Genomic DNA, 72,089 nt, shown 5'->3' with positions numbered 1-72,089 from the left:
ATGTCGGTCACCATTAAACACTTTTGCTTTCAAAGCAATCGTGATAGATGAAACTTATTGAACCAGAAGAGAAAGAAAGAAATGATGAAAAAAGTGTTGCATACTTTTAAAAATAATCCCTACAATATCTTTATTGTTTTTTTAAAGATACAATTTATCCCACGACTTTTTTTCTCAATAAATTGATAGATAACATGTTGATTACGATAACAATTTTGTAATCGTTTTACCTTCATCCTCTAAAAAGTCATGGTTCAAGTCATGAGTAATTTCGTTAAGCGACACGTAAGAAAAAATGTTATTCTTATGGGCTAATCATGTTATCTCAAGTATTTTTAAATTTAATAATAATACAGGGCAATACATAAATGGGTCATTTTTTTTTTGAAACCTTATTATATAGTTTGTTTGAAATAGATTTGTAAACTATCCGTCTATCCACGTATTCTAATAAAGAATTGGAGGAGTATATACTATACTCGAAAGTGCTCGATCATCACAAGAGGATAAACATGGTTCTGTAAATGTAGTTAAAATCACTTGAATCAGTTGTAAAAGCCGTTTTTTTCTGCGTGAAAAGGCTTATACATGTAAAATATGTTTTGTAACTTCCTGTATATTTATATACTAAAAATATTTACATTAAATTTTTAATGAATACATAGGTAGGTACACACGTACTAATTAAAATAAATATTTTTTTACAAAAATAATAAAGTTACCTAATATTAAAAATCCTCAATATTAATTTAATATAAACAAAAATGCAAAGCTGCGTAAATAAAATTCAACAAACCTCTATACTTAAGCAACACTGTAGTTTGTATTCGCTGAATTTGAATGTGATGGCACGAAAACGAAAATCAGTACAACATTGCTTAGAAGCAATAGTTAAAAAAAATATAAATGCCATAAAAAGTTGCCAAATAAAAGGCCGATTAACAACAAACCGGCAATGCAGTTTCTCCCTACTTCTATATGCTAAGTAATGCCAAGCCATCGCATTGCAGGACGGTAAAATTACAAACTATATGATATTTGTATCCTTATCAACATATTTTTCTTTGGGAAATAAAGCCACAGCTGTCATTGGAAACCAAAGCTTAAGAAAATCATAACTCAACCAATAAAGCGGTTCGACTGAAATTCTTTATCAAGTTGTTGTCTAAGTGGTGGTATATTCTGAAGATAAATCTCAAGTACTCGAATTTCTAAAACATTTTTGCAATTATTAACCTTTGGGAAGGGGGTAGCCTAGGAATAAATATTAAAATACATTATTTCTTTCAAATGTCCGAAAAAACATATTAAACAATTGTTTGTGTTTGATAAATGATTCCCTTAAATAATATATTAAGTTAGTAGATCATTTTGTCTCTTGCAGTATCTATGGAAAGTCGCATTTACGATTTACGAAAGGCATATACGATTTATTATTTCCACACAAATTTGCAGCCAGGCGAAATGTGCAGTAGATTAGTATTGGGAATTCTTTTCACTTAAAATCCTATCATTTTAAATGTCTGCTCACTATTAAGAAAGTTTTTAATTTTTTTAAATATACATAATCCTAAAAACTCTGAAATGAACGAGAAAATGGGCCGTCCCTAAAAATGGGCAATTCTTAGAGCTTTGACATTAAATAAGTAGAATGAAATCAATACATTTTCTAAATTAAATGGAGAACTTTTAAATCACACTACCAGCTCTTGTATGATTAGAGCATTTTGAAAATGTTCATTTATCTACTGAATCGGTATAGAAAGTTTTCTATAATAAAATCAGTATATCGGTTGAATGTCAATTTATTTTGAAATTTGTACTTTTTCGCAAATCACCCATTCAATTAGCATCGGAAACTTTTCTGGAATAAATATCAGTTACCTCATTATGAGATAATATCTTTCACAAATATAAGTATTTTAATACACTTTGTCAAGGTTACGTCGGTGTATGGATATTTTATTAATTATTTATTATTTTTGTTCATTTATGATAGAGCAGATAAATATATGGAATAAAAATAACAAGCGTTTGTGACGCAGGCCATGATGATCGAAGGCTTGGAACAAAAATGTGCCAGTCGTAGGGCTCTATTTGACCTTTCAAAAGCTTCTGACTGTAGGTACCGATATAAACTTACTTCAAAAGTATGGGATAAGAAACAAGACATACAATGTTCGATTTACATCTTGACATATAACTATCACGAGCATGACAGAATACATGCGTTAAACATTGCATCTATGTGAGAGGTATTTATTCAAAACATAAATGTATTCGCCTCATTTTTTATTTAAAGAGGTATTGACAAGATATCAATCCAGTTTATGCTTTTGCATTTTATTATCACTAAACCCATTTTGGATTAAAAGATCAGCAAATAAATGGGGCCACTCTAGCACGAAAATAAAAGTAATTAAAAACCTTAAATGCACTAATCAAATATCCTTCAATTCGATAAAATGTGTGTATAACATAGAGGTTGTTTGGCATTCACAACCAGTTTTTTTTATCCTTATTTTATGTAGTGGTAAGTAATATAAATGTAAATAATACATTCGTATAAAATAAAATGTACCGTAAACCAGTGGCGGTATTAGACGCTAACGTGATCATTGATCACGTAAGCGTACCTCGTGATTCGCCTGAAGAACATCTTGAAGCATTCATATTAAATAAAATAGATCTGTTACAATTAGAATAGGCGATAAATCTAAGATATCAACGTATTAAGGATGTGCGAGCGCCAGGGCAATTTTGAATAAAAGGCTTGATTGTTTTTTATATGATGTTGGGATAAGTTTTAATCAATTCTGAAAATTTTAGAGGGGGTTGCCCGATTATTTAAATTAATAAATGACTTCAAAAGTATGATATTTAACATTGGTCTTATAGGAAAACGGTAGATGGATAATCTGTTTTCATAGATTTCTCCAAAATTAGTCGGTAGAAATTAAAAAAAAAACTATTTAATTTAAAACCTTAGTAAATTAATGAAAAAAAAAAGCTGTGTAAACCGACTAATTAAGAATAAATAAGTATGGTAGTGGGGATACAAATAAAAAAAAAAATGTTTTCAATTTTGATGGTGAATTATGTTATACCTAACTTGATAATATAAGACGAACAGTAGGAATAACATTTTTCTATATATGGTAGAATTTTCAAAATATCGAAAATTGCAAATTTTGTTTAATTATTTAGCTTTCGATATTACGAAAACCAAGGCAGATATCGAAAAATTTTACTCACATTTTTCGCCTACATTCATGAAGTTATAACAAAATTCATCATCAAAGTTGAAAATAACATACAAATAATTTCAATCCCAAGGCTAAACTTGCCTTGGTGCTCGTACTACCTTAACAACAAATTTTCAAATACTTTCGCCATTAAAATGTGTGCTAAACTAATAACTATTGACAGTGGAATTAGTTTGTAATTGTAGTGGATTGATATGATTATTATAATTTTTCGCATTTTTGTTGACCTGGTATGCTCTTAGACAAACTAACACCGCCTTTGGAATTGACTTCACAGAATCAGAACACTCTCAGGAGATTTTTTTTCTTTAAAAGTACTTAAATCGAAACACAACTAGCGAAGAAAAATATTGTGCTATGTACAATGTCAGTTGTAAAAGATATTGTGTGCTTCAAAAAACATGTGTCTCATACTTTCATTTGGTAATATACCCACGTAGACGCTATTAATAGGAGATAGGAGAAAATCAAGAAATTTATGAGTTTCCTTTGAGAGAAGGCCTTTTACCTTGTTTTCGATTTTTCTGTAATTGGACCAATGGCAAAACCAATTTTTATGCAGTTACGAACCTGATAAACCTGGATCTAGGAAGTTCCTTGTTGAACACATCGTAAATTGATTTATAAACATATCAAATTTTGGATTCAAAGATAAGGAGATAAATATAACCAATCTAGCACGAAAATATTAGTAATTAAAAGACTTAAATGCAGTTGATTTTAAGTTAGTAAATTTACAAATTATTTTAATTTATGATCTATATAATTGTAAAATTTTATTAAAATCCATTCAGTAGTTTTTGCGTGAAAAAGTAACAAACGTCCAGACATCCATTCTCACAAACTTCCACGATTATAATATATACAGAGATTCATTATCTATTTTCTAAAATCTTTTAAGAGTATTATATTTCGATGTAATGAAATCTTTATTATAAATAACATTATAATGCTTGCGGCTATAAGATTTATATTAGTGTTGGTATGTGCTGAGCAACACTGAATATTTTCAATATGTTATTTCTATGATTCGTTTTAAAATCTCGATTACAAAAGAAATGGGACATTAATATGAAAAATTTCATCATCGTTTGATCGTTGTATCACCTTCGCTGTGCACACTGTTCATTTCTGTTTACAGTTTAAAGTTTAAGGTTTCCAGCAACACCCGGAATATAAATCTATACGCTTTTCTGAACAAAAATAATTGACAAAATGCATTCCTCGATTTTTGCACACTCAAAATTATTTAGGTTCTGCTCTAACGTTCGCAGTTAATTTCCAATTTCATTAAATTTTTTTATTTTAACTAGTTGGTTTTTTAAAATTATTCATTATTTATAAGAGGAGGGGGTCTATAATTTCGACGTAATAATTGCAGGGAGCTGCAGTAAATTTGACACATCGTGACAGGGGAAGGATGGATAAAAAAAAAGAAATTATACGTGACGTAATTTATCAATGAATCCTATTATTTATAGAAAGTTATTTGAAAAGTTAAAAAATACTTGGATAATGAAAAATCGATAACAGTTATACAGAATTTAGGAAAATCTAATTAATAGCTCACAGTACTAAATTCAATTACAAGACTTTGTACAATATTAACTACAGAATCAGATGTATTCATTTCAACACTAATAAATATAAATTTGTATCGACTGTAATTCTACATTATCTATACTTATCGTTTCCGATACATGTAATTAAGTCAATTTAATTAAATTAAAAAAATACTGCAAACGATTCCACATAAACTTCTATTCAGCATTTTGCATGTTCTCCTTCTTAGAAACGAATTATTTGATTTTTGATCAAGAATTGATCTTCGTAAAAGTAATTTAAAACATTTGGCCATTTTTGTCTAAGTAAAATTTTGTGAACAGTAAAAGTCGTATCTGCGACATACATTGATAAAAAGACAGACATATCTCAACTAAGCCCTGGTGCATATATACTATTTAGTTTTATTCATATATACTTTTTTTTCTCCCGAAACTATAAGGGATAGAAGGTTTCCGTATAGAAGAGAAATTCAAATTATTGAACTTCTCTTCAATAATTTGAACCCAAAATGTACCCCAATTTGAAAATTAAGGGCACGAAACATAGGGTTAAACAAACTATGCTTAAACAAACATTATAGTGAAAATCCTTGAACACTTATATTCATATTACAAAAAGAAAATGCATTTTCATCGCTACATATAAATCGCATTAAAACTGCGTATTTTTGTAATATGATATATTTTTTATTCAATTCTAGGTTGAATACATTATGTCACATGATAACATATTTCTCTGGAGAGATGGATATTTGTTGAACCGCTCGCTACGTTTGGGTTTCAAACTTATATTTAAATTAAAAATTATCTATTTCTCATATGACTTGTTGCCTCCATTTAGAAAACACATTATTATTGTAAGAAAATAAAATAATTTTATTCTTAGCCCGTTGACATCTCATCTTACTTCTTTTTCTTTTCCCAGAGTTTCTGCACTTTCTTTTAAGTATAAAGTTATCGTACATTTTTTTTTTTAAATTCTTTTGTTTTAGGCCGTCAGCACTTGCGTCAACCGTTCGGTAATCTTTGGGCGCATGATGAGAGATTTGCTGATGCGTTCTGCACGTGCGTCAAATATTTCGCGCGATAAATGTTCTTTAACTTTGTAAATCATGGGCTCTACATAATATTATAACAATTTATTTTTTAATTAATGCACTTGTTAATTAAAAAATAGTCTTGAGTACGTGATTATTAATGATGTTTGAGAATGAAAATAGTAGAGGAGAAATAATATGATAAAATCTAAATAATTAAATTCATTATAATTTGACCAAATTTTTATCACTTTTTTTTATTTACTGGGTGCGAAAACTAACGAAAACTTATATTACCCGAAATTAATATTTTTTGGCTTACATTTTTACTCTCGTGATGAGAGAAATTCTCACCATTTCTGAAGGACTAGAAAATAAATATATTTGCAAAAAACTGTGGATAGATTGTAAAAAGCTGAAAAATTCATAAGTCAAAAAAAGAGCAGTTAAAAAGAATTTTAGCATTGAAATATGCAGTGCAAATATCTTGGGGTAAATTCATTTAAAATTTACTTAATTAAATAATTAAAATTTATTTTGGAAGATTAAGTAAGTCTTAATTGAGATGACTGCGAAGACAACTGTTTTATTATTCAATAATTGTAATTTTCCAAAACTTCAAAAAATGGTAGGATGTTTCACCATTTGAATATTATTAGTAAGATAGCAACTACGTTATAATACATGTTATGACATGTTTTTTATAAAGATAAATATTTAATGTTTTTAAAGTGGTTTTATCTTAAGAACTATATCTACATTCTAGTAGCACATGATTATGTTGTTTTACGAGATCAACAAGACGTGACTCTACTAATATGATAACATACTAAATAATAGATTATGAAACACCTGTGAAATTAATGAAAATGGTTTTAAACAATGTCACATACATTAATTTAATTAATTAGTTAATTATTAACATGCATAAATCAACATGACTTTAATATGTATACGCAAAATATTAGGTACAGTCAAACCTGGTTGATATTAATATCCTCCCTGCCCAACTAATATCGCTATCAACTAATTTTCATTGCTGCCCAAGATGATATGATAGCCACGCTAACTCACCAAAAGTATATATGTAAGGAAGCAGCCTCTACTACTACGTGCAGAGCGGAAACTTCACAGAGGGAAAAGTGAAGTTGCTTTTTTAAAATCTTAAGAAGTACGCAAAATATAAGATGAAAACTCTTAATTACATAAATAGAAAGATACTTAAAAGTGACGTCATTATTGAGTATCGCCATTGAGATTACATATAAAACTATGTTTTGCAAGAAAAACGAGAACATAATTTTTGAATGCTTGTAATCTCTTCTTCGTTTTTTAATATCTGATAAAAATCTCGCTACAACACTGTGTGCTTGAAGGAATTTTTTTTCTTTAACTCAACAATCAATAGTCACAAATCAATCAGACTCAATACGAACATGTTTATCATTCTATAAATATTTTTGACAAATAAAAATATATGGAATTGTTGAACTTGAACAAAACTTTTTATGAAAACATGTCATAAGTGAAACCACCAATAGCGAAAAAATTCCTTAAGGATATTCAAACAATGCCATATGAAGAAAAAATAGAGTGACAAGAATACATAAACATCTATACGAATGGTATCAACTACGATATAAATATATTATAAGTTCGAATTAGAGAAAAGTATGCCTATGTCGTCAATCTCGATCAAATATAATATGCTGCATTGACCTAAGGAGTAGATAGATATACAAGAGTCTTGCTTCGATACATTGAAGAGCCTGTGGGCCTTAATTTCAAGCTGTTTATTAAAATACGAAATATACTACAAAACTGTGTGTAAGATCATTTTTGGAAAAATTTGATAAAAATTTCAAATACCTTACAAAGTTTATAATAAAATCCACTAATTTTTGTAAAAAAGTTGAAAAGATTTCGTAGAGTTCGAATGAAGAAACTAGTGACGATTGATTTTTGTCTGGATCTCAGCCTGTCTCATTACTCAATTAATGGTCATTGCGTCAAAAACAGTTGTTTATAGGAAAATATTAGGACAATTAAATATATTTATATAATATGACTTAGTGTTTGTATATACAAACAGCAACTGTACATACAGCATTATTGTAAATAAATTGACAAGTTATGGGCAGTTATGATGAATTATATAGCAACCTTTCTGCATTTTTGTGCTGCAAATTCCTTTATTTGCTCATCACACTTTGTTAAATCGCAATTTATGGTAAAAACTGATAAATTATTAAGTCGATAGTTCGACATTGTTGTCCTACATTTGTTTTCTATACACGATATCCTGGAGAAAGAGCGCTCTACTGGTTGGTAACGTTAAAAAAAATCTTTAAGACGGTATATCAATTTAGGAAAACATCTACAAGTTTCTTTCTATAAAATAGCATAAAAATTTCACTGGAAGAGGTGTAGGACTCTGGCTTAGACTGTAGTAAGTAAGATTTGAACTGTCAACTGAATGCATACATTCACTAAATGTTCGTGTACTTCATTTGGATAATAATCAATAATATTACACTGAAAAAAATTATTAATACCAACCGATATGATTTTGTCTCAACATCAGCGCGAGATCAAATATGGCTAATGGTGCCACGAATGTGATACACTGAAAGACATAGTACATATCGGAATATTGCTCTCAAATATGTCTATAGTGATACTAATATATTAGTCTCAAGTGAAACAGTTGAAAATGATGACACAAATATGTAATATATTAGTGTAATTTATTTTTACGATTGAAATGCGGAAAAAAAAGTAGAAACGTATTGTGTACCAAGGGAGCAAAAAAAAAATTACTCACCATAGAATTTGAATAAAGGCGTGTAACGGTTTGTATAACTGAGTTATTATTCCTTCAAACCGATATGCTAAAAATATTTTAATTAAAAAAAAAAGACACTTATATATCTACACTGGTCACGAGCTTTTGTTTTTATTACTACCTCTCTAGAAAAAAAATTGCTTATATAGAAATTATTACTTGCTTATAAAAAAGTTTTAAATTAATAAAAGCATCATTTTTTTTATGTAAAATTTTATTTTTTTAAACTAAAAGGTAGACTACTCTTTTATTCGACTTGAGTATGAATTTCTCTTTAAAAATATATTTATAGCCATGATATGATATGTATTATGTATAGGATAAACTTTTTTTTTGTTCCATTTCCTTCGGAAATTCGTTAAAAATTTTATTTTTAAATTTGGCTAAAATTAAAACCTAGAGTTGGCTTACGTTGCTTGTTTTCACGTGAAGAAAAAAGTCTGTTTCCTTGTTCCCTATACAAATTATTAAGTTGAAAACCCAAAAATAATTTAACATTAAATAAAAATAACAAACTCATAAACCTAAGTAGCGAAAATTCATTATATAGTCCAAGAGCTGATAGACATTCTTGAGTAGTTATATTAGGCACCGTAAAAACTTACTTCTTTCAGCGTGCTTCAAATATATTTTGAAATATTTTTACATTAGGTAAATTTAACAATCACCGCAAATTTTAGATCCGACTAAAAAATCTAAATTCTTTATTTATAATCCCCGAACAAAAAAAAGGGATATTATAAGTTTGACCGCTATGTGTGTGTGTCTGCCTGTCTGTTTGTGGCATCGTAGCGCCTAAACGGAGGAACCAATTTGGATTTTGGTTTTATGTGAAAGGTAATTTAATGAAGAATGTTCTTAGCTATGTTTCAAGTGAGAATTTAGGGTTTCGTATCCGAAAAAACTAAAAATTGCCAATTATCTTCCAAATCAGGCTAGTTGGAAAAAGGCTTTAAGGAAAAAAGCAATTTAATGGAGAGTGTTCTTATATATGTTTCAAATGGGACTTTATCAGGGATTTAAAAATTTTTGTAAATTCCACTTATTTTATCTATTCAAATATTAAATTTAAAGATATAATAATAGAAGTATTCTCTAATTTTTCACGTTGCTTCAAATTACCTACCCTAAAATGTCTAAGCTCTCATACAAATATATCAAAGTTTAAATTACACAGAGGAATATATTAAAATATTATGTAGAATAATTAAGAAACATTACATCCGAAATTCCGTGAATATACAAATTTGAGTGAAACATATGTCCAGTAAATTCCACTGTTATATAATCTCATATTAATTTCAAAGAGTCAAAAAGGGTCTCTTAACAGAGAATACAAATACAATATGTAAGAGAAGTATCTATCTATACAATATAGGAATGGAATCTATTTGCATAATTTAAATATTAACCACATTAATGTATACCTACACAAAGAGAGTATTTGTGTAACTTCCACTTGTATCGTTCAGTTCGCCCCCAAAACCATATTCTACAACAATCGTTCTTTAATTTTCTTAGCTTGTTCATTTTTGAACATTGAAAATAACCTATACTCCAATCCTTTTAGAGTTTCATCTCGAAATCTAACGGAATGAGCTTAATTTTTGTACAAATCTTTATTTTGATAGTACAAATGTGACCATATGAGACATATCACTTTTGTGCGTCCTCAAATGTTGTCTCATATCATCACGTGATATTCAAGATCAAAGGTAGCAAAAATCAGTTTTTTTTATCAAGTCTCGTTTCCTTTTCCTCTAAAAATTTTGTCTGAAACATTTTTTTGTATTTTGAACCGTTTTTGAAATATGGGGTGAAGAAGATGGGCCGCTCAGCTTAACGCACTTTAGTGCTGGGTCAATATTCATAAAAATAAGGTATTAAATAATTATTTAAATAGTATTTAATGAATAATTAAGTATAGAATACCGTATAATAGGCAGGATCAATCGTGAATCCCAGTCGATTATGCAGTTTTTTTACTTAATTATTCATTAAATACTACTAAAATACTTATTTAATATCTTATTTTTATAAATATTGACCTCGGACTATGGTACGTATAGCTAACTAAGCACACATGTTTTGCGCTCTCTATTTCAAAAACAGTCCAATGAATGAAAAAAAGGTTTCATGCAAAGTTTGTAGAGAATTTTATCTTCTACAACTTTTTTAACAAATACAAATGCGATTGAAGGCAAAGGAAACGAGATATTCTCAAAAAAACTGATTTTCGCAGACTTTGACCTGGAATATCTAAGGACGCGCACACGTGACCATATGTGACTTTTGAGACAGCGTTTATACTATCAAAAAAAGGTTTGTACAAAAATTCAACTCATTCTGTTAGATTCCGAGGTAGAACACTTTTTTTGACTAAAATGATCGGGTTACTTGAATTATTGATTAGAACTGTTTTTATTGTCTGAACAAAGTAATTAAAAATATATATTTAAACTTACCTTCTCGGTATTTGATTTCTTCAGTTTTAGGTCTCTTAAAATGGATAGTTTGAGGAACCTCGATTAATAATTAAATATGTCGTTCTTTTGTATTAAATAAGAAGTGCAGTTATTTTCTTTTTGAAATTGCTGTTAAATCGAAATCAAATATCATCAAAATGATTATTGTTTTATTCGAGATAATACCCAAATCGACAATTTATTTATGGAAATCAAATTCTATATCGTTACCAATCACAGCAACAGCAGGGTAGAATAACAATGCCAAAAGCAGACAATTTGATATAAATTTTTGTACACAATTTTAAACTTGCAAATTTTTTTACAGAACAATCGATGTTTATCGATATACATATAAATAAATCCTTCAAAAATCGAACATATGCTGCAATATTAGCAACAAGATGCGCTACTAACAAGCCGGTCGCAAAATAATTTGCTTAATTTTTGTCACAATAAATAATATACATTTGTGTTTCCATGAAATAGAAGTAATAAAAAACTAATTAATGGACCGCAAAATCAGACAAAGTTAAATATAAAAAAAAATAAAATTGCGTCAAACCAATAAAACCATGATTTTTGCCAGAAATAAAAAATCAGAATATTTTGTTTTTTTAAGAGTGCAAGGGGTGCATCTATTTAGACTAAATGCCCGTCTGCAAATAATATCATTGAAAAATACACCTCTACGGAAATTCTTGGAAGTAAAAAGTTCTTTTTCACAGTCTCAATATTCATTTACATTGTTCCAATACAATTTCAGTAAAACCTAATCAAATTTATGTTGTTCAAACGAAGATCATTATATTTTCTAACGATTTCCAAATAAATTTGAATTTATCCAAGATAAATTTAGGCCGTAAGCCCACAATGAACCAAAATTTCTTGTCTTCCTCTTTGAGGATTTATATAAATAAGTTTGATTACATCGAATTCGAATGTTGAATTTATCATCGAATTCGAATGTTGAATTGATACAAATCTAATTTCAAAATTATTACATAACAGGATACGCGGCTGGAAAACGGCAGGAAGTTAGAAAAATGGAATGCAATTATAAAACACAAAACCATTTTTCAACTCGACAGCTGCAAGACGTATGCTGTTGTTAGTAACTTTCCTATTACCGATACGGCAAAAAAGTTTCCAGAAAATACAAAAATAAAAACCGATTAAAAATTCGAATTTCTTTCTTATCAAACTTACCTTTATCAACCTCTCTGAAAGGAAGACAAAAAATAGAAATATCGCTTCATTATGTGTTTTGAATTTGTATTAGAACTATAGCAAGCAGCTTTAAATTTTCATAAAAGAACCAATTACCAAAATTCCATTTTTCCCATAAAAAATTAACGTATTTATTCTTTTTATTTGGAAATAAAAACCATTTATACTGGTCTAATATTTGTTGAATACTGGCTATAAAACATTTTTTTCATTTAATAAAAAAAAAAAACTCTTTTAATCATTAAAGCATATGCCCTAATTTATAACTTTTAAAACAAAATATAAAAAATTTAATGAGAACACTAAAATTACTATCCCCATAAGAGAATTAACTGTAAAGTAAATATGTTACTAGGTACTATACTAAAATTTTCTAGTAGGTATATAATATTTTATTCATCTCTTTTATCATAAAGTACTTAAACCGGTACTATAGTACTATTTTAAAACAAAAATAAATACTAATAAAAAATGTTTAAAATTGCATACGTTTACAGACAAAAATTTAATTTTACCTATTAAGATAACCACACATGCGCACTTAATATATGTGCAACACTTCCTTTGTTGTTTAGTAAAAACACACATACCTTATTCATGCCCTCACACAATACAACAGTTATTTTAAAGATGACAATTTTCCATATATAATAAAATTTTCCAAAACACAAGGCACACAAAACTTATTCAAAAAAAAAATTTCTCACAAAAACTTTTACACTTTTTATTTTTAAATTAAATAAATACAAAAAAATTATGACATTTTAACTAAAAAAAAAAATACTGGAAAATGTTCAAAGAAAAACTGTTATGATTAATATGAAAATTTGTTTTTTATTTCGTTATTTTATGTAAATAATGACTGTGATGGTACGTTGTCGACTGATGGACGTATAATGAATATTATGGAACGAAGTGTAACAGGCGATAGCTTTTTCCAGAGGTTAACGTTACATTGTTTGACGGCTGGCGTCGGCGTCGGCGTACTTGTTACGCTTATACGTACTATATCATTATATTAAACTATCAACGGTTGTCAGTGTGTATATCGTTTGCCCGATATTTATACTCTGATAGTATTTTTTTTACTATCTATATATATACAGATGAGATGCTATCAAATTAATAACATGTACCTTTATATCTAATTATTTATATAATTAAATAAAACTACTTTTTAAACGACTTCAAAAATGATGGAATAATCGTATATATTCGATTCGCTATTGCAAATACCGGTTTTATGATCACGGTAAATTTACTGATATCAAATGTTTAATTACCAAAATGGACACTGGACAAATATGTATATAAAAGTTTCCTATGGCGAAGATGAACGAAATAAGGGTCTGGAGTTATTTTCAAAAATGTATGTTAAATATTATTACCAATACTGGTAAATAACCCTCTCAATGAAAAATGTTTTTTTAACCCCCGAACTAAAAAAGGGGTGTTATAAGTTTGACCGCTATGTGTGTATGTCTGTGTGTTTGTCTGTCTGTGGCATCGTAGCGCCTAAACGGATTAACCGATTTAAATTTTTTGGGTTTCATTTGAAAGTTAATTTAACGGAGAGTGTTCTTAGCTATGTTTCTATGTTTTCTATTTTTTAACATAGGTATAGATTAATGCCATTTAATTCATTCAAGTTATCGAGCTTTATACATTCGATTGTAAAACAGTCTTTATTTTAACACTATGGCTAATCTCAACCCATATGCCTACTGTTACATTCCAGTTTCTATTGTAGAATTCACACTGTAAATATGGCGACAAAATCTTCGCAAAAACCTTTTTCGAAAAACTAATATTTCATATGTTATCCACGCGGTCCTCACGTAAATTCCCTCTTATTTCTCTCATTTAAGTCAATATTGATTTGTTACCCGTGTAAATTACGACAGAATTGTTGTAACATCTAGCTGTGATACCCCTTTTATACTCGGGAACTTGCTTCATGTTCTGTATAAAGAATTTTTGATCTCTCGCATAACGTAAAAACCTTTAGCTTTAGAACGTAGTCTAAACAATTTAGTTGTGGGGCTACTAGAACGTTTAATTGCAAATCTTCACTTAACTTAACTATATGTATTAGTATCGAAAATTTTCTGTTTTCCGATTTCAATAGAATGGTACCAGCTTGAATATTTTTGTTCATGATACGTGCATTACTTTTTAACTCCCGAACCAAAAAAGTTTTTTCACCCCAAAATTTAAAAAGGAGTATTGTAAGTTTGTCGGCTATGTGTGACTGTCTGTGGCATCGTATAGCGCCTAAACGAATACAGCGATTTTGATTTTTTTTTTTCGTTTGAAAGGTAATTTAATGGAGAGTGTATCAAGTTCGAGTTTAGGGTTCCATACTCGAAAAAAAGAAAAAATTGGAGATGATATTCAAATCCGCTCAGTTTGGAAAAGGCTTAATAGTACAAGATCCGAATTAGGGTCGACCTTCACCCATCTGTTTACCGAATGAAAGTTATTTTTTATGAAATGTAAAATATTAACAAATATTCCTGTAACGGGTTGCCTTAAAAAATATGGTCCAGACCATTTTTAATATAAATATCAAAACTTGGAAAGCTTGTAAACATTATTTTTGACCAATATTTTGTGGCCAATCATATGCCACCGTAATTGTAACAAAATTATCTTTATTTAGATATGCGAGTCAATGAATTAACAGATGCACGTAATTACTATTTTCAACTTGTATAAATGCGATAATAGTGAACGAAAAAAGGCAAACAACATAGCTGCTGCATATTCTTTATGGCTTTTACTTTCGAGTAGATCAAAATTCGTAAGATATGCAAGTCAGTGAAAAATTTCTAAAAATTTTACTCTTGATATTTTCACTAAAAGTAGTCTGGACCACATTTTTATAGGCAACCCATTGCAGGGATATTTGTTAACATTTTATATTTCATAAAAAATAACTTTCATCCGGTAAACAGATGGGTGAAGGTCGATCCTAATTGGGATCTTAGACTATAAAGGAAAAAAGTAATTTGATGGAGAATGTTTTTAGATAGGTTTCAATAGAGTTTAGGGTTCCGTACCCGAAAATTTGTCGGGGGTTTTTTTAATTTTGTAAATTTCACTTTTATAAATTTGACCGCTATGTGTATCTGTCTGTGGCATCGTAGGGCCTAAACGGATGAACCGATTTGGATTTTTTTGTTTCGTTTGAAATGTAATTTAATAGGGAGTGTTCTTAGCGTTTCAAGTTCGATTTTAGGGTTCCATACCCGGAACAACTAAAAAATAGGCAATGATCCTCGAAATCGGTTCAGTTTGGAGAAGGCTCTAAGAAAAAGGTAATTTAATGGAGAGTATTCTTAGATACGTTTTAAGTGCGATTTTAGGGTTCCGTAACCGAAAAATTGCGCCGGGGTTTCTTACATTTTATAAATTTCACTTGTTACATTTCCTTTTATAAATCCTACACAGAAAGTTAATAATAATACAAGAAAGTTTATAATACGTTAGAATGAAGTGAAAATTCAATTAACAAAGGTAAAATATAAATAAATGAAAGAATGAGAATAATAGGAATAATAATCATAAAATTAAAATAAACTTCAGTCGTTCGTTCACTTGTTGAATTTTAACTAAAACTATCTATATAAATTTACTTTAAACTACATTTGCTCTGTGTCATCGTATGTCACCATAAAAAATGGTTTCAGTCTATCACACCACTTCCATACAATGGAATATATCTAATTAAATGAACATCGAACCTCTATGTTCATCCTCTGCCCTGGGGTAGGGATCAACTTAAAAATCTTAAATGTATTGCGGATATTATCGGCTAAATTCATTGGAGCTTACTCTAGTCCTATAGCAGACTTAATATATCGCACAAAAAAAAAAAAAAACACCAAATATTAGTACTTGTTAAAAAGTGTATATCCTAACTTGAACAACATTTCAATTTTAGATAAAAGGGATCTTTTTTTGTCAAAACGGTTCATATAAACACGGGATTTTAAAATCACAAGAGGTCTAATCGGGAGAACGAGCCATTCACTACAAATTGATACTTACGGAGATGAGGCGCTCTGGGAAGTGTTCCTCAAAACAATCATCGATACTCTTGAAGTGTGTTCCACCGTCTCATTGTTTCTATGAGGTTTTTTAAAATCCCGTGTTATTTGAACCGTTCAAGGCCCCTGCAAGAATATCCAGGAAGAAATTGCCTACATAAAGCCTGTTATGGTGGCAGGAGCCATGACAAACACCAAAAATCGGTTTATTCAATTTATGAAGAATGGGGAATCGGGAACCTACTTGATTTGATCTTCAAACCTAAGTAAAACATTAAAACAAGCAATTGTCATAGTTAATTGTTGAAATACCCTCTACAGAAAGTGTTCAACTGTCAGTGCTTGCATTATTTTTATTTATAAATTAAAAGAGTTTAAAAACCCGACACAATTATGGCGATAATTTTAACATGCTTACGAATCATTTTTCAAAATTTTAATTTAATGATATTATTTTCTTTAGCGTTATGTTTTTTTTCTGAAGCGCTTCTGTAGTTATAACGCTTTGAATAAAACAGAAAAAAAACTTTTCTTATGTTCATTCTAGAGGTAAGATGTTCTTATTTAAAAAAACACATGCACCATAAGCTAAAAACGGTATTATCAGATTAGGGAGACCACAAAAAAAATTAGAAAAAAAATTATCTAGCAAAAACATTCACCTTTACTCTCCTTATTCTGTAAATGGAGATCCAAATTCCTATATAAAAGTTTATATATACATGGAGGTGAAAGTAACAAGGTTTAATTTTACATTAGTCTTAATACTAAAGTTTATTTCAATTTATTCGACTGAAAGTGTTTAATCGCTTAGCAGATATGTACTAAATAATAAATCAAAGCTTTGAACTTGTATAACTGGTTGGAATGTGTAGCGTAGAAGCCACAAACCATTATTTAAAGTTATTAATAATTTTTACAATATTAGATGTTACTCGCCTCGAAAAATTTAAAGTTTACAGATATAATAAATTGAAAAACGACAGCGAATTTTTTCTTTAAGATATCACAGGTTACAGTATATTAATAATATCAGAGGTCAAAAAATATAGTAAGAATAGATAAGAAAATATCAAAATAAATTTTGTTAATAAAAATTTCGACTGAATTTTTAAAAGCTTTTCTTTCACTTCACTTGCATGTATGTCAATCAACAATTGACAATCAAAATTTGGCCCACTTCCCGATTTATGATTTATGACAGCGAATTTTTTCTTCAAGATATCACAGGTTACAGTATATTAATAATATCAGAGGTCAAGAAATAAAGTAAGAATAGATAAGAAAATATCAAAATAAATTTTGTTATATATATATATTAATTATAAATAAAAAATTAACTTATTAAGGAACAAGCTTTAATTGCCCTGAAAATGTTTGGATTCATGAAAAATGACTTGTGAGCTTCACTTGAAAATAATTTTCAGGTGTTCGTTGTGTGCCTAGTCATGGTAGGGACAATTAAATCGATGCCAACGCTTCCAGTGAAAAGTTTTGGCGATAAAGGAGGCTGTTATGACTTATTTGCAGTTCTTTACATGTTAATTTTATAGAAAATGTCAAATTAAAATTATTGAAAAACACTAATTAATTAAACTTAATGCATTAAAAATGTGAAAATAAGAAATCAAATTGCACAAATATTATTTTTCAAATGTAAACAAACTATCATAATCTTAATATATATATTTCTTGTGTGCGTGTGTATGTAATTGAACTCCTCCTAGACGGCTGGACCGATTTTGATGAAATTTTTTGTGTGTGTTCGTGGAGATTCGAGAATGGTTTAGATTTACAATTTGGTCCAGTACAACTGTTTTTGAAGGCTCCGTACAAAAAAAATTAATTTCATTAAATGGTGGGAGCGCATATAAATCATATCACATTATGTATACTATGTGTACTATGTATTTTTAATAGTATTCAGGTATTGTCAATAGGCATTTATTAGAGCCATATGCGAGCGCAGCGAGCTCTACTATCAAAGGTCAGGCCAAAGGTCGAAGGTCAGGCCACTCCAATAAATAGGAGTTAAATTGGGGTTTAGCGGGATGGGTTTAGCGGACAGGCTAAACGTAGTATAGGTATTCATGAATTGGAGTTACGTTTTTACGGGACAACGTCCGTCGGGGCCGCTAGTTATTTATTTAAATTTGTGAGACAATAATATTAAATTTTCAAAGTAAATCATAAATGCAATCCACACAATTATATTATGCATCAATTCAATTCTATAATTAAAGTAGTGTATCGTTACCATGGAAATGCCTCCAATAAAACTCACACACGGTACTTTTCTTATCTGTAGAGATTTTCTTTAACCTAATCTTTCTCAATTTAAATTGAAAGACGAAAGATTAATTTCCCCAAACACCAAATTGATATTATATTATTGCAAGTGGAAATAAACAATACACGGAGAGACAAGAAATGAACGAGACTTGTTCAGTAGGTAAGTAAACACTGTCGATTGAAATCGATTCTATTTTAGTCTAGGGGCTCGAGAGATATCTGTGGTTGATTGAAATCGTTGGATTCAAGTTTTTTCTTTGTATTTTTAAACTTTATGACTTCATAAAAATCCAAAAAATTGGATTTTTGTCGATAACTTTGTCGATAATAAGTATGGAATTATACTAATTTTGGGCCATACTTTTCAAATTTGTGTTCAAATTTAACCTACCTCTAGAAGCTTTGAAGATAGAAGGACCCTAGTAGGTACCAATATTCCGCACAAAGGTGAATGTTAGCTAAAAGATAACATCAAAAATAAAAAATTAGTGGGTTCCAAAAAAAAATTGCATTCAGATCATATAAAATTTGGGTGTATTGAAAAAATTTATTTTTGAACTTTATTACGTCATCAAAAGTCAAAAAAATGATTTTGCTCTTTCAAATCCAAATTATTTCCATTTTTAATAAACTAAGAATGGAATTATACTAACTTTGGATCATACTTTTCAAATTTCTGATCAAATTTAACCTACCTCTAAAAGTTTTAAAGAAAGTAAGGCCCTGGTATCGATATTTCGCACAAAGGTGAATGTTACCTTAATAATAACATCAAAAATAAATTTAAAAAAAAACCGAAATGAGTGGGTTTCAAAAAAAATTGCATTCCGATCGGATAAAATTTGGGTGTATTATGAAAAAATCCAAAAACTTGAATTTTGCTCTATCAAATCCGAATTTTAACCAATTTTAATAAACCAATTATGGGATTATACTAATTTTGTTTGATATTTTTCAAATTTGTGGTCTAATTTAACCTACTTCTAGAAGATTTGAAGATTTTTAGACGCTTAGTTTTCGAAATAAAAATTTTTGAAAAATTAAAATGCAATGTTCGATTTTAAGAAAAATGTGTTTTTTTTTTATCTTTGATTGGATTCGCTTAGCTAACGTAGCTCCTGCGCTACGCATTTTTTTTTCATATTTAAAATCGAACATTTTCATCAATATTGGTATGTTGGATGGTATATTATAATTGAATTCATTATCAAGTGTGCTGTGTACAAATTTAATAATTTTATGTGATTTAAATTATTATCAATTTAAATATTTATTTATTGAAATTCAATTTTAATTCAATTTGACAGTACACTGTACTTTTGGAAAATATAATTATTATTCTATAAATAGGTATAATAGAATATAATGGTAGTAGGTAATAGTATGAGTTCGCATTCCGTTGTTTTCACAGGCGGGACAAGCCATAATCATACGCTTCAACTCTAAACTATAAATTTGAATTTATGCCAGTGTATTAATTTGAATTTTTATACCATGTATAAAACAACGAACGAAACATACCATAGTATATTAAGTTTAGTCTCAAGTTTGTAACGCTTAAAAAAATTGATGCAATGACAAAATTTTGGTATAAAACCACCTAATTAGTCCATTTCCGGTTGTCTGTCTGTCCGTCTGTGTACACGATAACTCAAAAACGAAAAAAGATATCAAGCAGAAATTTTTATAGCGTAAAAAGTGAGATCGAGTTCGTAAATGAGCAACCTAGGTATTATTGGGCCTTGGATCCGTAGGATCCATCTTGTAAACCGTAAGAGATAAAACAAAAGTTTAAATGTAAAAAATGTTCCTTATAAAAGAATAAACAGCTTTTGTTTGGAACATTTTTTTGTAAACATCACTGTTTACCCACGAGGACGCAAATTAGATGCAAATTTTATAGTATGTATTATATGGGAATATCAGTTATGAATGCGAGTGATAAAAATTAAAATTTTAAGTATGAAACTAAGCCAAAGCTTATATAAAGTACGCAAAATTTGAAATAAATGTAAAAATTTAGTTTCATAACAAAAATATGTATGTATTTGTATGGTTACGTCCTAGACCGAATATATAAAGAACCAGGGTTCGAGTCCCGGCTTCTGTGCAATATTTTCATTTCTTTCTAATTGTTCAAATAAGACTACCAGTACGTTTTCAGCAACTCTGTATTAGTACAAAGTAGGAAATTTGGTAGGTATAATTAAAAAAAAAATTAAAGTAATCAAATCCTCATAAATTGTGATCTAACGTTTATAAAACGGATTTGTAACAGTTCCCTACCCCTCCCATTATCCTTCGATCCAGTGGCTATATTTTCGGATATAAAATGACTAAATATATGGGTACGGAATAGGACCTTTTGGATTTACCAGCGATTTTCAATTTCGTTCATTGAGGTGAAAACAGTAACTATCCTACAGAAATTTTTAAAAAATATATAATAAAATAATGTATGTTTTGTTACATTTTTTTCAATTGGCAATAATCCTAATGATTACTTTAGTACTTACTTTGATAATTATTTCTCTACCTGAAAAAAAGTTGGCAATCAATGTAGGCCAATGATGATAAATTAAGAAAAAAACGACACAATTTAATTTGAAGGACTTTTTTTTGTATGAATTTACCTATAAATAATATTTTTGTTTATTTATTTGTTTATTTACGGTCTCACCAATAAATAAATGTCGAATAAAAAATATACAACATTTTCAAGGGCAAACGACAACGTGTGTAACACGAAAATGATTTTGGCGTGTGTCATGTGTCGATGGGATCAACACCAACAAGATGCGCCATATCATAATTTATATCGATAAAATATTTTTCTTTTATTGGCAGTTTTTTAAGTAGTTCCGTATTTATATTTAAAAGAATTCTATATGACGTTCAACTGTATGATTATTGAATACACGAATGGAAGAAAATGTTACATATGTCGTAGTTCGGGCATGCAAATGGGCACGATTTTTGAAATATTCATTCGACATAGCAAAGATGTCGATATAATTTTTTGTTCGCACGATATTGATCAAGAAAAAAAACTCGCCCGACTCGAAACGACACACACACACTTCTTCTCAAAATTGGTGTTAAAGCCTTGCCCTAACCATGAAACGTAAAGATTTGTTGAAAATTTCGATTTCGAAAATCGGACCTTTACAATAACTTCCTAGCAGTGGCAAATGCCATTGTACTACCCCACACCCCCCACTACCGCGGCAAAGTTGGCTATCCACCATTGGCTACACTTCCATATTCCCGGTATGTTATAGGTACGTATATATGGTAAATCATAAACTAGAATTATCCGAATTCGTCTATTTTAGCTGGTTTGCGTGATTGACGTGTTTTTAAAAAAATGTATAATTGATGTCTCCGAAAATAATTCTGCGGTTTCTGTACATATTTAAAGCAATATTTTATTATTGAGTAAGGTTTTAATAACATAAATATGCAATTTACGTATAACTGTTTAATAATTCATTACTTATCGATTTTATCTAATCTATTATTTATTTGCATGTGAAAATGACGTCATACTTAATACATAATGTATTCAGATTTCTTCATTTTTTACCTCAGTATACAAACCACAATGAAGAGTGGTCGTCGTATGAAATACATGATGGTTTTGTTTGATGTCTGCAATAGATGGTTGGTTATTTGATACCATAAGACTGGCATCACATTATCAGGAATTCATCTAAAAAATCCTACAAGAAAATCTCTGCAACGCTGACCGTATAATTCATATTAGAAACATCAGAATTTCTTATAAGAATATCCGACAATGTTCGGTAGACAACGGTCCTATAATCCAACAGTGTCTGAGGTATAGCCTGTATATATGAAATATGAATATATAAAGGTATACTAATTTTAGTCCCAAGTTTGTAACGCTTAGAAATATTGATGGTACGAACAAAATTTTGGAATAGGTGTTTATAAAATCACCTAATTAGTCAATTTAAGTTCCGCCGTGTGTTGATCTAGATACTAGGCTCATTAATTGAAACAAAAGTAATTTATTTGTCAAAAAACCATTGCTCTTGTACGACACGCCGTTGTAAGTAAAAAATTGTGGAAAAGTTATAATTGGTCCTGATCGAATACCATTAATTTTCGACCCCCGGTTGCTTGGTAAAATGTGTTGCAAATAAACTCTAGTATAACCCCCGTCGATACTTATATTGAACTACTTAACAGACTACATGTGAACGGCATTTTCTAAAATACCCTGTCTTAAGATTTTCTTAGAAGAAGCGTCGTGCGGCTAGCCTATAAATGTGTAAATGTGTTTTTAATTCAAAATCTGAGTATGCGTGCTTTTTCGATGCATGTCTGTCACGTAAAAACATGGAGAAATTTGAGCATTTTTTGCAGGCCCGTTCACAAGAATCATGGAAGTGGGGGAGGGGGTTGATAAGTTTTATTTTTTGGGATGGGTCATAAAGTCAATAAAAACAAGAAGCTCTTTTTTCGAGTAAGACAACATTTTATTAAGTCAAAATGTGATATTCACTTACTATTTTTCAATAAGTTAGTTCTGCAAGGTACAGAAAAAACTTTTCCAAAACTCTGTACAAATTGATCTCAACACCGCGATGCATGTTGAGTGATGTTGAGTGAACGGTATTCTCAATTTCGCTTACGGTTTTGAAAATTTTTCCTAACCCTTCTCGAGCTTTTCTTTTTCGTTCAATCTGTTTCGCAGCATCAATCAGTTTAATAGTTTCGCCAAGACCTGATTTTCTGTTTGAAGTACTCGAGTCAAAGACAAAGTCAAAGAGTGCACAGTGAAAGAATACCAACAAATGTTGCAACGACTTAAACAGCTGATTAGTAAGTGGAAATGCGTTTCATAAATGGCTGCATGTAAAGGACTATAATGTTAGTTCCAATTTTTGTGGAAGGGCATTCTCAATCGGAGTTGGACTACCAGCCCTCTCCTCTCCCATGCTCACGGGCTTGACTCATTCAATTCAGTAAAAACATCTCGTATCTCATATATCAAGCATTGACGAATCTTACTTAAAAATGATTTGATTGTCTTTTCATGCAAATTTCCCTGCTAAAAGACAAGGCTGCATAGGATATAAATTTGAAAAAGTCGAAGTAAAATCGAGGAGAACCATATGAATATGATATCAACTAAAAAAATAATGAATACTTACCAAATATTTTGAATGAAATCCTATTATATAATAAGTAGCTATTCTTGAGGATAGCTAAATTCAAAAATTTTTGCCTGTAAATTAAAATGGGTATTCGCAACCAAAGTTAGAACTTTTTGCAATGATTAAATGTACCAGTTGGCTAAAAAGGACACATTTTACCCACTTTTGGAAACTTTCTAGAAAATAATAATGATTTTAAGGGTTTTCCTATTTCACTAATTTTATATGTTTAATGTGGTTCCAAAAGCTCTTCCAAGATATTTTTAATTTTCCAATAGAAAACTGTTTTGAATAAAATTAACACAAAATTTTAATTTTTATAAATATATTACTAATTCTTTTAAGTCTGTAAGCATTATCAGCTAAAACAAATTTTTATGTTGCTCACATTAATTCTAAAAATTATCTATTAATATTGTATTACTTACCCATATTAGAAAGTATATATATTCTCTGTATATAGATAGAGGTCGTATACGGGCAAAATCGAATAAATAGCATAATTTTCATAGCTTTTTTCTTTATTTTCATAAATTATATATCTATATATTTATATACATAAAATTTTTTTTCATAATTTTTCAAAAATAAAAATTTTTCTTATCAAATAAAAACGAACTATTTTATAATCGCAGAAAAAAAGTTGGCATGAAATTACAAATATTTTGTGCTAAATTTAACAAAAAAAAAAAAATGTATCGAAGCTGCCATTAAGTAAAAATAATACAAAAATAAATTTCAACTAACATTTCGACAAGGACTCACACATTAGAAAAATGAAAAAATAAAAATTACTGCAAATGGATTTGGCCACGATTTTTGTACAGTCCATTTCTTGCATAAAATAATGCATTCCAAGTGAAACTGTTTTAAACAAATAAATTTTTAAAAGTGAATAATACAGAGTGGCCCACTAAAATATGAATCTGTCGTTCGTTTTGTATGTGTTTCATCAACGCATAGGTCTTGAACAATTCCATGTAAACAAAGTAATTATTAATTCCCCTGTTAATCTTATTGTGCATTTTTTTGTAGTAGGTTATGGCCGTAATATGATACCACAAAAAATGTTTGTGGTATCATGTTACGGCCATACGCGCATTGCCTTTTTTTCGCTATTTGCTGTACAGTTATGAACGGTACATTAAGTATCCTACTACAATTCATCTTTTGAGACAGTTAAAATATTTTTGGTAATTTCAATAATATATAAAAATTATATTATTGCAAAATGTTTCTCAGATTTCATGCACCAATAAGCCAATGAAAGCACAAGCAATTTAGTTTCATAAATGATTTTGACCGAGTCCATTGCATTTTCATTTTATAAAAAAACAAAGCGTACACAAAAAAAAATTCTGAAGTGCAAGTTTAACTTATCTATCGAAAGTTCTATATTTAAATGATTTAGATACGGAACGCTAAATATTAAAGTGAAAATGGACGTTCTTGTTAATAAATAAAATTCATTTAAATAATTTATGCAAACGTTTGAATGTTTTCACACAACATAACAGGTTCAGGTTCGGTGTACATTTTGGAGAATCATTTTGTTCGCGAAATTTGAAATCAATCGTAATATTTCACATTTGTAAAGATTCACTTTCATCCGAAACACCCTAAAAATTCACCCATAAGTTTTGTATAGAAAAATTTAAGAAAGAGAAATAACCTATGCTTTAAGAACAAAAGTTTCTTAGTAATGTACTAAGATTTAGAAAAAAACCAGTCTATTTAGAAGTAGTGGTGTAGAAAGTCAACCCAAGCGCGAAGTTAGAACAATTTCTGCCTTCAAGATATATTTCTCGCTTTGAAATCTGAAAAAAAAACTTGCAATGAAGTCGCGATCATGGCAACAGCATATTAATTATGCCCTTGAAAGTATGACTATCCAAAATGTGTACTGGCCCTAGACCTACAATAAATATAAAACGTGTAACAAAATGATTTTGTTTGGGTTACTATTTCATATGTAATGTGTAGAAATAATTGATTAATCTGAAATTATTATATCAACCATTTTCTAACAATTCGATCAGCTGCAATATAGCCGTCAGGGTAAAAATGAAAATAATCAGGTCATTTGGACTTGAATTGTGTTATAGAAGTAGTTAATAAATATCTTATTACTTTAATAAATAAATATCTTATTACTTTAAACTGCATTCCAGCAATCTAGTTATTTATAATATTAAGGAGGTATCCAAATAATTATTCCACGCAGAATTTCGGGCTATCATTTTTGTTATATAAAATTCGAATTGATGGAGTTCTTGCAACATCCGGACGTCTTGTAACGAAAGGATAATATATTTGTAAGGCCAATATTTGCTAACCATCAATTAAGAATTGGGTAAGTGCATACCTGCAGTCTTTAATATAATTTTAAGGGTGGGTTGTAGAAGAGAAGGAGTACAAGGTAGTTTTGTTACACGTTGTATATAAAATTTGTAAACCATATCGTTAGCCATTTATATTATATGAAGTAAGATGAGTTTTTACGGACGTTCTTATGTATAAAAGAAAGAGGGATTGTATTATGTGTATACATTAACCCAGCCGATCATATTTATCACTTGAAGCTGTACACATACAATACCAATCACACACAATAACACATAACCATAACACACCACAACACACAGTACACATTCCCTCTTTCTTTAATACATGACACTTTCTTTTATACACAGGAACGTCCATAAAAATTCTTCTTACTTCATATATTTTATACGGCTAAGGAAATAGCTTACAATCGGTATAAAATATCTATTATAATATTATGATAAATAGTAAAAATATATGAACACATGAAAATTACGTACGTGAAATAATTTGTTGTGGACAACAAACAACACTGTTTAATTATTTACATTCAAATCATAATTCTAATCTAGAAAACAAAAATAAGGCTTCGTTCAAACCTCCAACTTTAGGTACAAAATTTGCGCGCTTTCAAATTTGCTACGTTTTACCATCAATTTTCCTTGTTGCTTTCTCATATCGTTTATTTATTTTTAGAATTGTCATGATCAAATAAAAACTTAAAAAAAAAATTAAAAAAAATTAAAGTGCAATAAATAAAAAGGATGTGATCCACAAAAAGCCCTTAGGAGATTAATGGGGTAATCGTAAAAAATAGACCGAAAATTTTAAAGATCTGAAATATTGTTGTAATTACGAATTGATTGGGTCCAGTTTGTCGATTATAGAGAAGTTGGTTGGGTTCTGAAGTTTCAAGCCTTTGCGTTCAAAAATGTGATACTATTACAGAAATTATTTCGGTCTTTTTTTGCCGGGTCTATTTTTTTGGTCTATTTTTTCCTAAATACGATTAAGAATTTTTTGTGAATGAGTCCTTAAAACTCAATATCTATCTATATATAAAACGTGAAATACAAACTATTTATCATAAAATCATTTCGCTTTCGCCAGTTTACTGGATTATGTGTTGCATAATCTGAGACTTACTATTTATTGACTCAATAAAGACTCAATAGCGCAATTAAAGAAACGCGCCAATTTTATCTTCTTTAGTTTAAACCAAGCCTTATTATATAATATAATAAACGACAAAAACATAATATAACTTAATTGAATAAAATAATTTAAATAAATAAATACAATTTTTCTACGGTTTTTTGTTAAAATAAAATTCATGTACATCTTCTATATCTTGTTGCCATTGTAACGCGTACCCTTCCGGATCTTCTAATAAATATGTTCTATTTGGCTGTAATCAGAAAATAAACAGAAATCAGAACAATCATTATTTTATTTTACAAATCTATTTTTCTTTTGAAAAAAATATTTCGATTTGGAAATATTTGAATTGATAATGAATAAAATTTTTATATTTCCAAAAAATTGAGGTGAAAAGAAGGAATATTTTGCTTTCTGGCAACAGAAACGCAGCACAAGTTGTTTAACTGCAGTAGGATAGTTGATACGAATTGAACTTTCGAAATAAGTTGTTATACAATTATTACAAAGTAAAAAATATAAATTATTATAATAAGTTTTAAAAAATAAAAAATAGTACCGTGACGATATCAAATTTTCTAAAATGCTTCACTTCCACTCGTAAATCTTCTGTCCAGGGTATTTGACCTTTTAATACCATTGTTTGTGGATCGACATAGTATATATGAGGCCCTAATGTAAGTAAAAACATTCTCCTTCGCGGTCGTATGCCTTTTTTCTTATCCAATAGTCCTTGTTTTAAAATTAAATTACCTTCAACTAAATCATGATATCTAGCAACAAAAGAAAAAATACAATAAATGTTAATTTTTAGAATATTCAACCTGGGGCCATTCGCATATTATGCTAGTCAAGTATTCGATGCTCGGTAAACCTCGGAAATTTAATTCAAAAACAATCAAAATTTTCAGTAACTCAAACCTACTTTTGACCGGTTAAAACAACGTAATATAACTGACACCTTTTGTAATCAAAATAGGTATTGATCGATTAAGTATTATTACTGTAACAAATATAGGGTGGGTCATTTTAATTTATACACCTAAATATCTCGTTTTGTAGTTAACTAATAAAAAAATAAACAAAAGTTGAAAAAATTGATGAGGGGCATACTGTTCTGATATCAGATTGAACCCAGTTCTACGAGTTTCTTCTATAGCCAATTTAGATCCTAAAAGATAAGAGATAGAATGAATAACACTTCAATTAGAAAGTTGATCCTCATAAAAAAAACTAACAATTTTCACCAAAATTATTTTTTCGAATACGTCAGTTTTGGGAGAAAATACGACTTAAAAATATATCATTATTGCAATTAATCGAAAGAAAACATGCTAACTACGGAAAAATGCTCTAGCCAATTTTTAAGTCGACTTTCCTTCGAAAGCTTATGATTTTCGAAAAAATATTTTAAACAAAAATTGTAATTTTTTTCTGAGGATCAACTTTTTAATTAAAAAAATTATTTTCTCTTTCCGTTTAGGATCTAAATTCACTATTAAAGAAACTCGAAAAACCAGGTCCAATCTGATGTCAGAACATCCCTTTCTAGCTCTGCAATTTTTGTAAGTTATTTTTGGTTGGTTAACTACAAAACGAGATATTTAGGTGTACAGATTAAAATGGCCTACCTTGTATACCTTATTTATACAATTTAACATTTTTCCAAGTCATCTGCATAGCCAATCCGGTATATAATGTTTTATAGGAGAGTATAAGATGCTATATTAATATACCCGAATGTAAACTTTACTCCATTTTACAACGGTAATTAAGGTACATATTACAACGAAATACGAAAAAGAGAGAAAACAATCCACGAGAAAGAATCATTTTCGTGGTCTTAATTTAAAATTAGGGATTGGAAACGAAATCAATTCAAATCACATATTTTTTCCTAACTTCCAACCAAGCTTACTTGATAATGGAATCTTTCCACATCTAACGTCATAGTTCCCATTAAATCACTGAATATCGGACACTCGATAAGCTTTTTCCAAATGACCTTCAGGGATATTTTTTCGAAACCGATTGAAACATGATTAACTTACTTACTACTTCGCCTTTGCATTGATAATCTAGTTTCAATTTGAATAGGTGTTAAATCCGCTATATTTTTACGTTTATCTTCTTTACCATTTTTTGTTTGATTATTATCCAAATTCAATGATTCCACTGAACCATCATAAATTAGAGTACTCTCACTACTATCCATAGATAAACCAACCAGTCTTGCCATTTGCCGATTATTTAAACCAGGTTCAGCCTTTTCAAAACAGTCTTTTTCATCTCCTTCTTCATTTTTATCTAGAATAACCTTTTCTAAACTATCTGATGGTGGCATTCCACCAATGTTATCCCAAATAACATCATCGAAAAATGGATGATTTCGTATACTTGCATATGGTACTGAATCGGATGCACCTAATCGTTGATCCGCTTCAATAACCAATAACTTATCAATTAAATCACTCGCAACATTTGAAAAATTATCCGGATACTCATATTGACGATTTAATATTTTATTGAATATTAAATGATCACTACCCGCCAAAAAGCATAATTTTCCAGTTAACATTTGATATATGACACAGCCTAATGCCCATAAATCACACGCGTGTGTGGTTAACTTGTCTGTTAATAATTCTGGACTAACATAATTTGCAGTTCCCACAAAACTATTTCTACGTCTTGGTACTTGTTCTGATTGACTTTGATCTGTATTATTGATTAATGGTTCTTGTTTCAAAATTTTAGTTGATCCAAAATCCGTTATTAAAATATTAAAATTTTCATCTAATAAAATATTTTCAGGTTTTAGATCCCTATGTATAATTCCTTTTGCTTTTAATGCTTCCAATGCAATTACTAATTCGCATGTGTAATATTGAGTTAATTTCATATCTAATGATCCCAATCGTTTGATTAATTGTAGTAGGTCTCCATTTTTAGCGTAAGTTAATACAAAGTATAATTTTCTATCATCATGAAATGTACAATATAATTTTACAAAATATGGATCATTTACTAGCATATTTAATGCCTCTTTTTCTCGAAGTATATATTGTTGTTTCTTTTCACGAATTATATGACTTTTATCACAAACTTTAACTGTAAGAAAATAAAACAAAATTGGTAAAAAAATAAAAATGGAATAGGGTCGTTACTGACAAAAATTATTAATAAGTTCTAAATTCTATTGCGTTCGGGAATATCATGAAGTAACATACGCAAAATGTATACCACTTTTGAATGAAATAGTACATGTATGTTCATAGAAGTTTGTTAGCACTGAGTACAGGGCGCTCCATGGCTAACTTTGACAATTGTCAACATATTGAGTTGATAAAATATGTTTTTGAAACATCAATTCAGTATTTTACTATGATCACTGATGACGTCGAAAATTTTGTGGTCAACAGGTCTGCAAACACTATTCGTCGTTTGGTGTCAAAATTTGTTGGGCACATCCGAACCAAGGCGACCTAATGAGCTGTTTGAAGCGATCAGAAAGAGTAATGCCCAGAGCTCAAAAGTGTTGTATCGCTAACGCGCTCAGCATTTCGGAGTCAGTGGAACCATTGAGTTAATTTTAAGAAATAAGATATTTTATCAGTTTTTTCAAATATTGTTAAGAGTCCGAAATTTATATTTTTATTCCAATTTCTGAATTAGAGTACCCACAATTTATGAAGTTCAAAAAAAGGTGTTGTTGAAATATAACTGGCAAGCTAAGAAAGTTAAAATATTTTTTTATTCTTCAAGTAAGTTATAATTTATTGCGTGTAAACGGAAAAGCCGGTATAACTTTTTACAATGCTTCAGCTATTAATATTTTTGTAAAAAAAAAAAACTAAATGAAAGTGAATTTAAAAATCCCTAGCAATACTATTGTAAAAAGAAGATCATAAACTACTTACTTGCAAATTCCTTTTTAGTGTGCACTTCTTTAGCGAGATAGACAGTGCTGAAACTGCCATCTCCTAAAGTTTTACCAAATATAAAATCGTTAGCAGTCTTCTTTGCGGATGGTTGTGGTTGTTGAAGTTCAGTTGTTTGTTGTTTAGGTGTACGATTAATATGATTGGTGGGGGTTGGTGTCATATTGTTAATTTTATCAACTGACAACTTTTGTTCTAGAATTTTGTTCGTGTTATTAGTGATCACAATAGGAGCACTATTGATGGTGCTGCTATTCGATTTTGTGTCATTATCTGTTGTCTTTTTTGACGGACTTTGGGAAACACCAACTGCTGCACCAGTCTGTAACAATAATATTATCCAAATTAATAAAAATCTAAATATTGTTATTTTATTCATTCAAAAGATGATTTCAAGTGCGTTTCTTTTTCGATAATTCAAAAAATTACTTTAGTTACGCAATATTTGTTTTTGAGGATATTTTAGGGAAACTAAGCCAATATAATGGTTTAGAGAAAGTGGAAAGACAGATTTGGAATATATCTTTTTTAGAATATTAAAATACTACTGTTCTTAATGACAATAAATACCGATGAACGTTTTTTGAGCTGAAGAAAAAATATACTTTCTGCCACATAGGATTGTCAAGCGAAGCATGTGAGTCACAGCTAGTTGAAAATAGAACTGACTATTGTAACTGTAAAAATGGGTTAATGTGCATTTGATTTCAAATAAAACGAGCGCAATCGAACTGAATGTTTTCGTACCGAGGCGAACAGAAAATGTTCAAGTCAATGGAAACGAAATTCAGTACGAACGGACGTTTTGCGAAAAAAATGGTTTTATTTTGCATAATTGCACCATATTTAGGATAATATTACGAATTTAAACTGAAGTTTTCAAAAATCTGCATTTAGTGAAAATTACGCTCGCTGGTCTCTTTTTATTGATGAGACATTAACAAATAAGATTTAATAATCATTCAACATCCGTGTAGCATACTAATTGATTGCAGCGAAGAAATAGCAAAAAACAGTGCCGATTTATCTAATTCTAATCATTTATAAGCTCCAAATGACCTTTTATTTACCTTTATTTGCAATTTCATACGTGCATAGAGTTTGTAGTTAGGAACATCGCGTTTTTTTGGAATTTATGAACATGTTAAATAGAACATCAGTTGAGGCCATTTTAATGTAACATAGTTTGCCTAACAACAACGGAAAACAAAGTAGGAAATTTTTAGTAGCAAACAAATGCAATTTTTACGCATTTCCATTTATGATAGCCATTTTTTTAAATATAAAATATCGCTAGATATAAATATCGTTTTCTCAAAAATGTTTATTAGGTTCGGAATCAGAAAGTCAAAAAACGCTTGGACGGAAATAGATACCACGAGTATGGAACAAAATGACCTTAGCCACAACAAAAAAATTTAACTGACGTCTACGTGAAGAAATTTAAAACTAATGATTGTGTGTAAAATAACATTTGATATCGATTGCGTTCAGTAATAAAATGTGGTATTATTTTATTGATAAGAAGATGATATTAATTATAATTAATAGGGTGGCACCCAATTTAGCATAGGAAAATAAAAACATAGAAATTGTTCTGTGCAGAATTAATTCAGCACCACGAGGGGGAATATCTATAGGTTCTATATATTTTCATCATATAAAGTTCTCCAATAACAAATTCGAAAATCCATCATTTAATGTCATATACTCTCAAATTAGGCTCTAAATGTTGATTGTATGAATAAATGTTTCATACCAAAGTTGTGTGTCATAAAATAACTATTTTTATACCATGTGTATATGAAATATATAGGTATACTAAGTTTCATCACAAGTTTGTAACGCTTAAAAATATTGATCCTACAAATAAAATTTTGCTATAAGGATTCATAAAATCACTTAATTAGTCCATTTCCGGTTTCCGTCTGTCAGTCAGTCTGTAAACACGATAACTTAAAAAGGAAAAGAGATATCAAGCTGAAATTTCTATAGCTTGTTAAGGACGTAAATTTTGAGGTTGAGTTCGTAAATGAGCAAATAGATCAATCCTTTTAAAAAATGTTTCTTTTAAAAAAATAAACAACTTTCGTTTGAAACATTTTTTCGTAAATAGAACTGTTTACCTGTGATCAGATATATATGAGTGGCTATCTTTGTTTACTTACATGACGTAAAAAAACAAACGATTGCGTAATCGACACTGTCAATACATGGTATTTCAACAATCAACTCAATCATTTGTTTGTTCCTACTTGTTTATATTTAAAATTATCCAAAATTTTAACCATCTAGGTAATTCTAATAAAACTATTTACTAGAAACATCCTATATTTTCAAACCACACGAGAATCAAATTGTTGTGGTATACATGATATACATGTATATAAGTACATTTTTCAATTATTATTATTAATATCAAACATTAGTCATATGATTTTTATTATTGATAATGGAGTCTGTGTGACCAGACAAATAGATAAATAAATTGTTGTTTTTCCATATTTAAATGTTTTGTTTTGTTTTTACGTGATCAAAACAAATGCGGTTTGGAATTTACACAATTTTGGATATTTACAAATTTTTATAATATGGAAAATTATTTAAAACTGGTTTTTTTTCCTTAACGATGCATGAGCATCAAGGCAATTTTAAATAAAAAGCTTGATTTTTTTTATATATTGAAGTTGGGCTTAGTCTTAATCAATTTTGAAAATTTTAGGGGGAGAGGGTGCTTGATTATTTAAAGAAATAAATGACTTCAAAATTAGGCATATTTAACATTGGTTTTATGATAAAACGGTAGATGGATGATATGTTTTCATAGATTTCTCCAAAACTAGGCGGTGTAAATTAGAAAAAAACTAGTTAAATAAAAGTTAAAACTTTAACAGATATCGAAAAATTTGATTCTTATTTTTCGTCTACATTCATGAAGCTATAACAAAATTCATCATCAAAGAAAAATAAGGTACAAATACCACCTAAATTGTTCTTCCTAAATTATGTACTTTTTAGCAATATGTGGTCAAAAGCGAATTCACTTATACAAAGTTCTGTGTACATTATTGCCAAAGTATTCAAATTATTTTAGTTATTCAATTAAGGTTTCAAGACGTCAACCCTAGTAGTTCAGTTGGTTAAAGTGTAACCAATTTCGATTGTAGCGGGTTCAATTTTAGGAAAACTTGGACCATATAAAATTAGCCATACATAATTTATTGATCATAATTAATAATAAATATTATTATGAAATATTGTACATTAATGAACCTTTTGAGTGTAGTATGTTCAACCTTTTGTTTTCATTCTTACAAAGTTATTGTATGGAGTAATTAAATCGAACAAAATTAATTAGTAAAACTTCGATAAATCATATCATACAATAATGAATGCATTTAAATTAAATTCGAAAAAGATTTAACCTTTATGTTGCCAGATAAAACTAGGTTGGTTTGAAATAGATAAGTTAATTTATCATAATGTGTACTTTCTACGCTCAGGAATTTTAGATAAGCAAAAAATTAATTCTATCGAAATTCTCTTTTTGGTCTTTTCTCGTAAATACGAATTTCTTGGGTAAAAAATACTCTTGTGAGTTTTTCAATTAATCCTAATTTTTACAGATAAAAAGAAAAAAAAATGAAAAACTTTAAATTTGACGATTTTTAAGCTTAATTTGCTTTTTGATATTTTCAATTCTGCTGATAATAAGATAAGGTATATTTTTTAAGAAAATTTTCGTTCAATTGATCCCTCAATCTTTTGTATTATGAATGTTGTTGATTTAAAATAATAAACAAAAACAAACTGTCCTTGAGTATTTCGAACAAGGCTCATATTCAATGTTTATTGATTAGAGTAAAAATATAAATGAGTTGATTAAATTACTGAACGGTTAATAAACTTATGAAAGTGTTTAATTAACCGTTACATAAATCATCAATTTATGTAAACATATTTATTTCTATTACAATTACAATATTGTTAATTAAAATACATTTTAACATTCAATCAAATCAAACACACATCAAAGATTTTAAATATTAATTTTAACACACATTTCAAAACTCTATCTCTACGTGAACTTTTAATTAATTCAACCATCAGGTAATTTATGGCATGAAAATATATTGATTGTTGACCCTTATTTGAAAATTTGATAATAGCAAAAATTTTTTAATCCTAACTAACATTATAAATGCGAAAGAAAGTCTGTTTGTTTGTGTTTTACGTTTTCTATCTAGGCACGAATAGTTTTTGTCTTTCCCGAGGTATTCACAGCATAGCACTAGTGCAGCGCAATGGGAAGTTACTTAAAATTGAATGAACGATATGGTATAATCTGTCTGTCGTATTAAATTATAGATGACCACTTAAGATTTATTTATTGATAGTACTCGTAGATAAATAATATTAGATATCAGAACTAGCTTATACATATTTATCTGAATTATGTAGGGTAGGCAGTGTTTTTCTGTCTATATGCAATGCACGCCACTAGTCAATGCTAATGGGTTAACTTGAAGAATCCAGATGAATAGTAAAGCCCATATAATTATAAAAATATTAATAATTGCAATGAAATATAATTTATGATAAAAACAATGATAATTCAACAGTTTAAAATAAATATTTAAACAAGTACCGTACTCCATATCTACAAACTACTGTGAATGATGTGTATATTTATTTACATATGCTTCAAATGCACACATGAATGTGCTAATAATAATTGTAAGTACTACAAACAAGTACAAATAACTGCACACATGTACTATTGGAGTCGCAGAAACGAAACACTAAAAATGTTCAAAGTTCGAAAAATTTGAACAGTAAGTTGCATTTGAATGCGGTTTTCGGCCTTCAATTCTTGCATATTTTTAATTTCTTATAAATCAATTAAGGTCACAAAATTTCCTGAAACTCTAGCGAATCGAATGTCGAAAGAGCATTCAAATTCGACTTACTGATCAAATTTATCGAACTTGTTTGCTTCGTTTCTGCGACTATTATATACCTATATAATAATAATACATGATGTTCATGGCATATTATTTTGTAATAGCGATAACAAAAGTCCGCGCGTGGCACCATGGCATTCATAAATAAATGTTATTCTATCGTTTATTATGTAAAAATAACACAATAGTACATATTGCATAATAATAATCACAAGTATTATGTCACAAACTGCATATCAACTTTATTTATATGCAGTGAGTTTTTATACCATGTATATATGAAATATACATAGTACATTAAGTTTAGTCCCAAGTTTGTAACGCTTAAAAATATTGAAGCAACGAAAAAAATTTAGGTGTTAGGTGTTCATAGCATCACCTAATTAGTCCATTTCCGGTTGTCTGTCCGCCTGTCTGTCAACAAGATAACTCAAAAACGCAAAAAGATATCAAGCTGAAATTTTTATAGCGTACTCAGGACGTAAAAAGTGAGGTCGAGATCGTAAATGAGCAATATAGGACCCATCTTGTATACCGTTAGAGATAGAAAAAAAGTTTAAATGTAAAAAATGTTCCTTAAAAAAAAAAATAAACAACTTTTGTTTGAATCATTTTATTTAAACATCACTGTTTGCCCACGAGGGCGCTAATTAGGTGCAAATATTATAGTATGTATTAATATGGGAATATCAGTTATGGCTATTTAAAAGTGGATATCTTTTTTTATTTACGTGACGTCAAAAAACAAATGATTGCTTCATCAACACTGTATATACATGGTATTTCAACAATTAACTCAGTCAATTGTTTGTTTTCACTTGTTTTATTTTAAATTTTTATTTTCATGTCGTTTGTAATTCAAATTTTATTCTAGGTATATTACTACTACTATTAGTAACAAAACTGTGTACTTTAATCTTGTTTTCTCGCTATGGGCATATCGACAAAAAAATTTAATTAAGTATATACATATTAAGAATACTAGATTGATATTCACCCGTTTCACTGGGCTTAAAAGTTAAAAACACCGCTTTATAGCCTCCACCTCCCTTGATGTGGACAGTTTTACATTTTGTTAAATGTAAAATAGTCATATTTCATATAGTATATCAGAAAAGTTGGCCATGAATGGTTTGTCATTTACTATTTTAAATTTTTACAGAATACTTTAATTTATGGTTCAAAATGATGATTATAAATCTGTTTTGTGATGATTTGAAGATGATTATAAATTTGTTTAAAGATTTTTATAAAAATTTAAAATAGTATATGTCACATTAAATTTTATTTTTTTATTATTTTTATTTTGATAAATTCTTATATTTCATATTGAAAATATTTTAACTACCTAGTGATTTTAAAATAAAATTTTAAGGTGCAAAATTTTAGGAAGAATCGTTTTAGACTACTAATATTCAATGGATTTTAGCAAATAAATTTCGGTATATGAATATTTTATAACACTTGTAATTATAAACCTTTGTGGTTATGCCAATTGTCGGTACTAGTAATTTAACACTATCTTGTACACTATCTAATACCTTCATTTTACTCCTTGATTATCCTGTATTTCCTAATGATATTCATTCATATCTCTGTGTCAAAATAAAAAAAAACACCGATTAACATAGAATACATATACTATAATTTGCAAGTTTTGTGACACAGAGTGTACATAATATTACAATAATAATGGGATTTAACCACCTTATTTTTCAGATATCCATCTATAACAGGGGACACCCGCATCATTATTTTTAATCTTTATTTTATTTTAAACTACATTCATACACACAAATAACTTAATGATGTGGGTGGAGTAGGTTAATTCGTTCTTGTCCAAACGACGACAGTGTGGATTCGAACCCGCTGCCTGGATTCGAACCCGCATCCTTCCTGTCAGTAGCCAAACGAGTAGAGTTGGTTGCACTTCAACTCGCACAGCCACTAAGCCGACGTTTACTAGTGAATGTCAACGTTTTATATAGGCATTATTTAGTAAATATTAACATTATTACAATTTGTACACAATAGATAATTTGAATGCAAACAATAATAACCGTTTCGAAGGTTATTTATTACCTAGATACGTTTTATCCCCTAAAATAAATATCAATAAACGATAAAATAGGTATGCTTTATTAGTACTCCATGTCAAATACTAACAAATATGGTAGTTTAGACAGTTTAGACCGTAACATAAGTCTTCTCCACCTTTCTCACCAACAAGCACGGGTAAATGGTAATAGAGTTTATTGTTATCAATCAAAAACGTTCTATAAAAATGTACGTTTTTGGTATTCAATGTCGAAAGAAAATTGCAACTGTTTCTCAACTTTAATTAACATACAAAAATAATCCTCATAATATTCAGCACAACCAATAAGCACAAAAAAAATTTTTTATTCGGCTAAGCTATGAGTTTGATTGACGTTGAAGCAGATGCAAAAGGTGTTGTAGCAAATTTTCTACCAAGTAAATCAAAAGCAACGTATGAAACAGCTTATTCTAACTTCCAAAAATGGTTGTTAATAAAAATGTATATTTAACAAGTGAAATTTACAAAATTTAAAAAACCCCCGAAAAATGCGATTAATTCCTTGTAAACCGATTTTTGGAAACTTAGCTTTAAAATGTTTTCAATCGAGTCGGTTCGACCGTTTAGGGTCTACGATGCCACTGAGAAATACACAAACACACAGATAAACACTTTCAACTTATAGCCCTCCTTCTGAAATCAATATCAAAGTGATGGCATATCAAGGGCATCAGATGAGATGAAAAGGATACTTAGAGAGCTATCATTTTTTGGGACAAATTTTTGGAAATTTTTTAATTGAAATTGAAATATTTCAGTTGTCTTTGTTCTTTTGAATTATTGTTTTGAATTACTTAATTATTTTACCATTTCACTTTTCGAAATGAATGGAGCCAGGTTTGTTGGGCCATTCATTTCCATATTAATAACTTATATGTTAAAATTATATGTCATGCCTTTTCCAAACTGAACCAATTTTGAAGATCATCGCCAATTTCGCCCTTGAACAGGTAATTAAAAGGTAATTTAACGGAGAGAGTTCTTAGCACTTTGAACATATCTCAGAACACTCTCCGTTAAATTACCTTTCAAACGAAACCAAAAAAATTAAAATCGGTTCATCCGTTTAGGCGCTACAATGCCACAGACAGGCAAACACACAGACACACACACATAGCGGTCAAACATATAACACCCCCTTTTTTTTAGTTCGGGGGTTAAAAATGAAAACTAGCGACAAAATGAACAACATTTCATAACCAAAATTGATTTTCAAAATTATAACATTTCGTTACTGAATTACAATTTCATTTCTTACGCTGTATACGAATCTGTTGAAAAATAAGAGCACATGTATTTATTTAACACACTTGACTTGCTTATTTTTATACGTTTTTAATACCGATTGAATAATATTTGATACGATTGTATGAATATATTCAATAATTGTATAATATTCTCAATAAATTATTGATTTCAAATAATCGTGTAGATTTTTATACAGGATGATTTGTAAAAAAAGTTTGTACACTAATATTAGAAGCGAAATAAAAAACCTGAAAACACGTATCAGCTCATTTTGAAGGGGAAATGATAATACTTTAGTTTGAAAATTTTGCGACACCTGATTTTACGGAAAATTGTAAATTATTTATTTTTCGTTAAAAGTAAAAATCTATAACAAAATGATTTTTTCAGTACCTATTTACCGCTAAAAATTTTCTTAGTGGAATCTTTTTAACTTGTAAATACCTCCAAATTTGACCCCGTTTGGACATAAAAAACTAAAAACTTTCTTTTCACTCCCCCTAAAAATGAGTTGACACATGTTTTCACACTTATACACAGGACATATTCGATTTTAACGCTAAAAAATGTAAACCATACTTCATGTATATAACCAACCAATTCGGCTGACTATTTCATTGAGAAAAACCTAAAAGATATCTACTTTATTATACATTTTAATGTGATGTACTCTTATATGTACGCGGTTTACAAGATTGTAAACAAAAATTTCCGTTAAATATTATGCATCTATAGGCGTTGCAAACTATAGTTCTATTTTCTATTGCTAGATAGTATTTTTCTTATAAAAATCTAATATGAAGAAAAAAGTAACCAACCAATTTTACGTCGGTACCAGAGTACAGTTTGGCTGCTCATTTAAATAAGGACGAACATTTGAGAGTTTGTTATCAATATCGTGTTTAAAAGCCTCTTCCTCTACGTAAATTATCACAGACAGAGAATTTTCTTTCAGAAGGTACACAAATTTGTAACTTGTATCACAAGATTAAAACTGATGGATAGCCCCCTCAAAGAGAACAAGATTTTTTCTCAAAATGGGGTGATGACACACTCATATTTCTACTTTTGGTTTTTATAATTTATCACAATAAAATTTAAATCATGAATGGCCCTTATTTATACTATCCAAATTCCAATTTTTATAAGCAGGTGTTTTGGAAATATTAACAAAATATCATTTTTCTTTCAAAATTTCAATCTCTTGACCATAAACGACCATTTCCTGGATGTAAGAGTATTTAGAAATTATCATTATATTAATATTATTTACAATTTTATGGAGTCCATACTCTTATAACTTGAACCACCCTGTACACAGGTCATACGGTTGTGTCCATCAAAACTTTATTTATGGATAAATGTACAAAAACATATAAAAATAATGGTAATAGACGCCTTGCCACGTGTAGTGTATTTTCCTACCATTTCACTTATGTTTCTATAAATTTCACATTTTGCACGAACAAATATAAATATTTAATATTACATTATTAAATAAACTACTAAATTTAGCATTATGGAAAAACAATTGTTTTTTAAACTTTAATATTCAAAATGGAAAATCGAAAAAAGCAAAAAAAACATATCCCCTTATTTTTAGAGAGAACGAAAATCTTATATAATTACTGAAAAATCCAGTAAATAGTTTACGAAGACATCGGTCAAAGGGTAAGTTTAGGGGTCAATTTAGTTTTTTTTAATGAAGCTATATTTTTTTTGTAGCAGATTTTAGTTCTGTGTCGTGGCAAAAGTAACATCTTTTGGAACGTTTTTTTCCTCATTTTTTCCTCCAAATAAACCACAATTTCCGGTACATAATTTTACATATTTTAAGGCTACAAAGGCTACAAATCAGAAAACTTATATTTTATTTCTACAATTTCATTTATTAATTAACTAGCTTGATACCCGCCCACTTAGCTGGGTTTAAAAGTAAACCCACCGCGTTATAGTCTCCACCATCATTGCTCTCACTTATCACCTTTCCATAACACTCGAAATAGGAGTAGGAATTGATTTACACAGGTAAAAAATATGTACAGTTCTCGTTTTTTGTAATGTAAAATAGTTATAGTTCATTGAGTATATAAGAAAAGATGGCCAGGAATTGTATTTCGTATCTATTTTTAAAGAAATCTTTAATTTATGGTTCAAAATCATGCTCATAGATGGCGCAGTAAAATGTCAGATCTTCAGTGAACAATCTTACTTTCACATTTATAATATATAGGGATTTTACATATCAGAAGAGAGAAAATGTATGGTAACAACCTTACCTACAAGTGTAAAACATAAAAAATTCTTAAATGATTTCGATTTTTCTTTGCTTTTCAAAAAACCTTAATGAGCAAGAAGGGCATTTCTCACACAATGACCATAAATCGTGACAATGTGACGTCACTGTAATAGACAATTTCTTTCTCAGTGTATTTTCGAACCACTTTCTCGTAGATGAATGTTTACGAGGTATTAAAATAATAAAACTTTCATTTTGTTTTGAAGTTTGGTATACAAAACTCTTGATCTATCGTATAATGTTGCAACTAACAAAAAGTGTTGTGGGTAAAACACCACGTTTGAAATCGCAACATGTTTCTGTTCACTTCGATAACTTAAAGAGAAATTACTTAAAAATAAATTTTTGACTCCTACTCCAATATGTGTTAGTCTATTGTAACAGTCATAGTGTATCTAATAATTAACTATTCGTTATGGAAATATTTGTTTATACATAAGGAACTTACTTTAGAAAACTTAATTCTGAGTTGAAACTTTTATTTAATTTACATAAAGAAAATGGAATAAAATTTAATTAAGACTTCAACATTGAACTTTTATAAAGTATTGATAAGATCATTAAAATACAACACATTAATCATTTGTATTCATCCAATTATTCGCCATCAATGTTTACGCATTCTTCTAAACTCAATTTTTACTATTTTTAGAATAATAAATCCTTTTCTAAGACCTTCATGGTCACAAAATGATTTTTTTTGAATATTATTTAAAATCAGAAACATTTCAGATGGGGGAAATATTCTGGAGGGGGAATAGGCAATGTCGCGACTGATATATCGACATCCAGCCTGAATCGCTAATGATAGAAGTTTGGAATTTCGCGAAGATATTGATTTTATATTGTAGGTATCACATGTGAAAGGATTTTTCGAAATTCATCTCCTAAAAGGGTGAAATAGGGGGTGAAAGAAGATAGAAGATGATTTTAAAAATGCTTTAACCTATAGAATGCTACATTATCACCAATTAATATGGGTTGAATTTTATTTTCAAAAAAGTTAGGATTCTGCACCAAAAGTTAAAATCAATTTTCATTGCTATTAAGTTAAAATACATTTTTTGTGGAAAAAAATCACACAAGAATGAATTTTTTATACAAGTTGTATAAATATTGTTGAAACAATATAAATAACTAGCTGTTTTCCACGTTATAGCCATCAATTCTCTTAACTTCTCTTTTGTTCACTATTTAATGGATTGTAACTTTTAGTTCGAATCGCTAATAATTTTCAAAAGAAAAGACAGCCATGTCACTTGCTGATAATGTAGCATTCTATAGATGAAAGAATTTTAAAATCGGTTACGTAGTGAACTCAAAAATGTCGGTTTCAATATTTAATGGATTTTTACTTTTGGTGCGGAACCTTAATTTTTTTGAAAATAAAATACAGCTTAATATTTTATTTGCTGATAATGTAGCATTCTATAGTTGAAAGAACTTTTAAAATCGGTGAAGTGGTGAAATAAAAAATGACGGTTTATATATATTTTCATACAAACTTTCATCCCCTATTTCACTCTTTTAGGGGATGAATTTCGGAAAATATTTTCTTATGTAACACCTATTGTATAAAATCCATATCTTCTCGAAATTTCAAACTTCCATCATTAGTGATTTAGGCTGGGCGTTGATATATCAATCGCGACATATTATTTCATCCCTGTGAAATGTTTCTGATTTTAAATAATATAAAAAAAGTATCATTTTGAAAACAAATCATGAAAATCGGAGCTGTTATTGAGGACTCCCGAATAAAAACATTCATTGATGCGACTATAAATACAATCCCATTTTTTTTGAAGCAATATTTCAATATTACTTTTAGAGGCTCCTTATAAAGAAGGACTCAAAACTTTCTTTTAGTTATATGCTATTACAAAAATTCGGTACTGAAGAAAAAAAATTAAAATACAGGTCTTGTATTTTCGTAAATTGCCTAATATTCTAAATTTGTTTTATCAAAACACTTTAAGTAGTCATTTGAAATTTATAAATAAATGTTTATCTCCAAGATCATATCATTTTTTGTCCCACTGCAACTACTTCACGTGTATTGAAATAACGTTGCATACTTTTTGTCCAACACACTAATATCTTCAAAAATGTCTTAGGAAGAAAATTAGTATTATTATAAAGAATAATTGTTAATTTTTAAGAAACCCAGCAGAATAGAGAAAGCCCAAAATATGCTAAAAAATTACCTTGAAGCACACAGTGATGTCAAACAGGGACAGCATAATTCATTTACGATACTTTTGAACGAACTCGTAGCTACAGAAATATTAATTCAAAATCAGTTGAAATCATTACAGGCAAATATAAATTCAGTAAAAAGATGGATAGAAAGAATTGCAGTTTTAAATTAACGGATAGAAACAAGTAGCAGAAACATGATACCATCTTAATGATACCAATCAAAATAAGCTAAAACCTAATTTTATAAATGTCAAATTAGTTATTGATAAAAACCGGTTTTACCTCAAATTGTTGAAAATTTAACCTTCTTTAAAAATAAATACTATAATTTTTAAGGAAAAATCGGCAAAAATATGAAGTAGGTAAGGTCAAAATTTTCGAGGAAATTTTTTATTTGTCGGCATGATCCGGTCGTCTGTCGAGATCGAAATCTTGGATTTAACAATGCCTCTACATTGCAAACAACATACAAAAATACCTGACTTGATGCAACGTTCAATTTTTAATTTGATTGGCCTGGTTTATTAAGCAAAGTACATAAACAACAACAAAAATGAAAAAAAACTACCAACTGTCGCAAAATATATCAGAATTGCAAAAAGTTTGTAAAAAGTTTTGTTTTATTCGACACGAGTTTGTGATTTGTTTTTGTTTGTTCGTTTATTTAAAACCAGCATAATATTCCTAATAAAGTGAAATTTCTATGAATATTTTTGACTCCCTTTTGGAAAATTGATAAAAATAAGTTTGGCAATATAGAAATATTAAGTCTTAATTGTGGCTCGAGTGTAAATAAATGTTTTGTTTCTACGGATTATGTTATGAATGCATTTTTTGAAGTGAAAACTTCTTTATCGACGTTGGGTACTTTTTGGTAGGGAAAAATGTTATGGGTTCGCATCACTGACTTGCGCATGCGCAGCTGCTTATAGCAGTATATCTGCAGTTATACATGGGTTATTTAAATATATTACGGGCTGGGCTGTACAAGATTTTATTATATATATATTAAAATAACCATATTTATTTAAATAACCATACAAACATGCATATAATTGTTGCTCAGAGTGCCAATAGATGTGAAAACCAGATTGATGTTGATAATTTTAATTCATATATTATGAAATTTCAAATGTTTATACTAAAAGTTTTAAGTTTTCACTTCTATCGGCAGTTCCTAGCACTTTATGCTTTGATACCAAACTAATCTTCCTCAATCTTTCAAATGACAGACAAAAAGAATCATAGAAATTTCGCTTCATTTTAGGTTTACGGTGTGAGTATTTCCATATAAACTAAGCCTGAACTGATAACGCAACTGAATGCCATCGTTAAATAGTTTTACTAGCAGAAAACGGTTTTACTAGCGACATAAACTGAACAATAAAAATGCATATAAAGAGGAGATATAATACAAAATTGAAGTGATCAAAACACGGCAATCAAATTCAACATACACTAGACAAAAAAAAATGAACAACTAAAACAATACTTACAAAAAATTAATAACAATGTAAGGCAATTACGTCAGAACAATGAGCACACTACACCGGCCAAAATAATAAAACTGATATGAAAAAAAAAATTTTACATAACAAATACAACAAGCATTTACAAAATTTAAAATAAAAAAAAGTTTGTTAACGTCAATGTTGATTGCTTGTATATATGTGTGCAAAACACCATTTGTTACATTCGTTTCATACATGTAATTTCATCTTATAAAAAAAATGTGACACATATGGAGGAACATTATACAAAAAATCCCATTAAATAGCCAATATAAATGGAATGTAGCGTAAAAACAGTAAACATGGGTATTTTTTTAAACCGCATACATTCACAATCAGTCGCTGATAAGCGCCGGACAACGGACAGTATGTACGTATTATATTAGAACAGGCGCATGATGTGTGTTGAGCAAACTATTTCAGGTAATTCCCCAAAAACTGTATTGGACTAATATAATTTCTTAATTCTCCTAGGATAAGGGATAATTCTGATATCGAATTGGCGATATCCCTATATATTATAAATGTGATATAAGGATGTTTGTTTGTTTGTTACGCTTTCACGCAAAAACTAGCTAATGGTTTTTAATGAAACTGTACAGCAATATAGCTCATACATCAGAATAACACATGAGCTATAATTTATAAAGATATATAAAAAAAGAAAAAAAAATTTAATCTGATATTCACTATTTTAAATTTTTACAAAAATCTTTAATTTATGGTTCAAAAAGATGAATATAGATGGAGCAAATCTGATGATCATTTTGAACCATAAATTAAAGGTTTCTGTAAAAAATATAAAATAGTAAATGTCAAACAAATCAGAGCCACCTCTTCTAATATACTCAATGAATTATGACTATTTAAAAAAAAAAATTGAAAACTATGCATACCTTTTAGCTGCGTAGAACAATCCCTTCAAGTGTTATGGAAGGGGATAAATGAGATCAAGAGATGTGGAGGCTATAAAGCGGTGGTTTCTACTTTTAAGCCCAGTGAAGCGGGCGCGTATCAAGCTAGTTACCTATATAAATATAAAACTAGTCTTGATAAATTTATTACCCATCTCCTTTTAACAAAACAAAGTTTTATATGTAATGTCTATGACGATACTCACTTGTGACGCCATTAGTGCTTACTCTTTCTTTAATTAGAAATTTTAAACGTTCATATCTTGCATACTAGGAAAGATTTTTAAAAACCAACTTCACTTTTCTATTCGTGAAGTGAGAATCCTTCATCTGAAGTGAAAAAAATTTAGTCCCTATTCCCTATTCCCCAAAAAGTGCATCGGAATAGCTGAAATTAGTTTTTAAATTCTGTTTGATTTCTGCAAAATTAGACGAAAATAATAAACAATCCATACTGACAGAGAATTTTTCCTTTATCTACTTTTATCTAATTGATATAATCTTATAATAAAAGTGAAGACTTTTTTTAAGACATATATGTACCCCTTACTGGTGCTTCCATCTAGTTATATAAATTAGTCTTACTTTTTTTTTTAAAGAAAAGTGTCCATTTTATGAATAAATAGTTCCGGAGATGTAAGACAAAAACTGTTTGCATTCTTTTTGGTTGGCTGTCATCTTGTAAATGTCATAGTGTGGTCGGAAAATGAAATTAGAAGGCCAGGGTGCTAAAACTAAATAGAAATTGAAATAAAAGCGACAAATTTTATACAGGGTCGCTAGAATTACTAAATTTTCAATATTTTATGTCCTTAATTATAGGAATATAGTTTTTTTATTAAAAACAAAACGTGGTTGGAGACGATTGGTCAAAGACCTATCCAAAGGAATATTCATGTTACAAGCTACCTTATTATAAAAAAAGAAAAGAAAATAGAAATTATTGATTGCTTCTTGTTATTGTCGTCTGTACAATCGATAGTAAACATAATACTTTTGTAACTCTAATAAATAATAAATAAAATAATAATCGATTTTTAGTAAGCTAGAACAACTACATTAAAATTTTTTAAAGAAATATTTTGATGAATACCTAACTTTAAAAATATGATGTTAATTTTCGCTTTGAAGCTGTTAGACTAATGTGTGTACATAGCGAATTAGTATGCATAATACTGATTACCATTCATAATATTTTAATTGAGTACTAACAGTTACTCGTTGGATTCGCCGGAAAATTTCAACTGTGAAAAAGCAAAACAAACGCATTATAGCCTATATGCATTTCGCCCACACTTATCTCTCTTCCACTCGCAATTTAGACAATGCACATGTGGTAAATTTCTCAAATGCTAACCTTCAATCAATTTGCCACGCAATTACCTTCCCTTGGAAAATTAGGCGCCCACCGGCTTGCTTCCGCTCGAAAATAAATATAGGCGTTATTTTAGAATATATAATTATTCTGGCTTCTACCTATTGTAAGAAATTTTGGTTTTATCGCTATAGTTCCAGTATTTTGTCAAAATATTATTATGCCGAATGAATTGAGCTTTTATCTTCTATCCATTTCAATTCATACGGCACAATAAATTCTGACAAAATACTGAAATTTGATTAACTTATTCGTGGAAATAGAAAAATCTATAATTAATCACCTTTATAGAAGGAATTTATGGAAAAATTCCATAAGGTTATGTGATATTATAGTTTATCATGGTGTGAATCTGGCATAACTTTAAAATTTACCATTTGGAAATTCCAAAAAAAGACATCTAGTAAATATACCTTTCTTTGTGTATACGAAAAAAACCTATCCTGCCTACGTTCATGGAAAATCCAAAATTTATTAATATGGTTTTTATATCGATAAGAACCAAAGTACAACTTTGTTTTTTACCGTCTAGAATAAATGAAAAATTTTTCATATGGAAATCTTTGTGCACATGAAAAAAAACCTATCCTATCCATGTGCATGGAAATTACAAAATTTATTAATGCGGTTTTTAAATCGATAAGAACCAAAGCACAGCTGTGTTTTTTCCCGTCTAGAATAAGTGAAAATATTCATAAGGATATCCCAATTATTTTAATAACGTAAAATACTAATTCTATTAATATCCATAGGGACATTCTAATTTTAATTTTTTTAATAAAAAACCAATGCATTTTGTTGTAAAAGTTTTCGTATCGCTTAAAATAACGAATACAGGGTACACGAAAAAGTGTTTTTCTTTTTATATGGACTCGAAAACGGCCCTCTTCAAAGCTACCGCTATCATAAATTTTACGGTACATTTCAAATTTGGACCGTAAACGACGATCTTTCAAAAAAAAAATATTTGGTTCCTTCTCTAACTCTTCCTTTTCAACCGAAAAGGTAACCAACATAGAAAATGATTATCCAAGTGAATTTGTTTTCGAGTCAAGTAGAAACAGTGTTTCAAAATAGGTACCAAATTTTGATTTTACTTTCATTTATTTATTAATTATTTTATTTTGAGTTCTAAATCCCATGCCAATTAAATCACTACTTATTGGTGATTTTTTATGACATATTTCAGAATCTAACTAACATAACGTAAAATGTTGAAAATGCAAAGTTTGAAATGCCGAATCATCATGTACCTAGGATCAATCAACGCACTGTACCACGCATACATAATAATGAATATGCAGTAAAAGTGGCAAAAAATAAGTCTCATTCACTCCAAATCATTAAAAAAATACTCCTACTAGGCGCTCAGAGAAGAGGATAACTGTAAAAGGAACTTGTAAGGTTTTCAAAGTGTCTAGGACATATATTGTATGATGGTGTTCCTTAGGAACCTTGAAGATAACATGATGAAGAGAGTATCTTCAGTTACAATAAGTGGGGGTGGCACATAGGTACATTAGGGTGTGATTCACAGCATATAACATGTATCACAAATTTTTATCAATAGTTGTCTAATATCACTTTTTGAAAAAAATATGAGTGTTGAGGAATAACAGTGCTATAAACAGAGAAAATTTCCATTGAGAAATTTTTTAAAAAGGCTGTAAAAATAAATAGAAGAAATTTTTATACCTTGCATATATGTAATATGCAAGGTATACTAAGTTTAGTTCCAAGTTTGTAACGCTAAAAAATATTGATGCTACGAACAAAATTTTGGTATACGTGTTCATAAAATCAACTAATTAGTCCATTTCTGGTTGTCCGCCCCTCTGTGGGCACAATAACTCAAAAACGAAAAAAGATTTCAAGCTGAAATTTTTACAGCGTATTCAGTATATAAAAAGTGAGGTCGAGTTCGTAAATGAGCAACATAGGTCAATTGGGTCTTGACCTATGGGTCCGTAGGACCCATCATGTAAACCGTTAGAGATAGAACAAAAAATTTAAAAAATGTTCCTTATCAAAAAATAAACAACTTTTGTTTGAAACATTTTTTCGTAAACATGTTTACCCGTGAGGGCGCAAATAAGGCATAAATTGTATAGTATGTCTTACACAAATTGTATATGTACGTGCAATGTGATACAGTAATCAACACTACTTTTGCATGGTATTTCAACAATTAACTCATTCAATTGTTTATTTTCACTTGTTATTCTAGGTACTTTACCGTACTTTCTCTTCCTAATTAAACTAGCTATACCCGACATGCGTTGTAAAGCCATATTAAGTAACAGAATATTTGGTTGCTTATTCTTTTATTGAAATGCTTTTGATAAAAAATATATTTCTTTCCGTCGGTTGCTTACACAATAAGTCAGAATAAGACTATTTATAAATTTTAATTGTACAGATTTTTTGGGGGGAGAAACATTCCTTAGCGTTCTCAGAAGACCCTGACAAGGTTTCGCACAATCTGATCAATGATTTAGGCGCACATACGACGACGAACATACTAACATTTACTTTTATTAATATAGAAGACTTTATAATTTACTATCGTCAACTAACAATTTTTCTCCATGTAATAAATATAAAACAAATACGATATGAATTGTGTAACTAAAGACATATTTAAATATACGTCAGAACAACTACGGTTAATTGATAATAATACAAACTCCCGCTTTTATGAAAATAATTTAAATAATGTTTTGTCATCATTACCTATATTTAAACTATTATGATTCGGTATACAATAAGCGCACGCGTTCACTTTATTTAGTACATAATATAAGTTGTTGCAGTTGCCTTGACAATGCTTTTATGCAAGGTAATAATAATACAATTCATTACCATCATAACTGATAACAATAAAATTAAAGTAGGCGCTAAGTGGATTTGAGCAGAATTAGCGCCAAGGAGAGTTCATGAATGTAGACGAATAATAAGAATAAAAGTTTTCGATACCTGCTTTGGTTTTCGAAATATCGAAAGCTAAATAAATAAACAAAATTTTCAATTTTCGATATTTTGAAAATTACTCTAGATATCGAAAAATTGTATTCTTACTTTTCGTCTTATATAATTACCATCAAAATTGAAAATATATATTTTTGAAATTTGTGTCCCCACTTACCGTGCTCATACATCCTTAATTAGTCAGACACAACGGATTTTTCTTGTTTTCAATAATTTATTAAGGTTTTAACTTTAAATAGTTTTTTTTTTCTTTTTTTTTTTTTTTAAATTTCCACCGACTAGTTTTGGAGACATCTATGAAAACATATCATCCATCTACATCCATTTTTGAAGTCATTTATTTATTTAAATAATTGGTCAACTACCCCCCCCCCCACCTTAAATATTCAGAATTGATTTGAACTAAATCCAATTTCATTTAAAAAAAATCAAGCTTTTTATTTAAAATTTCCTTGATTAAACATTTCGAAAACGACTAAACTTTGGAAAAAATCTTAATGGTAACTTTTGTTTTTACCAACAAGGATTACGTATACGCAGTTTTAGGTCGATTAGATTTAAGTGCTTAAAATTGATGGGGCGACCATTTTCGACTTCTACAACGTGGGTTCCCTTATACAAAAATTTTGATGCGTTTATTTTGCATACTCAAAGTCACTCAGCTCCTACACTAAACACTATTAAATGTACCCGATTCATGTCTTATTTAATTTAATTTAGCGTTTGATTTCAAATAAAACACAATCTAAAAAAGTTCTTAGATATGTATTAAGTGTGAATTTAGCGTTCCGTATCCGAAAAATTTGTCGGCGGTTTTTTAAATTTTGTAAATTTCTCTTGTAACTTGCTAATTTAAACATATTTCAATGAAAGTATGTTGATAGTATTTTTCAATGCTCTCTCGCTTTAAAATATTTTCCGTGGATTTTGAAGCTTATGTCAGAATTTCATTATGTTACTTAAATGTTTTAGACAACGCAATTTGATGTTTCACTGATTTTTGAGTTCGCGAAATGCAAAAGCTTACTCGGGAGCTTATGATTGATCAAAGCTAAAATTTTAATCATAAAGAATTTTATTTGGCATCTTAAAGTAAACTTTTTTTATTTTTTTGTGGTTTATCTAAAAGTAAGAAATTTTAAGAAAACAACTTTAGCGCAAACTTTACCTAAGGGGAAGAGGTGGTTTAACCAAATTTCAACTAAGTGGGAAGAAGAGTCTAAATTGAATAAAAAAGCTCACGTAATTAATGAATTCCCCCTTAAAGATAATGATTTTTCGAATTCTTTAGATGTTCATGAACTTTAGGAACACTCATATGTTTATTTTGCAAAATAATGATATCTGAAAATACCCAGTATATATCTTTATTTAAAATAAAAAGAATTGTCTATAACAAAGGACTTCATCAGATAATAGTCATAGTCATTATTTTATATAAAAGCTTTATGTTTCTAATACTTAAAGCTTTTGTTGTATTGTACACTATTATAGCCTCCTACACACATCAAACATTAATTAAATCATGTCAGGTAACAAGTAGGTGTATCTATAATATTCTTTATTAGATATTATATCATTTTCATAATAATAATTCTTTTCATTTTCTTAAAGCGTTTGCACTTTTCTCATTTTTCCCTTTTTTTTTTTATAGCATTTTAAAAGGTCAACATTCTTTTAAAGAAATAATATTGTTAACATTTTTTAAATGAAAATAAAGTTATATTTATTTACATTTATATCGAAATTTTCAGACCACTAAATTTACGGCATATATAGTGTGTTCATTTCAAAAGTATCCACTTTTAATAACTCATTATTGAGTGAAAACACATCGATTCCGATATCGAGGGGAAGTTTAAAAATAGTAGTTATCTAGGGAATTTAAGGTTTCAAGCCTTCACCTCTAGGCTAGGATCCCTAGCCATCCCAATTTTAAACTTTCAAATGCCCCCCCCCCCTACCTTGTGATACATCATTTGGAAGGACATAAAAATCTCTATTCAACCATGATAGAAAAAAATAAAATCAATAGATTGGTTGAACTGCGGTGAAATTAATTAAAATGAATTAAATTATTTAGATTATTTCTCTGCTCTAATATTTCCACTCTCAAACATCATTTAATAATCACACAATCAAACTATTTTTTATTAGCTAGTGCTTTAAAAAATAAAATATCAAATTATGTAGAGGTTATGATTTACAAAGTTCAAGGTTATTTAACGCACGAAATATTGCACGCATGTGCAGAACATGTGAGTAAATCTCTCATCATCACATGACTAAAGAGTACCGAACGGTTGACGAGAGTGGCGGTATAATAATGTTTCGCTACAGAACCAAGATAGTTAACCAAGGAACATAAAAGTAAGCTTTTATGAGTATTAAAAAGCAATAACTTGGAAAACAATTATGTTCAAGAGAGAACTCACACCATCTTATAATTTGATTAATATTTCATAATCTTCAGTGGTTGTACAATTTCACAAATGTCAAAATTTTGTTAAATCATTTTGATACCATGCATATATGTAATATGCAAGGTATAATAAGTTTAGTCCCTAGTTTGTAACGCTTAAAAAATTGATATTGCGCACAAAATTTTCGTTATCGCGTCCGTCTGCGAACCCGATAACTCAAAAACGAAAAAAGATATCAAGCTGAAATTTTTACAGCGTAATCAGGACGTAAAAAGTGAGGTCGAGTGCGTAAATAAGCAATATAGGTCAATTGGGTCTTTGGTCCGTAAGACCCATCTTGTAAACCGTTAGAAATATAACAAAAGTAAAAATATAAAAAATGTTCCCTATCAAAAAATAAAGAACTTTTGTTTTAAACATTTTTTTGTAAACATCACTGTTTACCCGTGAGGCCGCAAATTAGGCCTAAATTGTATAGTATGTATTACATGGGAATATCAGTTTCGTATGTGTGACATGTATGTATATGTGTAATGTGATAGAGTAATCAACACTGCATGGTATTTTAACAGTTAACTCAGTCGACTGTTTTCATTTGTTTCAAATAATTTCAGTAAACAGAACCATTCGAAGTGAATTTTATTTGCTGTTTGTTTTTGCACTAATTTTCATTTCGAAAATGAAAGCATTCTGCATATAAATATCCTTAACCACAGAATAATGAACATAGCTCACATAAACAGTTTTATCAATATATCCAATGACTTAAAGCATAACAATAGAAAGGAACTGTCAATTGTTTTAGACAAAGAATGTTTAAGTTATTTTGACTTTATGTAAAACCAACAGTTGATTGAAGTTTTAAAACAGGAGTTTCCTTTGTATAAGATGTGAAATTGTATTGTTTTGCAAGTTAAAAACAGAATAATAATCGAAGAAAACAAATTAAATGCATTTATAGACAATGCTGCTAGGTGGTTCTGTATATGAAATTCGCTTCGTGTTCAAAATTAGATGTTAAACATTCTTTTTCACTGAACTAAATTACTAAACAAGTGAAAACAAACCATTGACTGAGTTGATTGTTGAAATACCATGTATAGACAGTGTTGATTACTCTATTACATTACGCATACATACATGTCACACATATATAACTGATTCTGATATTCCCAAATAATACAAACTAATCGAATGACTTTTCTAATAGAGATTAAGACAAAAATTTTCATTCACAAATTTTTCATTAATTCCGCCTCGTGAATTTTGAATATTAAAATCAATGCATCGCCTTTACTATTATTTTTCTCATATCTTAACATAATAAATATTATTATTTTCTCTTTAAAACATTGCATATTTATTAAAAGTTTCAATTCAACAAAATACATTTCACTTCAGTTTGGTTTCGATAAAAAGTTTTTTGTGTTAGAAACATTGTTTCTAGGCACGTATTTATTTACATTACAAAATATACTTTTACATATACAAGAAGAATACACAACACAGTACAGACTCCGAACTGAGAGCGGAAATTGAATCTTAAAACAATACCAAAACAAAATAATGTATGGTATTTTATATTCAATGTAAGACAATTTCCTTCAATTTATAAAAACATTTTATATTTTAAACGATCAAGTGTCTGTTTTTTAGAAATGGTTCTATACGTCTATTATCACTTTCTTTTTTTTTAAAGCTTAATAATTTATTTATGACTGAATTATTTTGACATCGATGACTGCGACGAAGAGTCTGTAGTAAACTTTAAACCGACATGTCTGGGATTGTCCGATGGGATAGTAGTCAATGCCAATTTTTTGATTTTTCACACCTGGTTCAAAACAGAAGGGATATTTCGGAAATAGTTTAATTCAGGAACAATCCATATGGGGATCTTTTATTTTATTAACAAAGGTGGTGTATAACAAGTGTAAACAAACAACTGACTGATTTAATTGTTGAAATACCATGTACAGTTATTTATTTTTTTTATAAAGAACATTTTTTGCACTTCAACTTTTATTATATCTCTAACGGTTTACAAAATGGGTCCCACGGACCCAATTTCCAATTGGCCTATGTTGCTTATTATCGAACTTTTTACGTCCTAAGCACGCTATAACGCCCTAAGCACGCTATAAATATTTTAGCTTGATATATCATATCGTTTTTGAGTTACCGTTAAATTTTTCTAAATGAGAAGCGTTTTAGGCTCGTCATAATTGTTACTGCCTATTACATGCTAAAGGTTGCATCATTTTATCGAAAAAATTTGTTATTTTGTCGTTTAATTTAATTCCTTTTTACGAAACGGAATGTTCAAAATGTAAATTCGTTTATCTTCGCATACATTTCATACATTTGCAACATATTTTTTCACATTTTCTTTCTTATACCAATTTTATATTTTAAAAGTATTTAACATGAAAATTATTCCTAATTTTCTTTTAGTTTAACAAAGGATAATTTTTTTTTCTGTAATTTATACAATTGGAAACTGCGTTAATGAAAGTTTTTAGGAAGATAAATGTAGTGACGTAGTGAAATATCGTTGACTAAAATTAATTTATTTAATTTTTTGATATATTTTTATAAATTACTAGCTGTGAACTACCCGCTTTGCTGGGCAACATCCCCACTTGCACCCCTCCCTCCACATTTCCTTGCGTCGGATAACAGTTTTGTAATGTACACGTCATGCTCTTTTATTTGATACCCCACTTAGGTATATTTGTAAATATTCGATAATTCCTTCCCTCTTTCTCGCTTCACCTTTCTACCCTCCGAAGGTTAAAAGTAGACAAAAACAATATATCTTTGAAGCTGGTTGTATATCGTGTCAATATTTGAGCTTAATCGATGCACAACTTTCTTAGTTTTTGAAGCATATCCCTTTCAACCCCTATTTCAACCCCTTACTCTACTATAATATGGATGTATTATACATAAAAACCTTCCTCTCTATCTATCACTCTATCTATTAAAAAAAACCGCATCAAAATCCGTTGCGTAGTTTCAAAGATTTAAGCGTACATAGGGACATAGGGACATAGGGACAGAAAAAGCGACTTTGTTTTATAATATGTAGTGATAACTTATTTGTTATTCTGATGCATGACTACATTATTGTCAAGTTTCATTCAAATTCATTCATTAGGTTTTACGTGAAAGCATAACAAACACACAAACAAACAAAAATCCTTACATTCACATTTATAATATGTAGGGGTATACTTAAATCTTCGTGAATTTTGATTTGAAATTTTTAGAGATATCTTATGATATTAACAACCACATTAAGCCAGAAAATAGTTGAATAAAGGTACCTTAAGAACTTTTAAAAGGGCAGACTGTATTCTGCAATATTACATTTTCTGTTAAATACGCCATTAAAACTTTTTATAAGGTAATAGTGTGCGCTGTTTGTTTGACTTTCTCTGACGTTTGTTTGGCGCTTTTTGTTTAAATTCTCGAAATAATTTCGTGTTTCCACCAAAAATCTACCGATCTATAAAACAATCTCAGAATAACAGAAGCATCTTCTTCTTAAATAAACAACTAGAGCATGAGTTTTTACAAATCATTGGATGAATTTTAAACTCGGTTGTAACAGACGTAGACAAGTGAAACTACTACACAAGTACAATTTATTATATGCATATATTTATAGTTTTTGTTTGGACTTAGCCCCCCAGGATAGATACCTACCATCATACTGGTTAAAACATAAAGTAAATTCTCAAACATAAATATGGGAGGAAAATAAGGTGTAATGGTTTATTGCATAAACAACAACTGACAAATGTTTTGTTTTATGCGAATTAGTTGCAATGATTTCGTCTGCTTCACAAACTTTGTTATTTGTATAAATCCTTAGGGTAGAAAACAGTTACTGGTTTAATTAAGTACACATTATGCTAAAAAACTGAACAGATATGAATCAACAAGAAAAAACCTTCGAGTATGGTTATTGGGCTTAAGTACGCTGAATGTTCTTTTTTTTTTGCGGTAAGTTCCTTGATCAAAATAAACACAATTTTTTGGGGCCTCTTGCGAGTCAAATTGTGAATTATTTCATTTTAAAATTGGAAGACCTATAGTGTTAATTATACAAAAAATAATCGGTGATTGAACTTCAAAAATGTTTTCATCATGAAGAAATATATCACAGATTCTGTTTATGAAAAAAAAACATTACCTTACGGCGTTTTCCAAAAAGAAAACATAAAAAAAACTTTCGTTTTTGACATTTAAACGTCAGAAACTAGTCAAATTGACGTATAAATTTGATCTTTTACGATATTTTTAAGTATTAATATTTTTTTTAAACATTTACGTGATACAAATATTATTTTTAATAATAATTTTATTGATAACTTAAATTCAATGAATATAAATTAGTTTCTAAATTGACTAGTCATGTGACGACCGAACTACTTTAAACAGAAATTGTCTTACTAGTTATTGAAAATATAAAATGAAGAAACATAATTTGTACCTTAAAAATATATTCATTTGATTTACATTCTGGGTAGACGGTAAAAATTTTTTTGTGGGTATCACTGTCATGTCAATATCAGTGTGAACGCCAAACTCATTTGAAAATTGTGGGAATAGTAACACTAGCAATAATTATAGCAAACGACTTAATGTAGTATGGGAGTCAGGTCCACATTGGTTGGCGGTATACAAATAATTATGGTGGATAGCCCGATTCAATACTGTTATACTAGTATCTGTCTCTTTACCCTACCAGCAATGTAATAAACCTCATACATTTCTTACCGTGTAAAATTGGACCTCTTAATAAACAAACTGTAGTCTTTCAATAATTTATACAAAATATTAACTCAAATGATCTTTTAATGAGTTAAATGATATCTATATCGAAAAATATGTATTTAAAAATCTTAAATTATTGGATCAAACGTTTTAAAAATGTACCCTCTTCAAATGAATTTGAAGACGATATTTGAGCATGATTTCAACACTTTTTACCCTCACTTACAAATAACTAAAAGAACGCAAGTAAGATTAAAAAATGTCTTATTTCATATTTTATATTTAAACCATCGAACAATACAATAAAATGAATTTTCTTTAGAAATCTATTCAAATCTTGTATTTCCAATTAACAATGTAATTAACTGCTATTGAACAAAGAAGAAGTACCTCACTTTGTTTAAGAACCAATTCAGTGTCTACAGTTAACAAATTTGAATTGTTATCAAATAAATTCTCTTTTGTTATGTTCAACTCAATTTTGCATACAAATTTATTGCTGTTCTACTTCCATAATAATAAACAAGTGAAAAAAAAAATTGAATGAGTTAATTGTTGAAATACCATATATAGACAATGTTGATTACTCTATCACATTACACATATACCTATACATGTCACATATACATAACTGACAATCCCATATTAATACATACTATAAAATTTGTATGTAATGTGTGCCTCGTGAGGAAACAGTGATGTTTACAAAAAAACGTAAAAACTCAATTTTCTGTATATAAGACTGCAGTATATAAAAGTTTCGAATACATCGACAATTCAAAATATGTAAGTGCCATAATTTAAATTATACTTGAAAATTGAGCGCCGTTTCAAATAAAGGACGACACATCTCACCACTTAGAAATAACTATACCTAAGCTTTTATAGTGACGATAAAGTAAATGTACAATATAATTAATATGCATATCGAAGTTTCTATTTCGTAAACTTTTAAACATATAACTGGGAATGTTTGACGAGGTGAAAATTTTCACTTTAGTTTGATTCCCTTGTTATACAAATATTTTAAGTGTGTTTTTCCTTTTCATAACATTTATTCAACTATAAAATGGCAAATTATGCATATTTTTAGTAAAATTCAAAGTAGTGATTAACTTTTCATTAAAAATTTTTTAATCCTCCACTAAAAAATACCAATATAGTTTTCAAAAGAATAGAGCTCAAAAAATCAAGTAAAATGTAATTTCTGGAATAATAAAAAAATTCCTAGAGCAGGAGCTGCGTTAAAAGCAAAAAAAAAAATTATAGAAATTACTTTCGAAAATTTTTGAAAACAAAACAAATGGCAGGCAAAATGCCGTCATAATTGTGTTAGGTTTTGAAAATTAAAAAAAAATAATAATACAAGCATTGATATCCAACACTTTGTATACAGGGTATTTCAACAATTAACTCAATTGTTTATATTTTATAGTATTGAAAAAATTGCGAAAAATGCATCCCGCTAACAGAAAAAATAAACCTTAAAAATTAAGCTTCAAAAGGAACGGTTACTTGAGCTTCGTGAGATAAAACAGACAGTGTAAAATCATTTATCCAAGTTAGCGATGCGATAGTTATTTATAATCAGATTATAATTAACAAATATGAAGTATCTTTCAAGTTTGAAATTTAGTTTATATAATAACAGTTTCGAGTAGACTTTAATTAACAAGCAAAATTCATTCTATCAATACAGAAACTTGAAACTTGCGAAACAAGCGAAAACATAAAACATTGGTTTTCAAATTTATGATAAAACCAGTTTATAAAATCGACCACCCCAAGTACTAGCCAAGTCAAAGAAAAATTTAATATAATAAGATTTGAAATACTTAGAGATATCAATTGGAACTGTCGTATACCCAACTGATATAAACGTACTGATCCGAAATTATACTGTTGTCAATTATGCAACGCGCTCTGAAACTTAGAATATTATCTAAATGATGTACTATTACTTAAAAAAGGATCGTCATTCAGGACACCGGTATTAGTATCATAACATTCTGCCAATATTCCAGGCCTATGAGCGGGTCTTTAATCACCCAAAGGCTGGCCCCGGTATCTGATTGATATCAGGATCATCTTCATCAAAATGAACTGACTAAAATTACTGTGTGAATCATTCCCAAAAATAAACTAGAATACACAAACGATAAAACGGGCTAGAATCTAGAGTACATAGTAGAATAATTTGAACTAATTACCGAGTTTAGTACTTATTACTTATTCTATTACACATTAACAAAACATACAAAACATAAAAATAATTACATTGGGTAGTATACTCGTGAGCGACGAAACTGAGCCAGTGTAATAAAAAAAAATATTTAAAACCATCATTGCATGTTTTTGAATTAATTCTTTTTAAATTTAAAAACAAAAATTTTCCATGTAATTGTTAATGGAAAATTAAATTGAAAACCATTTTCAATTGAAAATGACTTCTAATCTATAAATTCAAACACCAGTGACGTTAACACATCGTTTTTAGAAAAGCCACAACACGGAGAAATGATAAAATAACACATGCAGAACGATAAATGGTTTGTTTCTAAACTTGTTTTCAATATATTATAACGTAATTTTCAATAGAAACAAGTCGAAAAATGGAAAAGTATTGTGATTCCGATTGGCTCACTGCCTCAACGGGTGTAAATACGTCATTAACATTTTTTTTTTTTAATTATTAAAAAATATAATTATGTAATCAAATGGAGACAAAAACAAATTAATGCAAGTTCTCTATTTTAAGCATAACTACTTTATATACAGGGCATCGTTTTTAAATTGCCATATGCCTGAACCTCGATAAATAAATTTAAACGAGGAAAATGCTTCAAACGAAAAATAATGGTTTCTAAGGAACACATCTTATACCGGCATCGAATTCGATCAAAGTTTTCAAGTTCAATTTAAACCTCACTCTGATGCATAACTGACAAACAAAAGATGAAGGCCTTAAGTTAGAAAGTTGTTCATTATAAATACGCAAAAATTTTTTCTTCGAAACATTTTTCTGTAAAGCGAATAGTTTAGACAGTAATTAATAGCAAAAATCTAGTTTTATGTGCGTTAGTTCATTCAATACATATGGTCTTTATAGAAAAACAACCCACTTTTATTTATTGGAAAAATATTTTCGAATAGTGTTTAGATTTCGCAGAAATAATTATAAGAAATGCCAATTTTAATACGAAAAAACAATTCTGGGTTAAATTTTTCAGTCTGTTTTTGCCTAAACTGTACCATTTGAGGAAAAATGTTACTTTTATAAATCAATAAAAACTTTCTAATTTAAAGTGTTCATCTATCGATTGCCGGTTATGGAGTAGAGTGCGTAAAATGTGCGCCTACACATCCAACATTTTTCGCTGTATCGAATTCTATTTCGCTATATCGCATATCACAAAGTAACAAATTTTTGTACTTGTCACTAGCCTAAATTATACGGTAAATGAATATTATTGAATTTAGAACCAAATAATAGGCTATTCTACTATATTTGAAAAAGTACTTCAAAATGATGATTTTGCTAATAAAAAGCCATCAAATATTTATTTCGGAAAAATACACACGCTTTCTTGCCAAAAACTTAAATTAAATTTTAGACTTTTTTTAAACTGTCAAAAAAGCGGGTATCCAATTGGTGACGTAATATCGGTTAATATTGGGAACATATCTGTCAATCTTATCTGTGTTATTTCGTATAATGAAATAACACAGATAAGTTTGACAGATATATTCATAGACATCTGATTATAATAAATATAAATACTTATTATCTATGTATATATTATACCCAGCTGTCTACACTGAACTAACTGATGGTCTATGGTTCATACCGATATGACATCACATCAGGGCTTGTTCGCGATTTAGGTCACGTGATATACAATTAAAAAATTACGATTTTTAATTTTAATATTATACAAGAAAAATGTGCTTTTATGACTTGAAATCAGAATATTTAAATATATTTATACATAAATTTTAACTTTTTTCAAATTTCGTAATTTATTTTTCACTACCGAAAGTACCCTATTACAGTTGTGCTACCTTAAAGAAAAATATCAGTACTGTGTCTGTCAGTCCTATGTGTTAAATGTTGTAGGAAAATTATCTCAGGCTTCCATTTTTATACCATGTATATATGAAATATACATAGTATATTAAGTTTAGTCCCAAGTTTGTAACGCTTAAAAATATTGATGCTACGAAAATAATTTCGGTATAGGTAAATCGATCGGAAATCGATCTGAAATATCGTTTTTTTCGAAAATTACTCGGCCAAATAATTTTTTACGATTTGTTCGAATTTTTCTAAGGGGTACCCCTTGAAAAAATTGCAAAAAATCGATACAAATTTATCGTCTCCAATTTCGATAAAACTCTTTATATAAGGTAATTTTGACCCAAAAAATACAAAAATCGGTTTCATTTAACGATTGGGCGAATAATTCTCGAGATAATACCGGAAATCGATCCGAAATATCGTTTTTTTTTCGAAAATTACTCGGCCAATCGCCAAATAAACTCGATTTTTGAATTTCTTGGGTCAAAATTACCTTATAAACTGAGTTTCATCAAATTCCGAAACAAATAATTTTTTACGATTTTTTCGAATTTTTCTAAGGGGTACCCCTTGAAAAAATTGCAAAAAATCGATACAAATTTATCGTCTCCAATTTCGATAAAACTCTTTATATAAGGTAATTTTGACCCAAAAAATACAAAAATCGGTTTCATTTAACGATTGGGCGAATAATTCTCGAGATTATACCGGAAATCGATCCGAAATATCGTTTCTTTCGAAAATTACTCGGCCAATCGCCAAACAAACTCGATTTTTGAATTTCTTGGGTCAAAATTACCTTATAAACTGAGTTTCATCAAATTCCGAAACAAATAATTTTTTACGATTTTTTCGAATTTTTCTAAGGGGTACCCCTTGGAAAAATTGCAAAAAATCGATATAAATTTATCGTCTCCAATTTCGATAAAACTCTTTATATAAGGTAATTTTAAGGAGTCATAAGGTCATTTGGGTGTTTGCTGCGTAGGACCTATCTTGTAAACCGTTAGAGATGTAACAAAAATTTAAATGTAAAAAATGTTCCTTATAAATTATTAAACAACATTTTTTCGTAAACATCACTGTTTACCCGTGAGAGCACAAAATTGTATAGTATGTATGTTATGGTTATATCAGTTATAGTATCAGACAGAGTAATCAACACTATCCATACATGGTATTTCGACAATTAACTCAATTGTTTGATTTCTCTTGTTTACAATAAAATAGAGTAATAATATACATAAAAAAAAGTTTAATTTGTATTAAATTACTACATTTTTCATAGGAAACCAAATTTCCGACAATTTTTGTTTGAAACCTTTTTTCATAAAGTTGATGGTTTTCGAGATAATGGTCAAATTGCTTTTTTAATGCATTTATAGCATTAATTATCAGAACTCAAGCACTCCCGAGGCTGTGCGTTAATAGGATCTTAAATTACATGCAGAATTCCTTTGTTTGTCTTAGAATAAGCCCACACAAAACATTATTTGAATTCAATATGATCGGATTTCTTTGCAGAGGAGTATATTTATACCATGTATATATGAAATATATCAAGGTATATTCAGTTTAGTCCCAAATTTGTAACGCTTGAAAATATTGACGCTACGAAAAACATTTTGGTATAGGTGTTCATAGAATCATTTAATTAGTCTATTTTCGGTTGTCCGTCCGTCCATCTGTGAACACGATAACTCAAAAACGAAAAAATATATCAAGCTGAAATATACAGCGCATTCAGGACGTAAAAATTGAGGCCGAGTTCGTAAATGAACAACATAGGTCAATTGGATCTTGGGTCTGTAGGACCCATCTTGTAAACCGTTAGAAATAGAACAAAAGTTTCAATGTAAAAAATGTTCCTTATCAAAAAATAAACAAATTTTGTTTGAAAAATTTTTTTGTAATCATCGCTGTTTTTTCACGGGCACACGTTAGATGCAAATTTTATAGTATGTATTAATATGGGATTATCAGTTATGTATGAGTGACATGTATGTGTGTGTAATGTGAGAATATAATCAACACTGTCTATACATGGTATTTCAACAACTAACTCAGTCAATTGTTTGTTTTCACTTGTTTTTTTTCTAAAATAAAATGTGTCATATATCTCTTTTCAAAACATATCTATTATGTTAGTAATATCTATTAAATATGACTTAAATGAGAATCAACAGGCAAAGCTTTTGTTTTGTATGCAAACTCGGGCGTACGTAGGTACACATATCGTATGGCGTATAACGTACATTATGGCAATATACCAACCCTACATGGAAAATATTTAATTCAAATGAATTGAAAATAAAATGAAACAATATATCAACAGTTATGAGATAGGAAGCCGTGAAGACAATAATAGATAAAATGCCATTCAAAACTGAAATTATGAGGCTGTTATTATATTCCAGAAATAAAACAACAATGAACCAAAACTCATATTCATATACACAGTGTCCCTGAAATATCTTTACAACGCTCTACCACATTTAGCTTAGCTTAAAATAAGTTCTTTTAGTTTTGTGTGAGCGATTTTGCATTTTAATAATTTTTTTCAGTTTTTAAGTACAATCCGTTACTCAATCCAAACTTTATTAATAACAAGTGAAAACAAACAATTGACTGAGTTAATTGTTGAAATACCATGCATAGTCAGTGTTGATTTCTTTATCACATTACACATACAAACATGTGACACATACATAACTGATAATCAAGTATAGTACATATTATAAAATTTCCGCCTAATTGGCGCCCTCACGGGTAAACAGTAATGTTTACGAAAAAATGTTTCAAACAAAAGTAGTTTAATTTTTTATAAGGAACATTTTTTACATTTAAACTTTTGTTCTATCTCTAACGGTTTACAAGATGGATCCTACGGACCCAAGACCCAATTGACCTATGATGCTCATTTACGAACTTGACCTCACTTTTTACGTCCTGAGTACGCTGTAAAAATTTCAGCTCGATATCTTTTTTCGTTTTTGAGTTATCGTGTCCACAGACGGACGGACGGACGGACAGCCGGAAATAGATTAATTAGGTGATTTTATGAACACCTATGACAAAATTTTTTTCCTAGCATCATTATTTTTAAGCGTTACAAACTTGGGACTAAACTTAATATACTATGTATATTTCATATATACATGGTACAAAAAACACATGTAAATAAATAAAGTTTTTCATAATAATTGTTCGAAGTGGCCACCATTGACACGCCTACAAAAATTTATACGATGAATAAAATTATAATTCTATCCATAATTTCTTCGTATTTTTAGAGTATTCGTAGCGTCTTCCATTCGTTCAAAAGGCAACCTGTATATGCAAGCACTTAACAAATAAAATTTGCAAAATTTAAAAAACTCCCGATAAATTTTTTCGGGTACAGAACCCTTAGCTCGCACTAAAAACGTATCTAAGAAAACACCCCATTACATAACCTTTCAAACGAAACAAAACAAAATCCAAATCCGCTCATCGGTTTAGGAGCTACGATGCCACAGACAGACACACATAGCGGTCAAACTTAACACCCCTTTTTTTTTGGTTCGGGGATTATAAATAAATATAATTTTTGGTTTTCCAAGATTGAAATTGGCCATTTTTAACCCCCGAATTAAAAAAAAAAAGGAATAAGTTTGACTGCCATTTGTGTGTGTGTCTGTCTGTGGCATTGTAGCGCCTAAACGAATGAACCCATTTTGATTTTTTTGGTTTTGTTTGAAAGGTTTTTTAATGGGGACTTTTCTAAGATATGTTTCAATGCGAGTTTAGAGTTCCGTAACCGAAAAATTTGTCGGGGGCTTAAATGTTTTAAATTTCAACTGTTGCCTTTTTTCGAACTTTAAATAATTAATATCCCTGTTACGAATTTTTGGTTTTTCATATTGTTTTTCAATACTAAATATCCCTGAAACTATTAATTTTAGAGAAAGTAAAAATAAAATTAAAAGCTTTTTCTCCAGACATAATAAATAATTTTGGCACTTTTATGGAGGAAAATTTTATTTTATTTTAAGTTGCGAAATTCCAATCGTTATAAACCGGTACTGTGAGAAACTTAATTGTGCTTAACATCCTACAGAGTTAGGAGAATGTGTCAACATTCAATTTTGCCACTTATCATGATAAACCTTAATAAAGTACAAAGTTCCAGATCTGACAAAATTTACCGGGTTTCTTGATTCTTAATTAACATGACATATTTTTTAGCTTAAATTAAAAACATGACAGGGGAATATAACAACAACTTTACAAAAAATGACAAAAAGAGCATACATAACCTAATTGTCTTCTCGTATACATATTTACACTAACGAAATATTGAACACTTCAATAATCAGTTGTTTTTTTAACGACAATAACGGAATTGTCAATTAGTCAATTACCTTTGATATCGAAATAACCCAAAACAGCCATGAAATTATTAAATATTCTTAAATTATCGTTAAATATATTATGCAAATGAATAGGTACTGAATAATCAGATATTACATATTTGAATCTTATGAATTGAACTAAATGAATTTGCAAGAATCACAAATATTTCACAACAATGTTTGTGGTGCCCAATGTTTCAAAAGATGCATAGATAAAAAACAAGTAGTAACTAAGTTTTGTATAAATTACTTAAGAAAATTAAAAAACTGTATCAATTAAAACACAATTTTGAATATACTGACCCACTTTGTAAAAGAAAATATCAATACAAAATAAAATGGGGTTAACTTACAAGTTCATTGTCCCCATCCGCCATTTTTTCATAAAAATATTATAAAACGAATAAATATTTAACACATTTAAAATGAATAATCACTAGCTAATTTATAACGTTGTATCAATATTATTAAATAATTGACATTTTTACTATAAATAAAAAAATTATAAACTGTAATGACGAATATTATTGCATTCACAATATGACTTCACAAAACTGAATCTGACTTCACACTTTGACAACTATTTATGCAGACGTCAGCTAGACAGACGCCTCACGCCGCTTCTGCATCACTTACATTATTTTTTACAATTGAATTTCTAAAAATAAAACCCCAATTATATAAAATATGTATCAAAATTGATTTGAATTCGATTTATATAAATTAAATATCATCTCAATTATTTCAAATGAAGTTTTTAACAACTGTTATGTTTTAAAAAGAGATACTCTATATGAGAAAATAAAGAAGTAAAGTGAAATAACAACAATAATTATAAACATAGCCTCTAAATAATTTACATTTAATATATTTTAGCTATAATATTAATTAATAATTGGCACTAAAATTTTCCTGAAAAATGCTAATAATTGATATCGGTTTTGCTAGTTTTAATATTATAAAAGACGATTTTTTTGAAAATATTATATGAAATATGTTTAGGTTGGTAAACATGTAAAGTTTAAATATGGCGTCGTACAGACGACTGGTGCGTGTGATACCAGTGTTAAATTTATGAATTTATAGTGTAAATAAAGTTCAATTCGTTTGTGATTACAAAACAATTTTGTTAATTTGTGTTTATAATCTGATTTATTTACCAAATATTCATTTTGGTTAAAGGTAAGTTCGATATAATTTCAAATTTTCATTGAATTTTTTCTTATTTTGACGGCTGTATTGGTTGTATGTTATTCTTTTTGAGTTTCTCTCCCCACCCACTAGGTTTTCAAATTTTGTAGGTGTATTTTGATTCCACAGATGTGACTCAAAATGTGTTTTGTATGGTTTTTGATAAATTATTTACTTTTTTCTAATGATCAATGTATTTATTGTATTGGGAATAATTAGTAATGAATTTAAAAATAGATTGTTTATCATCGGTTTATTGATATTGAAGTCAAGTTTTTTTATAATTGACATCTTGAACAACATGTCATGACGTATGAATTGTTTTGCACTTGTAATCTGTTTTGATTATGCAAAAGTTACCTATTCGTTGTAATTTTGTGATGACGTAATCATTATTATTTCAGCATTATTAGATAAAGGTAGTTTTATTTGGGAAACTTTCATTTTACTTCAATTCTTATAACAAATGTTTGCCCGGCCGGAAAAATGTGATGAAAATGTATAAGGGTATTTGAGGTCAATGTTGTGTATATTGAGGTAGGATTATTAAGGGTGGGTGGATAAATTCACGATAAAAACCGACATTTCGTTTCGTGATAAGACTGTTCCGCAATATTTGTTAAACTTGTTGTATATTATTTACCTATTTTATAAATTGTACGTTTGTTCACTTTTTGAAATGGTTGGTGATCTTGCAATTTAGGAGCTTACTGATAATTATTTAAAAGAAGTTTAACACAATACTCTTTTATTGCTCAAAATTGTCAGTCATAGTTTTGAGCCAAAGCAATTCAAAATATTGTCTCAGTCGCAAGCCATTAAACCATAGGGACTCAACCTTAACGATACAAAATATTAATTTATTATAAGAATAAAATATTATAAGTAAAAGGGTCCTGATTGCCTGAAGTACAAAAAAGAATTTTTGAACATTTCTTACGCAAATTATCAATCAATAAAAATGGCAGGGAATCGTTTACCAAACAAATTAGCACATCATTAATTAATATTTTGACAAGTGATTCAAGCCAAAAATAGCAAAAAATCCGAAAATGATTGATTAATGAAAATGACAAAATAAAAGTTTGAGTATGAAATGGCAATTTGAATTCAGTAGAATTCAGAAATTATTAACAATTGGTTAACCCGTGAGTGGAATTCACGGATGTATGGTTATCGAAATTAAGCAGTATTCCTTAGTGTAATTATCGTTGAGTTTAGTTGGAAAAGGTAACGAAATCGAGCGATTGCTATGCTTGCAATCTGTAACAATTTTTTGATTATTTTTAAAGATTTACGAAGAATTTTGGAATCAAGGGAAATATAGACCCTAAAGTAAAGAAACAAAAATTCAATTATAGTTTAAAAAAGACTACAAAAACGGGCTTTATTATACTAAAAATATGCGGTATACCGTCTATACGGTATACCGTCTATACGGTATACCGTCTATACGGTATACCGTCTATACGGTATACCGTCTATAAGGTATACCGTCTACGGTCTATTTAGACGCGGTATGGAATTATTTTTGCCCTTTTATACCGTGGGGCCCTTATACCGTTCACGGTATACTTTTTCACGGTATACTCTTTATGCCGTCGAGCCCTTATACCGTGTGCGGTATAGTCTCGTCCACGGTATACACAATATAGATTAGAAGGCTTATTTGAAGCAAATGAAATATACCGTGTGCGGTATAGTCCTGTCCACGGTATACATTATACAGATGGGAAAGCGTATTCTACAGAAATGTAACATACCGTGTGCGGTATACTCTCGTCCACGGTATACATTATACAGATGGGAAAGCGTATTCTACAGAAATGTAACATACCGTGTGCGGTATACTCTCGTCCACGGTATACATTATACAGATGGGAAAGCGTATTCTACAGAAATGTAACATACCGTGTGCGGTATACTCTCGTCCACGGTATACATTATACAGATGGGAAAGCGTATTCTACAGAAATGTAATATACCGTGTGCTGTATACTCTCGTCCACGGTATACATTATACAGATGGGAAAGAGTATTCCACAGTAATGTACGTATGTTACATTTCTGTAGAATACGCTTTCCCATCTGTATAATGTATATCGTGGACGAGACTATACCGCACACGGTATTAGGGCTCGACGGCATAAAGAGTATACCGTGAAAAAGTATACCGTGCACTGTATAAGGGCCCCACGGTATAAAAGGGCAAAAATAATTTCATACCGCGTCTAAATAGACCGTATACGGTATACCGTGGACGGTCTAGACCTAGACCGTAGATAGCCACTTCGTAAATTAGTTAAATATGCCTACTTTTGAAGTTATTTATTCATTTTAATAATCGGGCAACTCCTAAAATTTTCAGAATTGATTTAGACTTAGCTCAACCTTATATTAAAAAAAATCAAGCATTTTATCCAAAATTGCTCTGGCGCTCGTTCATCCTTAACAGTAGGTTAAAATTGACTTCTAAGATTTTTTTACATTGTTAGTTATTTAGTTAGTTACAAAACATAAGAGCATGTTAATAAAAGTATTGATTGTAACCTTTTCATATTGCTCATATTTATATGAGGTGATATTTTCTACATCGCTGAATTTGAATGTGTGCGTAGAATATAAAAATATTAATTGTCTTATATATATATTTTAATCGACTTCAAACAAAAAAGGAGGAGGTTATCAATTCGACTGTATTTTTTTTTAAGTTTGTTATCTCAGAACTTTCGACTGGGTGAACCGATTTTGATGATTCTTCATCTATTTGAAAGCTAGTGCTTCCCGTGTGGTTCCATTTCATTTTGATCGAGTTCTGATAATTTCATCCATGAGAAAATCATAAAAGTCTTAAATTTGCATTAAGTATGCACGACAAGAGGACGAATAACTCAATATCACGCTAACCGATTTCGATGATTCTTTCTTTAGTGATAAATTAGTTAGTGCACTTCAGGTACACTAAAAATCACAAAATAAAAAAAACTTTTAACAAAAAGAAAACCGACTTCAAAAGAAAAACTTTTCCACAACAAATTAAAATGCACTAAAAAGTAAAAAAATAACGATAATATAATGTAGTTAAAATTAGTGTTATTTTTGGAGCCGGTGTCAGCCAAGTTAATGTAGCAAACTGTTCTGTCAGAGTTTTTTACTTGACTGACACCGACTCCAAAAATAACACTAATTTTAACTACATTATATTATCGTTATTTTTTTACTAGTGCATTTTAATTTGTTTTGGAAAAGTTTTTCTTTTGAAGTCGGTTTTCTTTTTGTTAAAAATTTTTTAAATCTGTGTAACACGATTGAAAGGATGATACCGGCATTTTTATGTGTATATATAAATTTTTGTGTGATACGGAAATAGAATTGTAACACAGCAATATTTATATTATATATATATTTTTAAATTTTGTATATTTGGAAATTAATATTACCTGGCGAGGTTCTGTTTGTTTAAAATTTGAAATATGGAGTGTTTCTGTAAGAATAGTTCATCATTTTCAAGTAATTGAATTTTTTTTATAACCCTAATTTGCTTTACCTCGAAGGTATCGTGAAAATTAATTATCATAGTCTAGAAGCTGCAGCAAGTCTTGATGCTGTACTGATAGAGCTTAGTGGATTTGTCGTATTGAATGCTTCTTTTTTACAAAACGGCGGCTACAAGACCAAAACAAGACTAATTAGACTGTGTTTATTTTATACACTTAAGCGTGAACGTTGCTCTTTGTCTTATATATTGGTCTTGGTCCTTTTATAATTAACTGCTTCTGTCTAGCATACTTGGTGCTTTTCCATTCTAAGTAATATTACTATATGATATGTTATTCGCTCCGTGTGTGAGTTTCGTTTCCATGGTAACGATACATTACTTTAATTATATAATTGTATGGATGCATATATAATTGTATGGATTGCATTTAAGACTTACATTGAAAATTTAATATTATTGTCTCACAAATTTAAATAAATAATTATGATAATTTACATTTGAAAAATAATATTTGTGCAATTTGATGTCTTATTTTCACAATTTTTAATGCATTAAGTTTAATTAATCAGCGTTTTTCAATAATTTTAATTTGACATTTTCTATAAGATTAACATGTAAAGAATTTTCGCGCATTTTCGCGCATGTGTCAAGTTAAAAAAGGCATCCTATATATATGTGTTAATACTTTTTTCGTTAAAAAATGTTTTGGTCCAATCTATGTTAGATGCACGCCAAAATTTTTTTTCAAATGTATTATT

The 72,089-nt window shown here is 29.2% G+C and overlaps 1 protein-coding gene across 3 annotated transcripts; it reads right to left on the bottom strand.

The window, feature by feature from the left end:
* Positions 1–26,953: 26,953 nt before the first annotated feature.
* Positions 26,954–67,180, bottom strand: LOC123297816 (3-phosphoinositide-dependent protein kinase 1). 3 transcript variants are annotated; one of them, XM_044879607.1, is made up of 6 exons: positions 45,670–45,707; positions 44,179–44,248; positions 31,342–31,684; positions 29,473–30,532; positions 27,981–28,194; positions 26,954–27,671 (listed from the first exon to the last, which is right to left on the bottom strand). In XM_044879607.1, the coding sequence occupies exons 2-6, from the start codon at positions 44,212–44,214 to the stop codon at positions 27,570–27,572; spliced, it is 1,755 nt and encodes a 584-aa protein (XP_044735542.1). In that variant the 5' UTR covers positions 44,215–44,248; positions 45,670–45,707; the 3' UTR covers positions 26,954–27,569. The 3 variants fall into 3 exon arrangements, with proteins under 3 accessions (XP_044735542.1, XP_044735543.1, XP_044735544.1); XM_044879608.1 differs by lacking the exons at positions 44,179–44,248; positions 45,670–45,707 and adding an exon at positions 66,995–67,180; XM_044879609.1 differs by lacking the exon at positions 44,179–44,248 and having other exon boundaries at positions 45,670–45,721.
* Positions 67,181–72,089: the final 4,909 nt, after the last annotated feature.

The sequence above is a fragment of the Chrysoperla carnea genome, chromosome 4 (assembly GCF_905475395.1).
Source record: "Chrysoperla carnea chromosome 4, inChrCarn1.1, whole genome shotgun sequence".
NCBI classification, from domain to species: Eukaryota; Metazoa; Arthropoda; class Insecta; order Neuroptera; family Chrysopidae; genus Chrysoperla; species Chrysoperla carnea.
This window is presented reverse-complemented; position numbering and strand designations above follow the sequence as displayed.

Coding starts and splice junctions, on each gene's coding strand:
- LOC123297816 (XM_044879607.1), bottom strand. CDS start 44,214: ATGCTGTCCCTGTTTGACATCACTGTGTGCTTCAAG. Junction 30,533..31,341: donor CACTAAAAAGGAATTTGCAA/GTAAGTAGTTTA, acceptor ATTTTCTTACAG/TTAAAGTTTGTGATAAAAGT. Junction 27,672..27,980: donor GAAAATTTGATATCGTCACG/GTACTATTTTTT, acceptor TTCTGATTACAG/CCAAATAGAACATATTTATT.